The following is a 72,089-nucleotide window of genomic DNA, read 5'->3' as shown; positions in this document are numbered from 1 at the left end:
AGAAAGACTAACGTACACCGAATTTTTACGTCGTCGAATCGTAAAATAAACCGCTTTAAAAATCACGAAAAGTAATTCCCCGAATTAAATTAAATTAAAATATTACTTGCCGTGCGTCAAAAATATCGGCGTTTATTCCATTCGGTATTATTCGCGGAAAAATCGGAAATAAATCCGGGTGACGAAGGTAACCGAGTCTACCGGTGGCCGGATGGCCGAGCGGTAAAGATGGCAACCCACCGCTCTGGGGGACCCGGGATCGAATCCGGACGGGTCGAAAAATCCCCAGGAATTTCTCGGGGGGGTGGTCCGCTCGGATATGTCGGGCCCCGCCCCTCACCACCCGGCAGCCCCATTGTGGGCCTGGCCGAACCCATAATGGGCTTGCAAAAAGAGGCCCTCTTAGTGCCCACAGGGCGGAAAGAGTTAAAAAAAAACAAAAACCGGTGGCCGGGCGGACCGACCGCCCAACGTCGGTAGTCGGTGGCGGATTGGCGCCCGGCCGGCCCGAGTTTCTCGGGTTTTCTCGGAGTTTGTAACTCCCGAAAGGGCAGCGATTTCCCGTAAAAAATTCGTTCCTGAGACATTTCCTTCGGCCGATCGCCCGCCTGTCGTTTTGCCTTATCGGATAAATCGAATGGAAGAAAAACCAGAGTTGGTTTAGTCTGCATCGGGGCTCTCCGACTCAGACGCGGCCAAAGGCCAGTCTGATAGTTGCGTAACGCGGGGCGTATTCAATATTATTCGGTAAACTAAAATATACTGTAGTTATAAAAAAGCTATAACAAAGCCCCTTTTGCTGTCGGGCCTTTGCGCCTTACATCAACGGTTAAACGTTTGAATTTTTTTTGTTTTAATCTCCGCTACGTGTTAAAAATACTGATTTTAAGAAAATAAATCGTCGAGGCCGCGGGCCGGATACCAGTCGTATCTGGCCGGCAGGCCACCAATTTGCCACCCCTGGCCTACATCGTACCGAATCGTAGATTTTGACCAGGGCTGTGGAGTCGGAGTCAGAGTCGGAGTCGGCGGATTTTTTCACGACTCCGACTATTTTTTACTTATCAACTTGTTACGTATATAAAACGGAAAAGTATTAGAACCGTGTCAAATTTGACACGATTCTAATACTTTTCCGAATATAACCAAGTTTGGATAAAAATTGCAGGAGTTATAAGGAATTCCCATTCAAACCACGGCTCTTATATTAGTAATTACTTACAATTAAACTATTTAAGTGTAAAAAGTGTTTTGTCTTCTTAATTTTTCATTAACATCTACAGTTCCATTATTAACTAGACTACGTCAAAATGAAATAATTATTCAAGTTTTTTAAAAAATTATCGAACGATTTACATTTTGGATTTTCGTTGCATTTTTTAAAAATATATTTTTCTGAGTTTTACAAATTTGATCTTACAACTTTTGCCTCTTGTACACTTTAACTACGCTACCAGAACTGCAGTTGCTCACATGTTGCTTTACTTTACATAAAATTTTAATATTAATTGTGTCTATTTTACAGTAATGTTCTTCGATGCGCGTAAACCGTGGAAAAACATTTTTATCGGTACCGGGGGCTCCCGTACGTTGGAGCACGCGCTTTCCCTCTTCGAGTTGCTCTTTTCTTAATCCCCAAGGGAGTTCTAAGGTTTAGTTTTATTTTTAAGCGTTAGTTACTCGTCTTTATCACAAAAAACTTTNATTTTTTCTGTTTTAATCTCCGCTACGTGTTAAAAATACTGATTTTAAGAAAAGAAATCGTCGAGGCCGCGGGCCGGATACCAGTCGTATCTGGCCGGCAGGCCGCCAATTTGCCACCCCTGGCCTAGATCGTACCGATGCGTAGATTTTAACCAGGGCTGTGGAGTCGGAGTCGGAGTCGTGAAGTTTCGGTGTTTTAGCCGGAGTCGGAGTCGGCGGATTTTTTCACGACTCCGACTATATTTTACTTATCAACTTGTTACGTATATAAAACGGAAAAGTATTAGAACCGTGTCAAATTTGACACGATTCTAATAATTTTCCGAATATAACCAAGTTTGGATAAAAATTGCAGGAGTTATAAGGAATTCCCACTCAAACCACGGCTCTTATATTAGTAATTACTTACAATTAAACTATTTAAGTGTGAAAAGTGTTTTGTCTTCTTAATTTTTCATTAACATCTACAGTTCCATTATTAACTAGACTACGTCAAAATGAAATAATTATTCAAGTTTTTTAAAAAATTATCGAACGATTTACATTTTGGATTTTCGTTGCATTTTTAAAAATATATTTTTCTGAGTTTTACAAATTTGATCTTACAACTTTTGCCTCTTGTACACTTTAACTACGCTACCAGAACTGCAGTTGCTCACATGTTGCTTTACTTTACATAAAATTTTAATATTAATTGTGTCTATTTTACAGTAATGTTCTTCGATGCGCGTAAACCGTGGAAAAACATTTTTATCGGTACCGGGGGCTCCCGTACGTTGGAGCACGCGCTTTCCCTCTTCGAGTTGCTCTTTTCTTAATCCCCAAGGGAGTTTTAAGGTTTAGTTTTATTTTTAAGCCTTGGTTGCTCGTCTTTATCACAAAAAAAAACTTTTTTATCAATGACAAAATTAAAATTAAAATATTTGTTCTTAACCGAAAATTTGTTCTATAAAGTTGTGATTGTTCGATCGACTACCGAAGTTCCACTAGATTAGCGCGATGTTGACATATGCGGCAGCGTGGAGGAATTAATGAAATTCGTTTTTATTTTCTCTCCCCCTATGGGCGGCTTTTTTCTTAGGGGGTTCCATTATGGGGTCGGTCAGACCCATAATGGGACCGCCGGGTGAGTAGATATAAGACCTCGACGTATTTGGACAAACTACCACTTGAAAAATTCCTGGGGCTTTCTACGTATGTCTGTGTTTCGATCCCGGGTCCCACACGACAGTAAGTTGCCACCTCGACTGCTCGGTTATCCACTCGTTTAATTAACTGCGTTAATCAAGGGATACGCATATATTTTAAGGATGCACCGATTAATCGGTAAGTAATCGGTAATCGGCCATATCGGCCATTTTCCCGATTAATCGGTATCGGCCTTTCCCCGATTAATCGGTTTTAACAATCGGCCAATTTTGCATTTTAATATTTTTGTTAGAATGTTACGTATAAGGCTAGTAATAAAAAATAATACATTTCTGTTATGTATTTATTATTTATTACACGACAAACTGAATATTTAAAAAAATTTACAATTCAAATTATTCCTTTTATCGATACATATTATAAGATAGACTACAGTATAACCTATTCAAAACTATCTCTTTTATTTAAAGTTTAAACTTTAAACATATAAAACAAATAAAAATTTAATATTCAAACTGTAAAACTCTTAAATTCCAATGCAAAAACATGAGAATTTTATTATTTTCAGGGCATAACCTATTTCTTACTTCCAATGCTGAAAATTCTTTCACTTTCAATGGAAGATACTGGGGCAGTTAAATATTTCATAGCTAGTGCGCTCAAATTAGGAAAAATTTCTTTAAAACTTCTCCACCAAAAAATGGGTCACTGTCTTTCTTTAAGGGGTAAATGTAAATATGTTTCTAATTCTTGATCGAAACGTTTGTTCGTTTCTTTCGCTTTTTCTTTCTTCTTAAAAATATTCTCTTCTTCATTCTTTCGTTTACCAGAAGCTAATTCATCAAATAAATTAGAAAAACTTAAAGATTCTTTTCCCTCTTCATCATCTCCAGAAGTAGAAACTTCAAAATTTAATTTTTCTTCAGATTCTGAATTATCAATATCTTCAAAGCTATCAATTGCCAATTTTTTATTTCCTCTACCATATCCTCTTTTTGAAATTTCATTATGAATTTTGAATCTAATAAAAATGACAAGCATAAGGACTTGTTTTTTATATATGCTGAAAATCTTTTTTTTATTGAATTTTTAATTCCTCTATTGTGGTATTAATGCCACTAAAAGAACTATTGCGCTTTGCTTTTGATAAGAATAATTTCAGAGCCTCTATTGTGAGAATTATTGGAGATGAGGCGGTTTCTTGTTTGATGGCTTCCACGGTAATCTTCCAATTTGCTTACAGCTACAGCAGAATGGTTAAAATGCGTGACAATATTTCTATTAACTGTGATTATAGTTTTCACATCTTGTTGAGAAAATATGCATTCGTTTAGTGTCGGCTGCAGTGTATGAATAAAGCATGATAATGTCTCTAAGTTGTAATTCCCGATTCCAGCTACTACATTTGCTGCAGAATCTCTCAGTACTAAGAATATCGTATCACTTGTCAACTTATACTGTTCAAGAACAATGTTTATCTGTTCACTGATTCGTGTAGCTGTGTGCGAACCTTCAAAGGGAACAGTTCGCAAAACAGCTCTTTCTTGATGAAAATCATCCTTCAACCAGTGGGCTGTTACACTTAAGAAAAGGAGAATTGTTTGTAGTTGCTGTCCAAATATCAGCAGTAAAGAAATATATTTTGTTCTGTTAATTAAACACAGAAACACTTCAGCTTTGTAAACAATGTCGAAGTTTCCATGCGTCAACAATTAAGTGTTGAAATTTATTTTAGAAACTTTCTCAAACAAAGGAAGAGACTGTTTATTTTGCGACGATTTTCGATCATCTCTTGTTTACCTGACCCGAAAGAGATGGAAATACCGGACAGAGAAAAATGGGTTTTTTCCACGTTATAATTAACCGTACAATTAACTGCAAGATCTCACACTATTGACGAAATAAATTATTAACGCTAATCGGCCATTTTGCGTATCGGTGCATCCTTAATTTAATATATATATATATATTAAATATATATATCCCAAGCACACATATATATATATATATAAGTTGGATTAACGTTGGGATATATATATATATATTGCTCAGAAGATAGCACATGTACTAAGAATGCGCTATCTATATATATTATATATATATACAGTGAAAACTGCTTAGGCGACCACCTGCATTCGACGGGCACCTGTCAAAACGGGCAAAAATTTCTAGCACGGAATAGTTTACCCATAGAGTCTTCGTATAAGTTACCTGTATTAAACGACCACCTGTGTAACGCGACCGCGGGCATCAATTTTTGGTCCGAAACAACATATAACACCTGTAATAAGCGACCACTTTCGCGAATGTTTCTGGTCTAAACTATTGTAAGAACCCATCTTAATAACGTTTCCCCCTCCTAATATAATAAATTAGTCTAAACTCTTGTTCGAACCCATCCCGGGCACTTCTCCCACCCTTGAAATTAGGTGCAGGTGTTAATAAATTAGTCTAGCAACAAAGGAAATTCATTTCAGTTTGTTGGAAAATGTCCGAAAAACGAAAGAAATGAGCTGTCGTTAGAAGATCGTATTAAAGTTATCACAACAGCAATTAGCGGCGAAGTTTAACTGTGGGAAAACAAAATTTATTTTACCCTAGACCTACAGTATTTTCCTTGGGGGTGTAAAATATTGTACACGATACAATTAATCGGCTGATCTCATCGTTTGATAAAATCTATTTTTATTTATTTATTTTGAAGCTCATATACAGTACACGTGCGATAAATAGTTTCTGTATCAACCTACCTTATTTCCACGATATTTTTAGAAAAATAATATCCAAGTAATTTTCGCAGGCAAAATATTCAAAAAACAATAAACGCATTAATGCAAAAATCAGTTTTACTTCCTTTTTCGATTCCGCGATTGTAATGAAATCGTATAATGAGAAAAAATAATAAAATCGTTTTATTATTAATTAATAATTTTTCTTATTGTACTTAATTAATTAAGAAAATATTAAATATTAAAAAATACAGTATTTTTAAAGTTAAAATAAGATTAAACTAACGAAAACCAAAAGCAAAGTGATGGAGAGATAGGACGCGCTTGTATATTGATGACGTAATACACGTAACTGAGGAGAGAACGAAAAGAACCGAGTCGAATTAATTAAGTCGGAAAAAAGAAAGTGTGCATTATAATCGAGAAAATGCGAGTATTGTATTAATCTTTAAAATAAAATACAATACGAATATAGCCCTATCGTTGAAAAAATTTGCTTATTTTTGCTCACCTCCAGTTTTGCTTAGTAGAAATGGCTAAAAAGTACGCAAAATACGTAAGGAAATACGTTATTACAGGACCACCTGTATTGGACGACCACCTGTCTAAAAGACCACTTTTTGAAGGAACCGTGGGTGGTCGCCATAGACAGGTTTTACTGTATATATATCCCAACGTTGATCAAGCTTTTATATTATATAAGAGCAAAATTAGCTAGGTTAACTGACTTTTTGCTTTCCATTAGCTCTCATATTTAATTTTTCCTCATCTGTTCAGGTCGCTGATTTACTCTAGAAAGTCCTTCAACAAGATATCGGTTTATTATATCAGAAATCACAGTAACACCTGAAGAGGTTTGCTCCCTTGCCAAAAGCTGGACTCAGAAAATTACCAAAGAAACAGAAGGTTTGTGGATGTAGTAAACTATAATTTGCTGTAATACAACCTTACATAACAGTTGTAAAAATATTTAACTGATCTTCAGGGCCTTTGCTTTTTTTTCTTTAGGGATTGTTCAGATTTTCCACGGACAATCTGGTGAAGAGACAACTCGAAGAAAGAACTCAAGCTCGTGCTCAGAAGATAGCACATGTACAGTACTAAGAATGCGCTATCTAATGCGCAAGTGAAAACAAAGGAAAGGAACGGTCGACATTATTCTAGAATGAGAGTCAATTAATTAAAGAACCAATGAATGAAACAGATATCGCCTGTGAAGATGACTTCTCTTTCACTCTCATCGATGATGATGATGATGAGAATCGTGATGAAGATGCAGCAAGCCTCTCCGATAATGAATATAATGTGGATGGCTTTATTCTGACAAAGGTTTCGTTTCTAAAAACCTAAGAATAACACACCGCATTTTGTTGCAAAAATAGTAACTGCACATTTGGACGAGGATTTCATTGTCAAATGGTTGAACAGGAACAAACAAGTTTCAATTTTCAGATGAAAAAGATGCAATTGTAAAGAAGACTGACATTGTTTTAAAGCTGGCATGTCCACTTTACCAGGGTGAACGTGGTCATTTTGTTATAAGTTATTTACTTTTGATTTTTTTGGTATGGAGTAATGTAACATAGCATTCCATATATATCCAGTTAACCCCAAGTTGGGGGTTAACTGGGCCACTTGACAGGTTAACAATAATGTATTTTTTATACATATATATACAGATCAAACTGTTTTTTCTCTCGTTTACTATATGTAAGCCAGTAACATAGCATAAAGAAAATAAACGTTTTCACATCACAAAGTGTATTAAAAAACATTGAAAAAATTTGTACTATACTCAGTTAACTCCGCTCTTCCATTTAGACATTAAGAGTCTTAACAAATCTTTTTTATAATAATAAATAAAAACTATTAAATATGAATTATATAAAAAACTAAAATTATATATAAGGATCGCTATTATAATTAATAATATTTGTTTTCGATCAAGAAAATAAAGATTTCATACGACAAGAGATACTTTAGTCGTAAGAGAAGAGAGATACTTCAATGTCGTATCTCTCGTCAGACAAAACGTCGCATCGGACCTTTCAATTCTGTAAGGAAAGCAACATTTAAAAATGCCTTACCTTTAGAACTATTTCATTCCGATAAATTCGAATCATTACGGGAAGTACGGTTTTTCTGGACCGCTTTCGGCAACGTTTTTGTTTAAACCAATTTCACTGGACAACGCTGAAAGTTCTATAAAAACTTTTACAACAATAACTTTCACTGCCATTGATTTATCATTAGCAACCCCAAACCTGTTTTCAGCGCTTACGTGGGAGGTTGGATCTAATCCACTTTCCAGTGACCATTTCCCAATGTTTCAAAAATACCGAGGCAGAGAAAGCTGTGAAACAGCCCGTCCACCACGCTGGAAACTGGAAACGGCCGATTGGCCCGCATTCTCCTCTATGGCCAACATCTCTGAGGAAATGGTCAATCTGAGTATACGCGTTTCGTTTCCCTGCAGCGATTTATTAAGGACATTTAATTTTTCAAATATGTGGCAAAGATACGCCAGTTTTATTAAGAAGTCGGTATCTTTAAACTTTTCTGCGTCACGGTGCGATTCTATCACGTGTAAAACTCATTTTTTTAATTCGTATACACGTGAGAGTAAGTTACCTCTCGACAACCAACGAGAGTTACAGTAATAAAGATGTATGCTCGGCACCCAAATCTTCGCAAAGCTTTCGGAAAAATCTTGCCTTCGCGGGTCTTGTTTTTATAAAGTTTACCACTTTAATAATTATATCAATCGCAAGAACTAATTCGGGTGAAATATTTTTTGTAGCCAGGGCCTCCCTATGTATGACGCAATGTGTCCATTTTGCATTTGGTGCCTTGGTTTTAACGGGAGCTCGAAGTCCTCCATACTGGTTAATTTAAAGTTTATTCAGAACTATCACCTGTTACAAATCGCTGAGCAGCAGGAAACCTCTTACATTGTTTCTGAAGACGTATACATTAATTAAATAATTAATAAAAAGATAATAAAATTACGACACGGCCATAATACCCAAGAATATTTACATTAGTAAGATATATACAATTATATACAAGGTGGGTATTATGAAAAAAAAAGAATACAGAACAAGCGCTAATAAAAAAATAATAAAAAATTAAAAAGTTAAATAATATTTCTATACTGAGTATAGATTTTATGTGAGTTATAAATAAACTATTTACAGCATTAATATTTCGGCTTTTACATTTTACAAACACTTGTAATTACAGAAAATTCATGTAAAAACCGTACAATTACGAGATATTATAAAATAGAGTCGATACAAAGATTACATAATTACAGTATACAGAAATAATTTTATGAATATAACAGTTACAATAAAAATTCTTATTTTTACATACAAAGGAGTAGGTGATTACAATTACGGTCGAATCAGAAGTAGTTTTATTGCCACTGATCATTAAATACAGATTTATTATTAACGTTTCTCCATATAGGCTTAATATTTTCATGGCCAAAGTATAGCGCGTTGTGTTCCCTATCAGAAAAATTCTTATAGTCAGCTTTTAGTTTGAAGTTTGCCTCATTACGAATTTTATTTATTACAAAAGTTGCGTTTGATTTTTTATTTTCAAAAATAAGGGCGCATCTCGCTTTCCAGATGACCCTCTTGGTCAAAGCAGTAACCCAATTAATTAAGTAATTATTTTGGTTTTTAACAGGGAAATTAGAGTGGAACTTTACGTTTTGTCAGGAGATACATACAGTATATTAATAATTTTGTCTACCCAGTGCCAAGTTTCCTCGGCGATGTGGCACTCAAAAAATATGTGACAGATACTCTCATCGTGATCACACCGAGGACAACGAGCAGTACTTACACGCTGGTAGGCGTGAAGATACTCCCTAGTCATTACGATGCTGTACAAAATTCTCCACTCGAGTTCTCTCCACTCAGCAGGGAGCCTCCCAACATTTACCCGGGTCTCGTTCCAATTGATCGTAGTATCCATTAGATTTTTGTTGATACTTTGCTTACGAATATTCGTGTAGACGGTACTGGGCCTTAATTTATTACCGATTTGGTCATTATTAATTATGGTAGTAACAATTTCTCTCCACTTTTTGTATTTACTGGAGTTGTCCAGTAGGAAGGGGGAATTATCATCATTCTTAGTAATACGTTTAACAATAGGACCTAATATATAATGGGCGATTAGAGCAAGAGGATGGTTCTGATTTTAAAAAAATCAGAACCATCCTCTTGCTCTAATCGCCCATTATATATTAGCCCATTTACCATATACCCATTAACCATATTCCCATTTACCCATTAACCATATTAGCCAGTTGGAGGGAGTATTCCAGACTCTTAATGTCCCACACTCTCCATCCTCCCCGATTCAAATTATTTTTCATTATAATTCTTTTAAGAGGCTCAAAATCACTCTGCCAAATATATCTAAAAATGATTTTATCGAGATGTTTGATATCTTTTTTTCTTAGATCAGTGATATAAAGGTGAAACATTATTCTGGCAATTAAGATTTTATTCGCAATAGTGACACGGTCGGGTAGGCAAAACCACTTTCCCAGTTGGAAATTTTATGAGGCACGCTCTTAAGATTGTTTCGATTGTTATCTTTACCATACCATACACCCAAAATTTTGATACTATTGACAGTACTGATGTTCGTGATATCACACGTAATGTTGCCGTAAATATTAAACAATTTACTTTTATTTTCATTAATTCTCATACCAGATAAACTGCTGAACAATTTTATTTTTTCAATGGTTTTGTTGAGGGTCGTATTGTCGTTTATAGTAAAATTAATGTCATCGGCACGAGCCACGTATTTAATGTTATGTTTAAAACCGGGAATGTGAAGCGGAGCTATTAGATTGTCATTGTTAACCATTCTCAGAAGAGCTTCAATATAAATCGTAAAGATAATCGTAGAACAAGGGCATCCTTGTCTTACTCCTGCATTGCAGTTGATGTAATCGGAATCACTGTTATATATGTTGATTTTTGTTTTGGGTGCCCGGTAAAAAATTTTGAGTTTATTAATTTTAATTTCATTATTGTTTAAGCTTAAAATATCTAGAAGTTTCCAAAGAATTTTTCTATCGACCGTGTCAAAGGCTTTTTCGAGATCAATAGACAGGATGGAGAGTGGCGTTCTCTTTTTAACACAAATCTCATATATTACATTAACAAGCGTGATATTATTTTGAATAGTAGGGCCATTGATGCCAGCCAGCACTTTGAGTGTAACCTATATAATCATGAAAGATTATTTCATGATTATATAGGTTATTTTTTTAGCAATAATATTACTATATATCTTATAATCGAGAGGAAGCAAAGTTATAGGCCTATAGTCACCAATTTGTCCACCCTCATTCCCTTTTTAACTTATTAAAATCATTTTTCCCTCATTAAAGTTGGCAGAGAAGGCGTTATGATTGTAAAGTATATAAAAAATGTCAGTAAAATCCTCCCTGAAGTACCGGTAAAATTCAACAGGCAATCCGTCAGCGCCTGGAGCCTTCCTAATACGAAAATCATTAGTAGCGTCTTTAATTTCCTCTTTTCGTATGATTTTATTAATGAAATTATAATTTTTATCTTTGACAGGATTAACAAATTTTGTGACTTCATTTCAAAGATTCCATTCGGTTGGGGATTCTTTGTATAAATTGGTATAAAAATTCCAAAATTCTTTTAAAATTTTATTTTCGTCTTTGATTAATTTGTTTAAATTAATAGTTTCTTTATTTTTATTTATCCTTTTGAATATTACGTTTTCAGCCCGTTTATCGACGCCTAGTTTGTTCATTTTGTAACTTAAGTAATTATCTTTTACCTGTTTTCCAATTTCAGCAATACTTTTAATATCATCGTATTTATTTTCAATCATTTTTGTACTTAATTCCCTCTGAAATACTTTAATTTTATTCAAATTATTGTTTTTTAGTTTCTTCCAGGTAGATTTTATAACATTGTTTATTTCCTTTTTTCAGATTGCCACTGGTTCCGGTTGGTGTTTATTTCATTCCTGTCTAGGATTTTTTTTATATCTATTTGAAAGGATGGATCAGTGAGAATTTCGTTTATGACCTTTATTTTGTTTATTCTTTTTTTTTGCTTTATTTATATTGATATCGATGTCAAGTAATTTGTGGTCAGGAAGCTTTTTGCCTTCGTTTAATAGATAGTTAGCAGATATGTTACTAATTTTAGCACGTCGAAATAAATTCTGTCCAGGCGTTCGCCAACTCCCTTCCCCTCCCAAGTAAACCCACGAGAATCGGGATAGACAAGGCGATAGGCGTCGTTGAGATTATAGTCTTTTATAATACTGTTTAAGATTTTTCTCGACCCGTCGGAGAACATCGGACCGTTTTTATCCAAAGGATTTAGGATACGATTGAAATCACCCACAACGAACAAATCTCTCCTCCCCTTAAGATAGGTAAGTTGGTAAACAGTTCTTTCCTGGCAGATAATTGAGGAGGTGCGTATATAGTAACAATTGTTATAAGATTATTATTAATTTGGATGTCCACGGTTAAGATTCTCCCTTTAGAGTCCGTTTTGAAATCGTTTACTTTAATACTTTTATGGATCGTGGAGATAACACCACGACTCCTCCTCGGAGCAAAAAAGATAAATGTTATAAAAAGAAAAAAGTTTTCCAAGTTTTCTTAAATCATAAAAATCGTATATATACATACATAACGGATGTCTTGTATTAACGAGACATCCGTTTATTAGTAAGAAGCTTATTGAGCGAATAAATTTGTTTAACTTCTTTCCGGAAACCAGAAATATTGATAGACTTAAGATCGAACGCGAATTTTAATGATAATTGTGTTGAGCTACCACTCTTATTTTTCCTTACTTTTTTTTAAATAACTTTTTCCGTCTTTTCTATCGTTTCCTCCCCAGGTAAGGTGGCGTCTAGACTTATGGCCAAGCTCTTCTCTCCGACTTTAGCATCATTTTTTTCTTTTAAACTATTTTTATTTGTTTTTTTCATTAGTTTCTTCTATGTCATCGGATTCTATAATAATTTGATCTTTCCTCATTTCTCTCTCTTTTTCTAATTCTATTTTCTGTACTATCTCATTCTCCCCTATTTTTTGTTGCGATTCTTTCTGACTTTTTTTTTCATTGCTTTTATTTTTTTCTGGCGTTAATTTTCAATTTCTCCCGAATTAGCTTTATGTGCTTTTATCCTTTCCAAACTTTTTTCGCGTCTTATTTTTATTCCTCCCACCCCTTTTACAGATTTCGAGGAAGGTAGGTGCGGGACAATTTTTACGTTTGCCACGAAGTCGATTACGACTATAGCGAAGAGGGCAGTCCCTAATTAAATGTCGCGAACTCTTACGTCTATGGCATAATTTTACGTTACATTCTTTTATTTCACGTCGCGGGCTACCGCATCGCCGGCATCGTTTTTTTTTCTTCCACTATAGTACGGCTCAACTTTACTTCCCAATATCTCTGTAAAATTTGGGACTAGCTTTCTCGTTCTTACGACCGCGCGATAGGTACCCGTTTTAAACTTTCTCTCTTTATGAGTAACACCATGAGCTAGAACTTTCATAACTTTACCATAATGAGAAAAAATTTTCTTTAATTAAATCTTTATCCGCCTCATCGGAGACGTACCGAGCGGTAACCGTAACTAAGTCTTCCTCTAAACTTTCTAAAACATATTCGAAACGTCCTACCTCGATGGAGCGCCCTACGAGTTTTTCCTTCGCCACCACCGTTGACGGTCCAATCTCTACTATGTTCTGTGGCTCGAAACGTATTCGTACGACGCCGATAATGTCCTCGCCAGCGATATCCGGTATCGTTAGACGTTCTTTTGCAGTAAATCTAATTCATCGGATTGTTGTATATTTTCTAATCCTCTCGTCAGTCGTTTTAGATATTTCCGGTTCGCGTTCATTCCCTTCCGGACCGACGATAGTCGATCGCCTCATCGCGTAGCGCATTCGTCGTCCAGAGGTTGTACTTCGATAAAACAACCATCCGCGATGTCTGCATTTGGCATTTCTTGCGTCGCTCGAGCGTAGCCGGTCGATAGTTTGTAGTTTTGCCACGCTATATCGCGTTGAACAGATGAATCGCCAATGTCCCCGTAATAATACGTTGATGTCTCGGTGAGGAACGCACTGGGGTTTAAAAGCGTAGCCGTAGCTTCATTCGCAACTTTTCCAATAGCACGCGGGCTACGCGTTGCCCGTTGTATCTTCTCCATCTCCTAGCAACCGTTTCTATGATAACAATTCAACGCAGATGTCCTCGATTATCCCGCTAGCGAGAAAAGATGAAGTCCTCCATACTGCCCTGACATCGCGCGAGCTCCAACCGTACACACACCCACACAGTTCTCCCATTGAATGTTATTATCTTCCATGTATGAATCTATGATCGCAAACAAATCACGTGCCTTCCCGGTACCAGTCATTTCTTTGCAAAATACAAATCCTCACATGCATTTGCTTCTTCCACGTACCGCACGTAACATATTAATTGAGCGTCGTTATTAGTCTGTCGCTTCGTCCAGTCGAATGGCGAATAAAGCAGAAAGTTTTTCCACAACTTGCTCATTAATGTCTTCGGCTACGTGACGAATGCGACGACTTATCGTATTGTTAGAAAGAAGAATATATTTTATTTCTTTAGCCTCCGATTCTCCAATCATCACCGATATCATATCAATCGCTGCGGGTAAAATAAGATTTTCGGCAATCGCGTGTGGTTTCTTGCATTTGGCAATACGGTGAGCGACCTTATAAGAGGCGAGCGGTGCTTTGGAGGGGATAGATGCTCCGGAAAACAAGGATGTCGACTGACGTTTCGGTTCTCGCAATTTTCTTACAAAAAAAGCTCGCGGTTTTCCTTGTAAATTACTGCGAATTGTTTCTAAATGATATTTCAACTTATTAGGAAGCATACTTACAACAAACAACGCATTGGGGGTAGTTCCACGTTTTCTTTGCTAACGTAGGTAAATCCAAAATCTAAATATTGGTCATCATATTTTCTGTACTTTTTTCGTTTTTCTGCAGTTTCCATTGTACTCTTTTCCGAGTCTTCGACGCGTTTTCTATTTATTTGAATAAAGTTATCCGTTTTACAATGCGTAATTTAAATACAACACACTTGAAATCAAAACACAGATTCGTCGACGCTTGTAATCGACGAGAACAAAAGAATGAACGAAAGAGTGGAAAATTGGAGGAGCGAGGTGATGAGACGCGTGCGCCGCGTGCAGGCGACCTGTGGGTATCGTCTCGCGACGCACAGTTTGGGAAGCCGTGATATACGTTATATACTAGGCTATACGTTACACTATACTCTATATGCTATATACTATAGTATATAGTTATTTGTTTATATTTATATAAACGTATAAATAATAATAACTGATCGCTTGTCTCTACTTCTGCATTAAATTAGGAATTATAAAACTCTTTTCTCTCAAAATTTTCCTCAAACTTATCTAATTTGGACGATTCATTTACATTACTAAAACTTTCTGTTTCGGAATATCCAGGCCTAAATTGACTAAAGTTAAATAAATTATTTCCTGTTGCTTCTTGTATTTTTCGTTTTAATATTATAATTATAATAAATGCATTGGGATTGGATGCAACACAACACACATTCATTCATTCATTTTAATATTGTACTGTACATTAAAAGTACAGACCGGCCCCGCATAAGCATTACCGGTTATGGACTACATATTACAAAATAATAATAATAGGCTACACAAGATTTAGAAAATACACTGTTATAAATGATGAAAATATAGTTAAAGAAATAGTCAGTAAATACATTAAATAAAGTAAAATGGAATAAAATACAGTCGACCCCCTATAACACTGTTGATAATTCCGTTTTATATGAATTCCATGTTGTACGAGTCACTTAGATTTTACAAATACGTGAGCCGTTCACAGCCCGGCACACGTATTTGTAAAATCTAAGTGACTCGTACAACACGGAATTCATATAAAACGGAATTATCAACAGTGTTATAGGGTGGTCGACTGTATAACAAGTAATAAATTATATACAAATCTATATACATAAGGTTAGCGAAATGCTAAACAGGAAGTGCACAACACGCAAGATAACATGTGTAACTCTTATAAGTGTAACACACATTATAGTGTGTGTTACACTTATGTGAATAAACAAAATTTTATGTATATATGCTTAGGACCTATATAAATATTGAAAGAGTTCGCAGGTAAAAGAATCAGTAGATACATTAAATAAGATAAAGAATATTACACATAATAACATTTACACTTACAATAAATACATCAAGTAAAATTAAGATGGGATAAATAATATAACGAGTATCATAATTATATACAAATCTATATACATAAGATTGGCAGGATGCAAAACATTAAGTGCACCACTCTCTAGATAAAATGTGCTACACATATCACAAAATAAGTACTGTACATGTAAGAGTCAATATATACCATTAAGTGACATCTGATAAAAAACATATAAAATAGCAAAAAAAATAACAGTGTATGAGTTCATATTCACAGAAACTGTAAGACTCCTAAACACAAAATAGGTATATGTTCATCCAGAATAATGAATGCACGTGACAATGTAGCATCTGCCAATTGGAGACTGGCGTGCAGAATAGTTGAAAACTTCATTGCCAACCAGGAAAAGTCCAGTTGATTTAAAAAGTTCTAGGTAGTTCATAGTAAATTAGCTAAAGGTATACAAAATAATTAATGTGTATATTCAGTTCTAGAAATATAGTTAGTCGTTTCTCTAATATATATTGGACACCTTTTATCCATTGAGTTGTGATTATGATGCGCTGGTTTCTCTGTTAAACAGTTGACGCATTTAGGTTGTTCGTGTCTATTGGTACAATTTTTGTAAAGGTGATTCTCGCTGCAATGACTGCATCTGGTTTCAGTAAAAGCACAATTTTTTGCTAAATGGCCAAAAGATAGGCATCGGTAGCATTGTATTATAGGAATATAATCATATACTGGGCAATTTAACCATTGTATGTAAATTTTTCCCTCCTTTATAAGTATATCTCTGATTTCGGGATCCACCTCGATAATCCTTGTAAGGTAATTGTCGTTCTTTTGTTTTAAAGGGAATCGGAGATTAATTTTTTCTACAGATTTGTTTATAATTTTAGTTGTTTATCGTTAATATTTTTCACTATTCCATACTTCTGTTCAACTCTTGCTTTGTTTAAAATGCTGCAATTTTGTAATTTATGCAAATATCTTTACAAGGTTCGGTGTGTAAATACTCTAATACAGGGGTCGCCAAACTTTTTTGATCGTCGACACCCTACAACTTTTCGAAACGTCATATCGACCCCCGTCAAAAAGTTTGTGTTACAAGCAAAAAAGCTCTTACTATTTTAGTATATATCTTTTTAATTTTAAATTTTTTTACATTTATTGTACATACCAATATTCGGTTCAAAATTTGTAAGTTTTCGATGACAGACGAGATCAGAAATAGAAACGTTAGGGGCACGAGACCCCGATTAACTGTATACGAACTTCCGTTGTAAACCGGAAATCATGTTATTTCAATTCAAAAATTTGCCACGAAAGGTATTAGACCAGTGGTCGGCAACCTTTTGAGTCGGAAGAGCCAAAATTACAATTTACAAAATTTCAAAGTTTTTAAAGAGCCACAAAATTTTTTCTTGCCAACAATAAATAGTACTCGCATAAATAAAGTTTTTTGAAAAAAAAAACTAATCTATTTATTCATAAGAAAAAATATCTATTTATTCATATATAAGTAGTGTTTTTCACAACAAATTAGATAATAGAAACATCCGACGACGGCGTCATTCGAGAGCTTCCGACGGACTGACGACAGTGACGACGCGTGTCACGGGGGAGGGGTGCGGTGAAAAGCGAGTACAAGTGGCTGAGAGATAGAATCAGTGCCTAATCCTCGTTAATCGATTCAGAACGATTTTTAATTTTTTTTTTTTTTTGATAAAATAAATAATATTTGCGTATGGAACTAAAGAGCCGCAGCTTCACATCCAAAGAGGCTCGCGAGCCGCAGGTTGCCGACCCCTGTGTTAGATAGATGACCGGCACGACTCTATCGTTAAAGGAAAAGTATGATGTACGGGGGCAAGCCACTACTAATTACAGGTGAAGATATTTTAAGTTAAATAAATTAAAAATATGACTAAAAATTGCAGCCCGGCATGGTGAGGATGCCACAATAAATAATTCTCTTTTTCATTTTTTTAAAATAATCGCGTTAAATTAATTTGAAAGCGAATAAGAAAAAGTAACGTAGGTACCGAAAAGTACGACGGGCAAGTGCAAATTCGTGTAAATGAAAAACGTAGCTATTGGCGCGTGTATATTATTAATACGCTGCGTGTCGTAATACTAAAGTTTTAATGTTTATTTCATTTAATGGTTTAATTTATTTCGCTGCCAGTTGCTTAATTGTTCCACTCTTTTTCTTCTTTAAGAAGCGATACGTAATCAAAAGAAAGAGACGGATCAGTTGGCGCTACAGTACGCAGTCTACGAGGACCAAGTATTTTTTAGAATCGAAAAACAATGGCACGGTTCCGGTTTGCCCGAACACCTTCAAAGGTGTGCTCGGTATTTCGAAATTTATAATTAACGGCATTTTCAAACGTTTCCGGGAAACAGTGCAGCTTTGCGAGGAAAATAGGTGGTGACAGTTTCCGTTAAAAATGTGGCAAAGAAAGAAAATACTATGCGTTTTATAAATACAATAGAGCATCGATTATCCGACTCAGTTGGGGACTCGGGTTGGTCGGATAACTGAAAAAATCAGATAACCGAAAAAAATAAAAAAATGCATCATTAGTATAGTATATTAGTATATCCCATGTAATTAGTATATTAGTATATCGCTATTAACCAACTTCGCGTTGAATTTTCATCGATGTTAAGCCTAACAATTATTTTTTTTAATAATAATCGTTGCTATTGTATCGTTAAAAATTATTTTTTAATTATTTTATTGCTCACGAAACAAACAACCATTCATAATTAGAAAATTAAGTCACGTTCAAATACTGGCCTCCCTTCAATGGTCGAGCCGAAGATGCCAGCTAAAACACGCAAAAATTTAACAAAAATAATATTAAAGTAGCCAAGACATAGCCAAATATTGTAGCGCCACATCACTAGCGGACATTTTAAATTTGCCGACTAGAACGGTCGGTTAACCGATGTGACGGTTAATCGGGGATCGGATAGTCGATGCTATACTGTAGTTTTAAATATTTAGAACCTCGCTATTGTGCCAAACACCAGGTAGGAAGTATCTTCCTGCAGAATTAAGTGTAAAGAAAATGTGGAAAATTTACAATACAATCGCAGACGGTACTAGTAATTTAAAAGTTTCGCAATGGTACTTTAGATGTATTTTTAACAAAATGTATAATCGAGGCTTTGGTTCCCCGGGAGTCGACGTTTGTTCTACTCGTCTTCCACTAGACGAAAAAATAAAACACGTGGGCTCGGAACAAGAAAAGCAAAAGCGTACGACAGAAAAACGTATTCGTAATTTGCGAGGCTTTTTATACGGCACTACAGAGTACTGACCCTAAAATTCTGACTTTAACTTATGACTGTCAACATAATTTGCCATCGCCGAAACTGCCCGACCGAGCCACCTACTATAGCAGACAAATTTATCTAAACAATTTCACTGTGGTAATGGAAAATTCAAAAAGTAAATTGACCCCTGATAATGCGAAAGCTTACATTTTTACTGAAAATGAGTTTTCCGAAGGCCGAAACGAGATTGCTTCAGCGTTTTCAACGCATTAATGACATCAACAATAAAAGAGCCCCTGGAGACAGTTCGCTTAGTACGTGATGGATATGGTAGCCAGAAGTAAAATCCAATTGTTCTGTCCATGGCTTGTTTCTGGCTATAAAAACGTGCACTTAGAAACATAAAAAAACATGAAGGTTTTCCCCTCTTTTTTTCTTTCAACTGTATCATAGATTCTAGGGAAATGCAGTGCTACGACCAATTGCCATCTTTTGCCGATTGGTTCGTGTTGGCGAATAATTGTATTATATACAAATAAATGAAATGCCGCGATAATTTGAATCGGAGTAAATTTTGAGCTTTCTTTAGACTTCGAGCAACCGCGTTATATCGAATCGGCGTTAAACGAAGCCTTTTTGTACGATTGAAAATTGTAGCCTGGCATAATGAGAATGTCACAATAAATAATTGCTCGTTGAAATTAATAATTATACAGATATGTGTTATTGTCCTTATTTTCCATTTATGTGTTTCGAACAGCTTATTAACACTAGGATTTATGGGCTTAGTGAAAAGGAAACTGACATTTGTGCAGCAGGAAAAAACCTTACAACGATGCCTGGTATGTATTAGGTATATAACGAATGATATACAAATTGTTCCTTTTTATTATTAAATTTACTAATATGCACAATAATCTTTCTATTACATTTTCGTTTTTTCTAATGTGACATCACGCTATAATTCTTGATTATTTTACAAAAGTCTGTTTACTTCTTAATCTTTTTTTTTAAAAAAAACTAAAAATACCAAATTTAATGATGAAAGAATAATAGCAAATTTTAATTATCATTATTCTTTTGTATCAGTATTCTTTTATTTTAATTTTTTTCCATAAATTCTCCGAGTACTTTCTGATGTCGTTAACTTGTTNAGCGCCACAGCACTGGCGAAAATTTAAATTTGCCGACTGGAATTCTTTCGGATGATTGATGTTTCGGATGATTGACTTTCGGATAATCGACGCTCTACTGTATTTAGTATAAATTTAATGATTCGATTATTGATAGACGGGCAGAGTTCGTACGTAATTGTGTTACATAATATTAAATATGATTGTCTCGGAACAATTCTTACTCCTCCTGCAAGGTGTTTATTTTGCCGAATTGGCATCTACGCGGGTTTTCGCTTACTCTTGCCAGAACGCGAGCCACGTCATTTTGTTAACTGTCGGTCGACCTATTCGTCGGCTCTACGGTTCCGCAGCTTCCACGCACGTACCGGGTCGGTATTTCGTGAAAAGCTGGCGCAAAATCGATCTTCCGTCAGAGTAGTCTCGTCCAGGCTCTAAAGAACCGGGTTCTTCGTAGTGACCGAAAAAGTTTAGAAAGTAGACTCGTTCAAACAAAATATCCGAGCGATCCGTCCTCTCGCTGTTCCATTTTCTCGTTTCGGAAGGATCTCGTAGCGATTTTGCAGTCCTAGTCTCTATCTTTCTACTTTTCGGGTTTCGTAAGATCCCTTCGTTTTTATATTGCCGACTTAACAACACTCGAAGCAGCAAAATTCTTTGATGTCCGGCCGAGCGACGTCTGGCCGAGGCTCGGTGCTCCTAAATTTATTGTATTTGATTTTTGGATTACTTTTTGACACATAAGTATAAATAAAATAAGTTTTTTTTAATAAAATTATTGTCTTAGAAATGTTTAAAAAAACGAACTTTTGTAAATTCCAATATAGGTATTAATAAAGAAGAAATAAAAGAGGAGTCTGATATTAAACACGATATAAAACAATGTAAAGTTGTTTTGGAAAGATTGTATTTTAAATTCGATTGTGAACATTGTAAAGAAATTGTTCGTCCCAAAGAGCGCCTTACTTCGAAGGGTGGTTTAGAGCGGCACGGGAGAACGCGCAAATCTCATCGATGTAACATATGTAACAAAGAATTTAAACAGAANGTCCCGTTTTATCAGAGTTTTTGGTTACCCGAGGTAGCATCGGTCCACGTTAACCTCGGATAATAGGAATTCTACTGTATTTAAATTTCTCTTGGTAAGTCTGACTCAAACACAGTTTATACAGACAATTGTTAATTATGTATAATGCGTACGAATAAGAATACAATATACACGAATATCGATTACTATTATTACTAGTAATACTCCAGTAGATTAGTATTTGTTACGATCTGACTTTTCTTTAGATGATAAACTGGCTCTGAAAAGACCTTTTTGGTTGCTAATTTGTAAAAAATTAGCAAATATTTATAGCAGAATAAGAATTTCTAGCAAAAATTTCGTTTGGGCCGATCTTTCTTCTTCTTTCCTGTCTTGATTTTTTCTTAATGTTTTACACACAGCGACAAGAGCGTTTTTTCCAAATATTTCTACTCTTTAATCTACGTCGATTTTTCTTTTTCGAATCTTCACATTTCACTACAACACAAACTTTTGCTTCCTTAATTAATAATAAACGACGCTTTTAGCCCACGACTTTAATTTAGATAGAGTCGGATCGCCTAATAATAGGATTTTAACAATTTGGAGAGCTTATCGCCCCGAGGCCGACTGAAAAATACACCAGATCTTTTACAAAAAATTAGTCTTTAATAATCACTTTCAAATTTATTCAAGGATGCATTTCGGGTACAAGAACTTCTCTTCAGCTTATAAACAGATAGCATACATATAATTATAACGTTAACCGATACAAAAGAATTTTTGATATATACAGTGCACCGTATTTACAATAATTAATGCAACCCGTACTAAAGAACTAAAAACTATCGAGCATACAAATGTTTTTATATATATTAATGCGATATATCACATTAGTAATAGGCTATATATAAAATATATATCATGCTCATAGGTTACATGTATAGAAATTTGTAATAAAATTCATAATGCGGTTATAATAAAATATTAATTTTAAGTAATTCAAAGTACGTAAAAATATGAAAATAATCGCGCAATATGTATTTATATTTTAGAAAATACATGAGAAGAGGCTTTTCGCAGCTTCCGAGGATTACGCGTCACTGCGTTTAGACTCGCCGACAGTTCCTACAAAAATGAATGGCGTGGCCCCCACACGGTAGTGACTGACTGGACCCCGGTAGGGGGCTCGGTACATAGATGGCCAGCGTGTATTTTTTGCTTTGCTTGGATTTCCTTGTGGAATATTGTTTTTGTTTTTGTTTTTAATGTCGTTCGTCATTGTAAAATTTGTCGGTGTAATTCCTCTATTACTGTAAATCTAATCTGTTTTTGTAAATACGTGCTTAATTTGTGAAAATATTTTTTTATGTTACGCGTGTTTTCGCTCGTAGCCTGGAAGATTTCTAGTTATTTTCGAGATGCGTTGTAGTATTTCTTTTCCGTCTAGTATTTTCAATTTATCTACCTCGGCCGCTGTAATAGCAGCATCCAGCTTACGGGCCGACAATTGGGCAGTTCGTTCAGCGTTAATAATCCGGTTTACGAAGAAAAACTTCATACTGGCAGACTTCGTAATCGTTCGTATCCTCGCCCAATTTGCGCAACATGGCATAACGCATTTATCGAAGATACCGGGCACGGTTAAAAATTAAGACGGCGTAAGCGCAATTCTTCCAGATATTACAGGTTTCGGCAAGTAAAGAATTTTCGGAGTCCGGCCACAAATAGGCTACGTATCGATTATTAACAATCTGTGACGTAGCAAAAATTTAAAAACTAATAACCGGGCTTAAAATTAATAAATGCAAATATGTGCTGACAGTTTATGGGCTAATTATACCTTCTATTTGCGAAATTTCCTCAACTTTAANCGCCCCCAAACACCCGAAGTAATTCCGATTATCTCGTTGGAAAGAATATTGTTTTCTCGGGTAGGGTGCAAAATTTCAACATTTTCTCGGCAATAGAGAAGTGCAAAAATCACCAAAAAGCTGTATTTTCTTATATTTCTTCATAGGGCGTTGCAAACGCCGGTAGAGAAAAAACTGCCGGGTCTAGAAAGCTCGGATTTTAAACTTAAGTCTTTCTGATTATCGGTGAGGTGCCGGCCAAACTTCCGAGTCGTTAGGTCAAAGTTCACGGGGGTTTCTCGTAGAGCTAATTTGGTTTTACGGCTTAATATTTAATTTAATAATCTATTGTTGGTCATTTAATGAAGTTTTTACTTTCCAGCCGAAAGACTGTTACTTCCGCGGTATCGCGAAAAAGGATAAGAAAAGACTCTAAAAATTAATTTTTGTAGCCTTAAACTTCAAACGAAGAGGATCCTGGGTTGCGTCGTCATTACGCAAATAATGTATGGTTCCGTGCAAATTTTTATCTTCTTTACTTTGGAGAACCTTCCTTCGGCAGTGGTAACCGTTACCGGTAAAGTCAAATATATTCTCAAAGCAACAGCAATATTAGGGAAACATCCACCAGATAATTATTATAGATAAGATTTAAAATATTCTGGACGGTCGTCTTTTTATCTAAAAGGCATTTTAAAGATTTTATTTCTTGGATTCACCGTCTACATCGCCGCTCTTATTCCAACGATCTGCTGATTTTAATTCTAAATTCTTACAGTATGATAAAATTTCACTTTCGTCCCAATCTGATAAGGTGTTTAACTCTAAAATCGAGTCGAATGAGTTTAAATTTCTTTTAAACTTTCGAGAGCTTCGCTCGGGTTACAATCCGGACTTTGTAACGTCTCGCTAATGACATTAACTTTATTCGAAATAGTGCGCCACGCAATTCGAAATGACTTTCTCGTCTCGTATTAGACGATGATTTTAATGTTAGTCTTTTTACATATTTAAGTAAAATATCCATGGTTTGTGAATGCAGAAAAGAAATAATAAAATTCCTGAATTATACTGAAGAAAATAAGCTGACGACAGCGTCATTTACAACTAAATTGAAACTATGTGCCGAACGAGGAATATTCAAAGCTCTAGGATTATTCTCTGGTATCTTTCCTTTCAAAACATTCATTTTTATTCTATATTTCTGTATTTTTTTACTTTACTTTGACAGTAAATAGATGTTTTTATTGCTTCCCCATTCAAATGCAGCAGCTGAACGTATTTTTTTGCAATTAAATTTTATGAAAACTAAACTATCAATACAAAATCGAGTTCTTACAGCGATAAATGTAAAACTTTGAAACCATCATCTGCTTCGACCATACAAAAACATTCTAGTGAAAAAGATTCTGATGATGACGATCTTACCATTAATTTTTCAACGTGATAATTTTAAATTTTAGTACTTCATGTTCATTACTTTTGTTTCAACATTTTGTTCATTTGATCAGTGGCGGAGCAAGACCTAAATTTGATGTTGGCAAGGTACATTTCGCGAGGCCCTCTGGTGGCGCAAGAAGACAGATTTCATAAAATTAAAAGCAGTTGAAACTGTCAAATTTTTATTCATAAAAATGCAAACTATATTCTTTGACTAACATTAATTAAAGAAAAATAAAAAAAAATTAAAGAAACAGAAATTTCCTGCTTTTAGCCTTACTGAACTCCTTAATAATTGTATCGTAATTCAGCTTATATACTATATATGCTTCAATAGATAAAACTGCCAATGCTGAAAGTCTTTCCAGGCCCATTGTATTTCTTAAATAATTCCTTATTAGTTTTAATTTTGAAAAGCTCCTTTCAGCGTAGGCGTACTAACCGGTATTGTTAACAAACTTCGAATGACAATGGAAATATTTGGGTAAATTTCTTTCAAGTTATTTTCTGTTATGTATTGGAGCAGCTGTTTCACATCTTTAATGAAGTTGGGTGAATTCGGGATCATTGTTTGTAATTCTTCATATAATTCGTAAGGTTGGAAGTCACTGCTCTCACCCACTCGCAGGACTGAGTGTAAATCTTGACAGTTTTTTAATATTTGCTCTTTTGGAATATTTTTTAACTCGCTTAGAGCGTAGAGAAAACCAAAATTTTCAAAATGTTGATTTAAAGACAAAAATCTCGAATCCATATTGCTTATTAAAGAATCAATCGTGGTGTTAAAAAAATCTGTTTCATACCGGCTTTTGGGAGACTGTATAGGTTGATCGCTGCCTTCGTAATCGAACACACTTTTCCTTTTGGCTACCCTTTCATATTTAAAGTCTTTTGGCAGTTCGTAACTGAAATTCTCAATAAATTGACGAGCGTCAAACAAGCATTTTTCGAGTCCAGTTTGTCGATATTATTTGATCCAGTCACAAAATGTACGCAAATGTTCAAGAGCAATACTTAAATGGACTTGTACAGATTGTCATAATTTGCTAATGATATTAACATGCCATAATATCTCATACCACACACGTAATGATATGATAAATTCTAAACTGAGCATTTCATTTAAAACCGAATCACAATCACTGAGTGTGTCTGATTGTTCCGTTTGATTTTTTAAGCTTTCGATGCATTCAACAACATTATCAAATTGCAATAATACGGCCTTCACTGTTTCGATTTTGCTTTCTCACCTTGTGTCAGGCTTTATAGTAAGCTTTAATTTGCCTTTGATTAATTCCCAGCGTTTGCTGGAACTTGAAAATAGCAAATAAATTTTCTGAATAAAACCAAAACCTGNAAAAGGAGGATAAAATGTCTGTAAATCATAATTATTTATTCATATATAATTATAAATTAGCATGGATATACTTAATTTAGCTTCTGGAACCGTTGTAAACGTAATACAGTAGAACCCCTCTAGTCCGCCCTCGGCTAGTCCGTTGTTCCGGTTAATCCGACCGTGGTCGGAGTCGAGAAACTTGTCCTGACTCGTCGGTGACTCACCGCCCGTCGCGTTCTTCTGTGTTCGTTACAGTATATGTTTTACATTGTGTGTACGTGTACAGTTTTGTGTATGTTTTCAACATGTCAGAAGTGAAATGCAAACACGTTACTCTTTCATTAAATAAAAAATTAGCAGTGCTACAAAGACTAGACAAAGGGGAAGGTTGTTGATTTTACTTTTTCCTGATAATCCGACCTTTTTTTGGTTCCGACCATACCCCCAGTCCCAAAGGTGACGGATTAGAGGGGTTCTACTGTATATCAAAAATATTTGGTTAAATATTAGTCCCTGCTAGTTGTAAATTAGTTCGATGTGTCTGTTAGCCGGTTTCATGTTTTAATTTTTATTAAATTCGTTGCGGAAAAACTATTTACATACGTAAGTTGTAGAAATTAACGTTTGAATTTTTGCCGCTTACTTCCTTAAGTTGGGAAATTGATACAGTATATTTATTCATATTTTATGCGAGGCTGGCCGCAAAAAAATATTACCGCGGGCAGAGAACTGCGGGTTGCCCATCCCTGTTGTACATCGTAACAAAATTATTATAGTTATAAAAATGTGCAACTTTCCGTTTGTCTGTTTAAAATGTAGTTTCTGTAATATTACGACTATTACGTAAGGTAAAAAAACAATGCTGTCTTTTATCCGTAAAGGTTAATAGTTTACACATTGTTAAATTATTTTAAAAAATAAATTAATGAAGCTTATTGATACATACGCGGTTCCTACACAAATATTTATTTTGAATTCCGTGATTTCCCTGACCAACTTTGTCCAAATTCTCTGACCTCACATTTCTTACAGTATGGAATATCGACATAATAAGAGAGCATTTTACTTACTGTGAATATTGATCGCATCTATCCGGGGCATAATTTGGCACAAGGCGGACAAAGTACTTTACCGGGGCCTGTAATAGGTTCTAGACGTGCCATTGTTTTAATAGTATCGCGAATTACTATATTATTAACGCCATATTCAAGGGATAATACAGTAATACCTCGACTTACGCGAACCCGAAGTTACGCGATTTTCAAATCTCGTCGATTCGTCTTTTGCTTGAGCGCCAAGTAACTCTCGACTACTCACTCCCCCCACACTATTGTTCAGCTTACATGTTAGGTCGTGTCGCGCGGAATCGACACATAGCTACAGTTTATTTTGTGTTATTTATTTCTGGTTTGTTATATCTACGGAGCCTCGAGAGACTCTATGTGGTGATTTCTTGTAACCGTGAACGAATCAAAAGACGAGATAAGATTAACGAGAACTTTTATTAGCTTACATACATCCGACTTGGATTTTACACAAATTGAGAAATTATACCCCGAGTTACGCAAATTCGACTTAAGCGGTTATCGCTCGGTCCCACCTATCGCGTAAGTTCGGGGTATTACTATAATTACCTAATACTCCGACATCTAATAACATCACTGAGAATTAGTATATGCGCATTAGATCTGTTCGGTGAAATTCACAATAAAGCAGTTTGTTAAGAAAAATATATTTATTGCTGCATAATTTTATTGTAGCCCCAAAAGAACAATGCAAGATATTCAAATGTAAAAATAAAAATACTTTAATTTTAAATAATACAGTTTTATTTATATTTGTAGTAANCTTCAGAATGAAGCAGTTTGTTGAGAAAAATATGTTTATTGCCGCATAATTTTATTGTAGCCCCAAAAATACAATGCAAGATATTCAAATGTAAAAATAAAAATACTTTAATTTTAAATAATACAGTTTTATTTATATTTGTAGTAATACAAAATTTGTAAAGGGACCCGTAAATATTATTTTGCCTAGGGCCCGCCAAGGACTAAATTAGGCCCTGCGTCTATCTTTTTGCACAGTTGATACGTTCCAAAGACTGTTACATAGAAATGTACGGTACAGTACATACATCCAATGGTGATATTCAGCAAATTCGCACAAGTTCGGCCGAACCAGTTGTTAAACACACGTAACATTTAACATTTCTTAGTGGTTTTGTTTCTTTTAAAAAATATATTAAAATATACGTATTATATTTTGTAACACTACTAATGCCTTATGCCTCGTTGGCCATGGTGCAACCTCCATCGACCCTTTCTATCTCGACCGACTGAAGAGAGTTCTCGTAACTAGGTCCAGTCATACGAGAAATCCCACAATCCCACGCACGCGAGAAAATACAAGATGGCTGCGGAACACGTGTGGGGCTATCGACAGCGAAATAAAAAAGATATTGTATTTCGAAAAACGATGACATCTGTCTATTATTATAATAATACCTAATGATAAAATAAATGATTTAGAAAAGATTTTTCTTGAGAAAAAGTCATAGGGAAAGCAGTTAAACNTTAATTTGTTTTTTAAAAAAAGCGCTTGACAAACTTGCCCCGCATGTCGAAGTTGCCCCGGTCTCCCCTAATATTCGAGTTTTAACTCCACTATTTACGCCTACCATATTTACATCATTGTCGTATCCTTGGCCACGACAGTTTTGAATATTTAAGCCGTTATTTTCTAGCTCTCTCAGTATTGCATTAGTTAAATATTCTCCAGTCGTCTCAGTGATAGCAAGAAATCCGATAAAGTTTTTTTTTCTATTGTGACGGTTAATGTATTACAAAATCTTAAGATAACATTTGTTCAACTCTACTGCAGTCGAGCAAAAAAGAATAATATTTTGCCTCTTACCCTACGAATCACTTCATGGTAACTGATTTTGACATCAATGTGATCAATTCATTTCGAATATCGTGGCTTAGATAATGGTGTGCAAGTTCTTTGTCACTAATGCATTTCATGTGTTCCCATAACGTAGGATCAAATTTGGATATCAATTTAAATAAGTCTAAATTACTAGAATTCCTAGTGCCGTCGTCTGTCTTGAGAGATTCTCTGTGACCTCTTAATGCCAGACTATGAGAGGATAAGAAATTAATGATATGAATTAATCTCTCAAACAAATTGTGCTGTTTTTGAGATTCACGAATTAGCCTTTCGTTTTCTTGGTCTTTACGTCAATATATTTATCGTTTTATGACGAGTAAAAATTTTCCGTTGAGTTCACAGCATTTTTAAGTAATGCATAAACCTTCGAGGCGCGAGGCCCCTCGCATCGCGAGGCCGTAGGCGGTGGCCCACGTCGCCCACGCCTTACGCCGCCTCTGCATTTGATTCTTATTGAGGAATAATAGCATTCTTGTAATATATGAATTTTGTATGTTACATGTAACACTATATAAGACATTTACAAGAAGCTGACATTGGCAAACAGTTGCAATTAGCGTAACGTTATTTGTTACTAATTTTATCAAAAACAATTAAAATTTANAACGACGTTCCAACTCGAGTACGAAGTGCTTAGTTCCCATAATTCCATTCTCAGCAAGATGGATTCCATTCAAATGTCTTACCAACTACCCACAATTCATTGGAATGTAGCAGTCAACATATCTGTTGAGTGCTGTGTGTGTTGAGTCAGCGCTGACAACAGCGCTACCTCAACGTTGAAAAAAGGAACGAATTTTAACGAATGTTGAGATCAGCGCTGAGTCAGCGTTGAAAATTGAAATGTCCCGTATGACTTTTTCTGATTAAAAAAAAGCCAATTTTTGTTTATAAAATATTTTGAATGAACAATATTAAAATATGTACAAAATAAACCATTTTGAACACTTTTTTTTATTATTTATCAAAGAAATATAGTTCTGGCATAAAGAATGTTAAATTCTAACTGACTTAATTTTGCGAACGCATCTTTTTATCTTAAGGTCAGTTTTTGCGGTAATGTTACATTTACGAAAAAAAAAATTCTTAAGGAGTTAAGGAAATTTCGGGTTTGAGCGAAAAAAATTGTTAATAAAACATTTTCTGTTAGCGAATTTTTCGTTAAATATTTCGAATATCACCACTGCATACATCCCATAGAAAAATGTTTAATAAGATCCAAAACTTCAATGTAATGAAAAAATAAGCAATTTACAAACGAAACGGAAGCTTTTTTACTTTATCGTCATTTGTCATTATTATTTATATGAAGATCTAGTAGCATACAATGAAGAGACAGTATTCTCTGACATACAACTACCCTGTTTCCCCGAAAATAAGACAGACTCTTATATTAATTTTTGCTCTCAATGATTCGCTAGGTCTTATTTTTTCACGAAGAAGAATTCACATTTATTGTTGAACAAAAAATTCCCAACTCGAACTTAGACGAAAGTGACGTATATACTGTCGTGTCGAAGTGAACTTAAAAAGTTCCCGTGCTGGAGTAGACTTTCTTGCTTCAACTTAACCTTTTCATAACCTCGACATCGGGCTCGATGACCAATTAGTGCATACTGAACCGTTGAACCGATTTCTTTTCTAACATAAAATAAAACAAAAAGCGCGCTGAAAAATCGAATCGCCCGCAATTTAATATTTATATCAAATTTTATCGTTTCGTTTTCGAGGTTCTTTACAAATGCCGATGGTACAATAATATTCTTTACGTTAAAATTTTACTCGTCTCCTGTTTAAAAATTTGAAAAACCAGTGTAAAAGTATTTACTCCCTCACTTTTCGTCCATACTCGTGTTCGGTGAATAATTTTAATAACTTGGTTCTATAAAATAATTTTTTTTATTTTACATTTAATTATAATACTAGAAAAAAAATAAATTTTATACGTATACATGAATTGTAGCGCTGTCTGCAGAAATTTTTCAGATTGTAAGCGCGAAATTCAAAACTTCATTTTTACTTACAGAAATATACATAGATGTCTCTCGGATAATGATTGTTTACCACGTAACGCGTGATTTATACCTACGGATTTTCACGTGTGTTTGCGATGTGTCACTTTTAACCCGCGGCTTTACTCTTTTAGCGCTATAAAGCTAACAACAACAATCGGTTTACTCGTCTTTCTTCCTTACTCGCTCTAAATTTCCAGAGAACCTTCCTGTCGATATTTATTGATTCCGATTAACGTCGATTCGTTCTAGTACAAGAGGTAAGTAGGCCTGATTTAATTTATACGAACGGTATTCGTTCATTTATGTAAATGTAAACTTGAATTCGACGGTGTTAAAATCTTGCTTTGGTCGAAGACAGATCGTCGACGTACGAGAATATTGTAAATTGAAAAAATGAAGATAAAAGAAGAACCTTCGGATTTTACGTTCGAACCAAAGTGTGAAGTTCCTTTAAACAATTGCAAGAAANCTTAAATACTTACAGTATTATTGATTGTTTAATAATTTATACAAGAATTCTATACTTTTGATTTGAAAAATGGTCATACAAGTTTGATTAAACATATTTACAGATGGAACTGGATATATGAAATTTCTGTAAATTTGAAAAGTATTGTTTCTTAACAGATTTTGAAACTGACATTCGAAAGAACAAAATGTCTATTGACAGAAGAAACTGTCAATTCTAACTAAAGCATTAAAAAATGTTCTGATAACAGTAATCTATGAGGAATATTCTTTATTAAAAATTGTTCAATAACTTTTACATTTAAACTTTATAATCTGTTAAGCAAGATTTGTGAAAATTTCTCTTTCAGAGGTATACAAAACTTAGTTAATTTTATTGTTTCATCTAACTATATTAAATGCATACGACAAATTCAAAAAATATTCTGACTTGTCTTAATTATAAATTTCATCCTTTCTTGACCTTTTTATGAATAATATCTGTAACAAAGTATAAATTTTCTGTTATTTATTATCTGTGCACGTAAATTTAAAACACTAATCACACTATTAAAATGATCTATTGTGTATGATTTGGTTCAGAAGTGCATAAAAATCAAGTATGAAGATAAAATGTTCAAAAAAATAAATAATCTTAAGTAATTTATTAAGTAAAAGTAAACCATTTTAAAATAATTTATATAAATTTATGAAAACATGCAAGCTAAACTTTATACAGTACTGTATTTTCACTTTATACTCGCTCCATATTACGACAACTAAAAAAAAAATAATCTATTTCGTCACGACCACAAAATATAATCTATACTTCGGTAGGTTGACGTCATTCAGCTGACCAATCAGCGCGTTGTGCCATCTAGATATTTAGTCGCACGTCCGAGAATACTTTGTCCATTTTCCCATTTTAATACCAATAATAAATAAATTATAAAACTTATATAAATTATACTACGTGTAAAAAAAAACGAGTAGACAGCGCAACAATTATTACCGTTCTGTGCGCAAAACAAAGGATGAAATAATTTGTGTAACCAGCCCAAAAAGTAGCCAGTGCGCCAAATATTTTTTTTAACGCCAAACTGAAAAATAAGTAGCCCAATTTGGCGCAAAGCAGCCAAATCTGGCAACGCTGTCAGTCACCACTACCGCTGTATTGCCGGTTACAATTTCCAAACGCGCCCATAGTCTTATGCAAATTATGCCTCGTGGCGTGATTGTCTGCTGGCCAATCAGCGGCTGTACTTTCAAAAAAGCCGACGGCCACTTTCAACCGTCTGCCGGTGACGGTGTTAAAATCTTGCTTTGGTCGAAGACAGATCGTCGACGTACGAGAATATTGTAAATTGAAAAAATGAAGATAAAAGAAGAACCTTCGGATTTTACGTTCGAACCAAAGTGTGAAGTTCCTTTAAACAATTGCAAGAAACAGTTTAACACGGAAGACGAGAAGTTTTGTAAAACAATTAAATCGGAACCTTTAGAATATGGAGACTATAAGGATGTAAAGGTGAGTAAAAAGTATTATACGTGATTCCATTCTCGATCCATTCTCACGAGAAATAAAACTAAAATTCTGAAATATCAAATAGTAAATAGAAAAACAAACAGAATATAGAATATTCTGAACAGTAGAATATATTTTAATACGGCTGTCCCTTAATAGACCGACGTTTTGTAATCCGCCATGCTCAGTAGTCCGACGCACTTCCCGTCGAGGTACCCGTCCCCGTTACGTGTCTGCTTGCGCAGAAGCGTGTCGCGACGTGAATCTCCCTACCCAATTCTTAAGCCGGATGCACACGCGGCGCGGCAAGGAAAAGCGGTGTCGCAAACGCATCTTCGCCGCGCGGCAGCGCATCCGCGCAAGCGACAATCCGCATTCATTTCGGCGCGTGCGTTCAGTATTCAAGATGGCGAACGATACCGATATTGTCGCTATCCACGTGTTTACAAATTTTGTTTTGTACGGCTTGCTTTATTTAGTTAGAAGATATTTTCTTGGATCGATAAAGAACTGGTGCACAAAATACGCTTATTCCTCGATAAACAATACTATTTCGAGTAAGATTCGGTTGTTTTGTTCTTTGAATTAAATTATATATGATTATTTGTGTAGAATTTGTGTTAAATTTACTATCTTTCCTCTTTATTCTGATGTTAGTTATCTCGGTTAACCGTGTCGAACTTTCCGCCATTAAAACACCACGCAATTGTATTTTCTCACGTGATTACCGGACGAATTGTTATTGGCTGATAGAAACGCGACTTGGCGGCGGTTACCACAAAAGATAAAATTCGACCAACTTTTGCGGCACGAGAAAAGTGGCACAAAATCGACTTTTGCGGCGAGAAAAAGTGACGTCATCCTGCAGGTTTTCTTTGCCGCGCCGCATGTGTGCATCCCGCTTTACACGATGACACATTTCGTGCGTTTTCCGTGAGCGGTTCTGTTCGAACAGTTGTAGTAGGGAATACTGTAGACTACTGCTAGCAAAATAATGCCAAATATGTAATCACTTTCGGTAATCCGGACACTTTTGGTAATCCGACACCCCTTTGGTCCCATACCTGTCGGAATATCAAAGGATAGCTGTAATTACTAGCTACCTCGGCTTTAAACCGAACTACATTTTCGGGATAAGAAAAACCGTTTCGGCAGTTTTCTATTAAATTTGGCATATTTAGCCACGGTGTTCGTTTTCCAGAGGTTAAGGGTCGAGTTATAAACTCCGTGACGTAACCGTATTCTGTAAGAAGGATTTGCGTCCATCATACTTTTAGGAGAATTGACGAACAGTCAGTGGCTACACAATCGGAAGTTGTGCCGGAAGCGACCGACGAAACTTTAACAAAGAGACAACGGGGATGCCGAAGTGGCTATAAAATAGTGTCGAAATCCAGCTTATTTTCTGTCCCTTTATTGCGGGTTGACGCGAGAGGCGCCGCTGTCAATCGTTGCGCTACACTGGCTGTATCGTCCTACGTTTATATTGGTTTATAGTGGGATTTTTAAGCGTAGTAAATGTGCCGTGGCAAAGTAAAAGATTTTAGATCGATAATAAATCGTATCGCAAGCAATCGATTATTATATAGGATTATTTTATTAACATTTATACACGAAGGAATTCGGTTTTATTAATGCTAATTAAGATTTTTTTAAAGTCAAATAGCCTACACTGTATAGTCTATTTTTACATTTCGACTGTTGAGTACTGTACAAACAAGTTTTATTTAGAGTACAAGAGTGATCTACTCTTGCCATTACCAACAAGGTTTATTCATATTTACTAAAAAATACAGAACTTATCATATTTTTAATAATAAAATGTAACTTTTATATGGCTTTGCCAACCTCTTCCATTGTGAGGGCTTAAAATAGAACTTATTAAGCAAANGCCGGTGACGGTGTTAAAATCTTGCTTTGGTCGAAGACAGATCGTCGACGTACGAGAATATTGTAAATTGAAAAAATGAAGATAAAAGAAGAACCTTCGGATTTTACGTTCGAACCAAAGTGTGAAGTTCCTTTAAACAATTGCAAGAAAGAGTTTAACACGGAAGACGAGAAGTTTTGTAAAACAATTAAATCGGAACCTTTAGAATATGGAGGCGACGAGGATGTAAAGGTGAGTAAAAAGTATTATACGTGATTCCATTCTCGATCCATTCTCACGAGAAATAAAACTAAAATTCTGAAATATCAAATAGTAAATAGAAAAACACATTTCCGAAACAGTAGAATATATTTTAATACGGCTGTCCCTTGATAGTCCGACGTTTCGTAATCCGCCATTCTCAGTAGTCCGACGCACTTCCCGTCGAGGTACCCGTCCCCGTTACGTGTCTGCTTGCGCATAAGCGTGTCGCGACGTAAATCTCCCTACCCAATTCTTAAGCCAGATGCACACACGCGGCGCGGCAAGGAAAAGCGGTGTCGCAAACGCATCTTCGCTGCGCGGCAGCGCAGCCACGCAAGCGACAATCCGCTTTCATTTCGGCGCGTGCGTTCAGTAGTCAAGATGGCGAACGATACCGATATTGTCGCTATCCACGTGTTTACAAATTTGTTTTGTTCGGCTCGCTTTATTTAGTTAGAAGATTCGAACGGAGATTTTGGATTAGAGATATTTTGTTGGATCGATAAAGAACTGGTGTACAAAATACGCTTATTCCTCGATAAACAATACTATTTCGAGTAAGATTCGGTTGTTTTGTTCTTTGAATTAAATTATAAATGATTATTTGTGTAGAATTTGTGTTAAATTTATTATCTTTCCTCCTTATTCTGATGTTAGTTATCTCGGTTAACCGCGTGGAACTTTCCGCCATTAAAACACCACGCGATTGTATTTTCTCACGTGATTACCGGACGAATTGTTATTAGCTGATAGAAACGCGTCTTGGCGGCGGTTATCACAAAAGATAAAATTCGACCAACTTTTGCGGCACGAGAAACGCGGCACAAAATCGACTTCTGCGGCGAGAAAAAGTGACGTCATCCTGCCGGTTTTCCTTGCCGCGCCGCATGTGTGCATTCCGCTTTACACGATGACACATTTCTTGTGTTTTCCGTGAGCGGTTCCGTTCGAACAGTTGTAGTAGGGAATATTGTAGACTACTGCTAGAAAAATAATGCCAAATATGTAATCATTTTCGGTAATCCGACACCCCTTTGGTCCCATGCCTGTCGGAATATCGAGGGACAGCTGTAATTACTACCTACCTCAGCTTTAAACCGAACTACATTTTCGGGATAAGAAAAACCGTTTCGGCAGTTTTCTATTAAATTTGGCATATTTAGCCACGGTGTTCGTTTTCCAGAGGTTAAGGGTCGAGTTATAAACTCCGTGACGTAACCGTATTCTGTAAGAAGAGTTTGTGTCCGTCAAACTTTTAGGAGAATTGAAGAGTCAGTGGCTGTACAATCGGAAGTTGTGCCGGAAGCGACCGACGAACCTTTAACAAAGAGAGAACGGGGATTCCAAAGTGGCTAGAAAATAGTGTCGAAATCCAGCTTATTTTCTGTCCTTTTTTTGCGGGTTGACGCGAGAGGCGCCGCTGTCAATCGTTGCGCTACACTGGCTGTATCGTCCTACGTTTATATCGGTTTAAAGTGGGAATTTTAAGGGTAGTAAATATGCCGTGGCAAAGTAAAAGATTTTAGATCGATAATAAATCGTATCGCGAACAATCGATTATTATATAGTATTATTTTATAAACATTTATACACGAAGGAATTCGATATTATTAATGCTAATTAAGATTATTTTTAAATCAAATAGCCTACACTGTATAGTCAATTTTTACATTACAATTGTTGAGTACTGTAAAAACAAGTTTTATTTAGAGTACAAGAGTAATGTACTCTTGTCATTACCAACAAGGTTTATTCATATTTACTAAAAATTATAGAATTTATCATATTTTTAATAATAAAATGTAACTTTTATATGGCTTTGCCAACCTCTTCCATTGTGAGGGCTTAAAATAGAACTTATTAAGCAAATGCTGTCGGTTACTTAATACGGTATACTGTTCGTAGGGTATTAAGTGACATAGTATAAAGCGATATTAAAATTACAATTAAATTCTACACGGTATATAAAATATAAAAGTGGAATGTTACTTTATTGTCCCGATATAAAATTACAAAATTAAGTATGTAACAAATAAACGATTATTAGCCTGCCGCCGAGTACCCACGCCTATAAACTAAACTTTTTAATGTGCGGCTGTTTCTCGAAGACGGCACAAAATTTGTGCTACTACTCTTACGCTGTATATTTGGAAAATCTCTCTTAAAAAATCAATATATTCGTGTAGATTTCTTACCCTTTTCAAGAAAAAAAAAAATAATTAAAAATTATGGTGGAGTAATATCTACAGGGTTTATCGGAATGACATTTTAAAAATTTGGGGGATTGTAGAGAATGAAATTTTGAACATTTTGATATAAGGAACTCATAGCCGGAAATGTGATGTAAAGTTTTCTACCGCCCTTCGCTTTGGTAGCTAGCCTTCCGTCCATTGATGTCGTGTTATTGTTCTTGACTTCTTCCTCTGGGGTTATGTAAAGTCTTTTGTGTATGCAACACCTGTAGGAATAGTTCGTGAGGTTACAGAGTGCATCTTTACAGCATTTAATACTATCGGAGGGGAGCGTTGCATCTTATAGAGAGTCGAACGAAACATGGTCCGTCGTTGCACATTATGTAACGAAGTTGACTAGATTACATTTCCCTTTATGGGGAAATGTAATCTAGTCAGTAAGTAGAATTTTACAATATATTTAGTGACAATTTTTCTATGTTCACTGCAGCCAACTAGATTGATACGTTTCATTGAAATTAAATCATTTAAAATATCTTGTACAAAATTCTTGTGCAGTTCTCTTATACTAAGTGAAAAAGTATAGTTATCTTCTAATTTCATCATTAAGACCTGCAGTTCTTTGGTAGAATATGATAGACCACTTTTATCAAATTTCCTTGTAAATTCTGTTAGTGTATTTTCAGAGTTAGGAACATCAGACTCGAGCAATATGTTAAAACAATTTTCACAACTGGAACAAACCGTTGAAATACTAAATTCCGCTAATTCTGTAGCTGGTCTGTTATTTCTAATGTCCTCTTGATGTTCGAAGATGCGGAACCGTATCAACTGGTGGTAGCTCCAATTTATATTCAGGAAGCATGGTTTTATGTTACCTATAACCCCTCAACCATCACTACAAAGAACATTGCACAACGATAGAGACCCTCTCACGTTGAATGAAAAATCGGGGGTTTATGAAATTTCATTAAAACATACAATATCAGGGGAGAAAATTATCTATATTGCGATTTAGAATGTCGTTGCAATATCGAAAATTTATTTTTAAAAAGTTTTGGCTCGAAATTATATAATTAAAAAGAAAACATTATTAAAAGAGAAAGGCCAATGCCTAAGTTAAATATAAACGCTTCGATAAAAAAAATTTGTTCGACATTTTTACGATAAAATGGCTCCGTAACTGCATAAAAATGCAAAAATTGTTTTGTTGGCTCGCCTACTATTTTCGAATGAAATTAGTGCGTGGAATAAGAATGGCTTTGACGATTTAGCTGGCAAAAGACTCGAAAAATCGTNAAAATGTAACTTTTATATGGCTTTGCCAACCTCTTTCACTGTGAGGGCTTAAAATAGAACTTATTAAGCAAATGCCGTCGGTTACGTAATACTGTATACTGTATACTGTTCGTACGGTATTAAGTGACATAGTATGAAGCGATATTAAAATTACAATTAAATTCTACACAGTATATAAAATATAAAGGCGGAATGTTACTTTATTGTCCCGATATACAATTACAAAATTAAGTATGTAACAAATAAACGATTATTAGCCTACCGCCGAGTACCCACGCGTATAAACTAAACTTTTTAATGTGCGGCTGTTTCTCGAAAACGGCACAAAAATCGTGCTACTACTCGTACGCTGTATATTTGAAAAATCTCTTAAAAAATTACAGATTAATATGCGTGTAGATTTCTCATTCTTTTCAAGAAAGATAAAAGAATTAAAATGTACAGTGGAGTAATATCTATAAATTAAAAATACACAAGTCAGTAAAATTAAAATTAGGTCAGAAACTTTGATGAAATCATTTATTGTTAGCTATGGTACTGCAACTGCAGAATTAGGCTATGTGATTCGCCTCCGCTTTAGGTAGAGTTTTTGTTTTCTAGTGTATTCTTTAGATTTATTCGGACCCTTTGAGGAAATGTGATCTAGTCTGTAAGTAAAATTTTACAATATATTTAGTGACAATTTTTCTATGTTCACTGCAGCCAACTAGATTTATACGTTTCATTGAAATTACATTTGAAATATCTTGTACAAAATTCTTGTGAGGTTCTCTTACACTAAATGAAAAAGTATAGGCCTAGTTATCTTCTAATTTCGTCATTAAGACCCGCAGTTCTTTGGTGGGATATGATAGACCACCTTTATCAAATTACGTAATGCACGTGGTTGGAATATAGAACAACTTAATGAAAAATGAATAAATAAATATTTTTAAAAAAAGCATGCTGTAATAACTTGAACTCTCCAAAACATATAAATATTGAGTAATAGTGCCGTGCATGGTAATGGAATAAAATCAGTTCACAAAATTATAACTTGGATTGTTTAAATAAAGTTATCCATAGCTGTGGTATTTCCGATGTCGGCGCATCACATGGCAAAGCAGCAGATATGTAAAGGTTTTTTCATATGAATATTTGCCTACGATCATTGCAATGCTTAAGTAATTTAATGTGGTTCCAAAGTGGAAGATAATCTTGGTCTAGAGCCTTTTTCGCTAATTCTGTAGCTGGTTTGTTATTTCTAATGTCCTCTTGATGTTCGAAGATGCGGAACCGTATCATTCTGATGGTAGCTCCAATTTATATTCGGGAAGCATGGTTTTATATTATCTATAACCCCTCAACCATCACTACGAAGAACATTGCGCAACGATAGAGACACGCTCACGTTGAATGAAAAATCGGGGGTTTATAAAATCTCATTAAAACATACAATATCAGGGGAGGAAATTATCTATATTGCGATTTAGAATGTCGTTGCAATATTGAAAATTTATTTTTAAAAAGTTTTGGCTCGAGATCATATAATGAAAAAGAAAACATTATTAAAAGAGAAAGGCCAATGCCTAAGTTAAATATAAACGCTTTGATAAAAAAATTTGTTAGACATTTTTTCGATAAAATGGCTCCGTAACTGCATAAAAATGCAAAAATTGTTTCGTTGGCTCGCCTACTATTTTCGAATGAAATTAGTGCGTGGAATAAGAATGGCTTTGACGATTTAGCTGGCAAAAGACTCGAAAAATCGTCGATTCTTTTGTATTTGAAGGAATTTGGAAATCGAAGCGGAATAGAATTTAACGTTAGTAAATAATATAAAATAAATATTGAAAATTATAAGCAGATAGTTACGGCTATATTTAGATATATTATATCTAGTAAATAAATAGATGTTATGTTTTTATCGAAGCGAGAATTGTCATTTAGAGGGCGTATGGAATATATTGGATCTAATAACGGAGGTAATTATATCGAATTGTTTATTAAGTATGTCGGATAAATAATCTATTAAAAATACATTTAAAGAAAGAATTAACTGATTGCCTCTGGAAGTCGGCTTTGTATAGAAACACAGCTTTCCTATCATCAAATGTCACCGCACGACATTGCTATCGATGCTAGAACGACGAGGTTTCTTTTGTTACACACGGAACACACTACAGCTTCGTAACCAGTATGTTAAACGATACAATAAATTAATTTCTTTTTAAAGAAATTAATTTATTTTTCTTTCGGTCGTCTTTTTATCTAAAAGGCATTTTAAAGATTTTATTGGAAAAGTCGGACTTTTGTCTTTTAAAAAACTTTTTCTCGTCAATTATAAAAAGAAATACGATAATTGGAGAGACAGAAATGTTTCTAGATAAAGTAAAAACCAACGTATATGTATCACGAAATTTAAAAAAAAGGCAATTTTAAATTTTATAAANAATAATTTAATAGAATTCGGTTTTGGTTAATAAATAGCAAAATGTCTATTAGTATTCGTTTTATTCTTTCTTTTTTGTTAAATTTCTACGATTTACTGAAAAGAATGGTTTTTTTTCCTGCGAGTGCCGACTCGTCTTCTTACTTCTCTCGGACCCTACTTTTGGTAAAATAGTAATTTTCTGTTTTAATTTTTTGTTAGGGTCTAAGCGATCAAAAAACATAACTATTTGAAATCAAAACGAAATACTGAATCGCTAATTCGTCGACATTTCTTTCTGGTGTGGAATTTACGCCTTTATCGGAAAATTCCGACAAATTCCTTCTTTATTTCGGAAAGTCTTTCTTTTATTAAAAAAGAAACAACAAATATGTTTCACGAAGTCAATTTGTGATTTGTTTTTTGTCCTTCTATTACAATGCGTAATATAAATCTAAAAAGTGATTGCTTAAGAATTAACGTTACGTAATAGGAAAAGTGTAAACCGAATGATAATTACTTATACAAGAAATACAATAATGATATTCTCGAATTTGGGTGAAATTTCCAATTATTTCAATTTCTTATTAAATTTTTGTCTACTACATATAAAGAATTCTGTTAATTAGTTTTTTTTACCGTAAATGAATTGTAATTTCTTTCTGATATTAATATTTATTAAGATGGATTAACTAAAAACGAAGTACAGTAGAGCGTCGATTATCCGAATCAATTGCGGACTGGGGTTGTTCGGAAGATCGATGTTTCGGATAACAGATTATGTACGAAAAATATATTAACCTATCCCATCTTGACATTTTTCTCTGTTGCGTGTCGCTTCGCGTTGAATTTTCGTCGATGTTAAGCCTAACGAAGACTATTGTATCGTTAAAAATTATTTTTTTATTTTGTACAAACAAAATAAATATATTGAAAAATATANTATGCACGAATGGAGACTGGGGTACCACCACATACAAACAGCATTCACGTGTGATGTGTAGTTTTGGCGAAAAAGTGAGATATAGGGACACACACGTCCATTTATATATATATAATATAGATATAGATACAGATATAGATGTAGATAAAGAAAAAAATATAATTAAATAAGTAAAAGCGAGAAGTCGAATGATTGTTCCGTCAGTTTTATACCACAAAAATGGGGAAGGAAAAATATTCTAAAAAGAATTTAATAAAATCGGCTTTTACGATCTTATTCGAAACACTGGAAATTCAGTAGGGAGGGAATAGGGTTTAAACGGAAGAGCAATACAGTATTACAACTGGAATATAAGCCCGGCAAAGTTTAACTGCAACAAACCACTTTTTCCTAATTCAAATACAGTAATATGAGGAGATTTATACTAATAATTATGTCAATGAATTTCTATAATTTGACAACGGTCTTAATGAAGCTAACGCGTTAATAAGCACGTATCTCGAAGAAATTTATTGAATAAATGGAATTTTATGTTTCGGTTGAAATATATATTTTTTCACATTTTTGTATAAATATCGACTGCTGTGAAAATATAACAATTATTGTATTTTTATCATTTCAGNAAAAGCGAGAAGTCGAATGATTGTTCCGTCAGTTTTATACCACAAAAATGGGGAAGGAAAAATATACTAAAAAGAATTTAATAAAATCGGCTTTTACGATCTTATTCGAAACAGTGGAAATTCAGTAGGGAGGGAATAGGGTTTAAACGGAAGAGCAATTCGTTATTACAATTGGAATATAAGCCCGGCAAAGTTTAATCGCAACAAACCACTTTTTCCTAATTCAAATACAGTAATATGAGGAGATTTATACTAATAATTATGTCAATGAATTTCTATAATTTGACAAGGGTCTTGATGAAGCTAACGCATTAGTAAGCACGTATCTCGAAGAAATTTATTGAATAAATGGAATTTTATGTTTCGGTTGAAATATATATTTTTTCACATTTTTGTATAAAGATCGACTGCTGTGAAAATATAACAATTATTGTATTTTTATCATTTCAGATAAATATCGACGAGAAGTCCATTTTGGCAAATAACCGAAATCTTTGTGATATTTGGAATATGACCGGTTACGATAAAATAAGTAAGAGGATCGATACTTTTAATACTATTTACATGTGTTCTTAATGATATTTAGAATAGTTAAAACGTAAATACACCGCGTATAGATAAATTTATATAATATATATGATTCGATATTATCTATAAAACTCCGAGTAGTAAATACAGTTGTCGATTCAATTTATGGGGATCCTAAACAGTCGGAATTTACGTCTTAGACAATAAAATAATTTAATATAATTCAGTTTAGGTTAATAAATAGCAAAATGTCTATTAGTATTTGTTGCATTCTTTCTTTTTTGTTAAATTTCTAAGATTTATTGAAAAAAATGGTTTTTTTTCTGCCAGTGCCGACTCGTCTTCTTACTTCTCTCGGACCCTACTTTTAGTAAAACAGTAATTTTTTAAGTTTTAATTTTCTGTTAGGGTCCAAGCGATCAAAAAAAGATAACTAATCGAAATCGGAACGAAATAATGGAATCGCTAATTCGTCGACATTTCTTTCTGGTGTGGAATTTACGTCTTTATCGGAAAATTCCGACAAATTCCTTCTTTATTTAGGAAAGTCTTTCTTTTATGAAAAACAAACAACAAATATGTTTCACCAAGTTAATTTCTGATTTGTCCTTCTATTACAATGCGTAATATAAATCTAAAAACTAATTGCTTAAGAATTAACGTTACGTAATAGGAAAAGTGTAAACCGAATGATAATTACTTATACAAGAAGTACAATAATGATATTCTCGAATTGGGGTAAAATTTCCAATTATTTCAATTTCTTCTTAAACTTTTGTCTACGACATATAAAGAATTCTGTTAATTACTTCTTTTACCGTAAATGAATTGTAATTTCTTTCTGATGTTAATATTTATTAAGACGGATTAACTAAAAACTAACTATTTAGTATAAATTTAACGATTCGATTATTGAAGACGGGCAGCGTTCGTACGTAATCGTGCCACGTAATATCAAATATGATTGTCTCGGAATAATTCTTACTCCTCCTGCAAGGTGCAACCTGCCTCTTTTGCCGAATTGGCATCTACGCGAATTTTCGCTTACTCTTGCCAGAACGCCAGCCACGTCATTTTGTTAACTGTCGGTCAATTTTCGGGTCGACCTATTCGTCGGCTCTACGGTTCCGCGGCTTCCACGCACGTACCGGATCGGTATTTCGTTAGAAGCTGGCGCAGAATCGATCTTCCGTCAGAGTAGTCCGACCGTCCTCCATCCGGGCTCTATAGAACCGGATTCTTGGTAATGACCGAAAAAGTTTAGAAAGTAGACTCGTTCAAACAAAATATCCGAGCGATCCGTCCTCTCGCTGTTCCATTTTCTCGTTTCGGAAGGATCTCGTAGCGATTTTGCAGTCCTAGTCTCTATCTTTCTACTTTTTTGTCCAGCCGAGGCTCGGTGTTCCTAAATTTATCGTATTTGATTTTTGGATTAGTTTAGACACATAAGTGTAAATAAAATAAGTTTTTTAAATAAAATTACCGTCTTAGAAATGTTTAAAGTAACGAATTTTGTAAATTCCAATATAGGTACTAAGAAAGAAGAAATAAAAGAGGAGTCTGATATTAAACCTGATATAAAATTACAATGTGAAGTTGCTTTGGAAAGATTGAANGTTATTACAACCGGAATATAAGCCCGGCAAAGTTTAATCGCAACAAACCACTTTCTCCTAATTCAAATACGGTAATATGAGGAGATTTATACTAATAATTATGTCAATGAATTTCTATAATTCGACAACGGTCTTAACAAAGCTAACGCATTAGTAAGCACGTATCTCGAAGAAATTTATTGAATAAATGGAATTTTATGTTTCGGTTGAAATATATATTTTTTCACATTTTTGTATAAATATCGACTGCTGTGAAAATATAACAATTATTGTATTTTTATCATTTCAGATAAAAATCGACGAGAAGCCCGTTTTGGCAAATAACCGAAATCTTTGTGATATTTGGAGTATGACCGGTTACGATAAAATAAGTAAGAGGATCGATACTTTTAATACTATTGACCTATCTTCTTAATGATATTTACAATAGTTAAAACGTAAATACAGTGTGTATAGATAAATTTATATAATAGATATGATTGAATATTATCGATAAAACTCCAAGTAGTAAATACAGTTGTCGATTCAATTTACCGGGATCCTAAACAGTCGGAATTTACGTCTTAGACAATAAAATAATTTAATAGAATTCGGTTTTGGTTAATAAATAGCAAAATGTCTATTAGTATTCGTTTTATTCTTTCTTTTTTGTTAAATTTCTACGATTTATTGAAAAGAATGGTTTTTTTCTGCCAGTGCCGACTCGTCTTCTTACTTCTCTCGGACCCTACTTTTGGTAAAATAGTAATTTTCTACGTTTTAATTTTTTGTTAGGGTCTAAGCGATCAAAAAACATAACTAATTGAAATAAGAAGGAAATAACGAATCGCTAATTCGTCGACATTTCTTTCTGGTGTGGAATTTACGCCTTTATCGGGAAATTCTGACAAATTCCTTCTTTATTTCGTAAAGTCTTTCTTTTATGAAAAACAAACAACAAATATGTTTCACCAAGTTAATTTCTGATTTGTCCTTCTATTACAATGCGTAATATAAATCTAAAAACTTTTTGCTTAAGAACGTTACGTAATAGGAAAAGTGTAAACCGAATGATAATTACTTATATAAGAAATACAATAATGATATTCTCGAATTGGGATGAAATTTCCAATTATTTCAATTTATATATTTTTTTAAATTTTTGTCTACGACATATAAAGAATTCTGTTAATTAGTTTTTTTTACCGTAAATGAATTGTAATTTCTTTCTGAAATTAATATTTATTAAGATGGATTAACTAAAAACCAACTATTTAGTATAAATTTAACGATTCGATTATTGATAGACGGGCAGCTTTCGTACGTAATTGTGCCACGTAATATCAAATATGATTGTCTCAGAATAATTCTTACTCCTTCTGCAAACTGCTTTTTTTTATTCATTTTGTTAACTGTTGGTCAATTTTTGGGTCGACCTATTCGTCGGCTTTACGGTTCTGCAGCTTTCACGCACGTACCGGGTCGGTATTTCGTGAAAAGCTGGCGCAAAATCGATCTTCCGTCAGAGTAGTCTGACCGTTCTCCATCCAAGCTCTATAGAACCGGATTCTTCGTAGTGACCGAAAAAGTTTAGAAAGTAGACTCGTTCAAACAAAATATCCGAGCGATCCGTCCTCTCGCTGTTCCATTTTCTCGTTTCGGAAGGATCTCGTAGCGATTTTGCAGTCCTAGTCTCTATCTTTCTATTTTTCGGGTTTCGTAAGATCCCTTCGTTTTTATATTGCCGACTTAACAATACTCGAAGCAGCGAAATTCTTTGATGTCTGGCCGAGGCTCTGTGCTCCTAAATTTATCGCATTTGATTTTTGGGTTGGTTTTCGAAAAAACCAATCCAAAAATCAAGTGTAAATAAAATAAGTTTTTTAAATAAAATCACCGCCTTAGAAATGTTTAAAGAAACGAATTTTTGTAAATTCCAATATAGGTATTAAGAAAGAAGAAATAAAAGAGGAGTCTGATATTAAACACGATATAAAACAATGTAAAGTTGTTTTGGAAAGATTGAATTTTAAATTCGAAAGTGCACATTGTAAAGAAATTGTTCGTCCCAAAGAGCGCCTTACTTCGAAGGGTGGTTTAGAGCGGCACGGGAGAACGCGCAAATCTCATCGATGTAACATATGTAACAAAGAATTTAAACAGAAATATGGATTGACATCTCACGAAGTAACTCATAGTGACCATCGACCTTTCCAATGCGATATTTGTAATAAGAGGTTTAAAAGGAAAGGCGAGTTAAAAATACATTACGAAATTCACGGTAATCGACGTAAGTATTCTTGTCAGACATGTAATAAACGTTTTAAAACAAAAAACTGTTTATACGGTCATAAACTCGTACATAGCAGTGAATACAAGCATTCTTGTGATATTTGTAACAAATGTTTTAAAAGAAAACCTGATTTGAAACAGCATAAAATCGTACACAGCGATACAAGCAAGTATTTTTGTAATGAATGTAAAACTCGTTTCAAATATAGAAAAACTTTTGTTAAACATTGCTTTGTTCAACACGAGAATACGTTTGTGTGCGGAAGTTGAAATAAGTAGTTTAAAACTGAAAGTGTGACGAAAGCTCATTCCAATACTCACATTCCACAGTGTGATACCTGTAGAAAGAGATTTTCGTGTAAAGTTTCTTTAATTCATTATCAGATAATTTATTCTGGCAAAAACTACCTTCCGCGGTCGTTTTAAAGCTAAATCGGAGTTAAAACGTCGCCAAAGTATCGGCAATAAGGAGAATTGTCTGTGTTTGTGAGATAACTAAGAAAGGATTTTTAGTTATTGGCTTGTTCGTGTGTAAAAATCGTAACCTCGCATTAACTAAATGCAATTTCGGTTTATTTTCAAGTTTTTCTTATCTGTATCCTCGATTTCGGCATTAAAATATCTGATTCGTGTAATTGTATTATAAAAATTTCTTCGTATCGTTTCATATTTTATATTATATAATACTAGCTGTTACCCGCGACTTCGTCAGCGGAGGTTTTGCAAGCAANTGAAACGATGCGAAGAAATATTTAATTTAACATTTGGTTTATAATACAATTACAGAAGTTTTGTTATTGTATGTAGAAGAGTTTGAAAGATACAACTTGTTATCGGTACTGTACGTAATCTTGTTCTATTTGCGTTGTTTTTGAAGTTTAAAGCGTGTATAAAAATGGAAATAAAACAAGTTTTTTTAACAATAAATTTTGCAAATTTTTAATTAAATTAAATCAAATAAGTCTCATTTAAATGTTCTATCGTTTTTATAATAATTTTTTATTTTTCTTTACGCTTATTACAAAGTGATTGGACGATAAATAATTACGTAGCGAAGGAATATTTTATTTGTTATAATTAACCCTGGCAGTACCTACTTTTTATCGTCACGCGGAATACCACGGGGCTAAGGTCGACCCCGATACTTTCCAAGAATGTATTTAAGTGATTTTTTGATTTTAGGGTTTAATTTCGATGTCCACCGAAAGTACGAAATATTACGATACGTATTTATTAGGAGTCACGCAGGGACTCCCGCCAAGTAAAGAAGTTGTCGATTTCTCCGCCCCCAAACACCCGAAGTAATTCCGATTATCTCGTTGGAAAGAAAATTGTTTTCTCGGGTGCAAAATTTCAACATTTTCTCGGCAATAGAGAAGTGCAAAAATGGCCAAAAAGCTGTATTTTCTTACGTTTCTTCATCCGGCGTTGCAAACGCCGGTAGAGAAAAAACTGCCGGGTCTAGAAAGCTCGGATTTTAAACTTAAGCCTTTCTGGTTATCGGTGAGGTGTCGGCCATACTTCCGAGTCGTTAGGTCAAAGTTCACGGGGGTTTCCCGTAGAGCTAATTTGGTTTTACGGCTTAATATTTAATTTAAGAATCTATTATTGGTCATTTAATGAAGTTTTTACTTTCCAGCCGAAAGACTGTTACTTCTGTGGTATCGCGAAAAAGAATTAGAAAAGACTCTAAAAATTAATTTTTGTAGCCTTAAACTTCAAATGAAGAGGATCCTGGGTTACGTCGTCATTACGCAAATAATGTATGGTTCCGTGCAAATTTTTATCTTCTTTACTTTGGAGAACCTTCCTTCGGCAGTGGTAACCGTTACCGGTAAAGTTAAATATATTCTGAAAGCAATAGCAATATTAGGAAAACTTCCACCAAATAATTATTATAGATAAGATTTAAAATATTCTCGACGGTCGTCTTTTTATCTAAAAGGCATTTTAAAGATTTTATTGGAATAGGCATGCACCGTCTACATCGCCGCTTTTATTCCAACGATCTGCTAATTTTAATTCAAATTCTTACAGTATGATAAAATTTCACTTTCGTCCCAATCTGATAACGTATTTAACTCTAAAAAGCAGTCGAATGAGTTTAAATTTCTTTTAAGTTTTCGAGAACTTCGCTCGGGTTACAATCTGCACTTTGTAACGTCTCGCTAATGACATTAACTTTACACGAAATCGCGCGCCACGCAATCGGTGAACAAATACATTTAAATGACTTTCATTTTGATAACGATGCGTTTGCCCGAAATCTTGTCCGTGTCTTTTGTAGAATCATTTTTTATTCCTTGTGAAGCGAAATATATTTCTTTGGCTTGCAGTTTTAATGGTAGGATGGCTTCGAAATGACTTTCTCGTCTCGTATTACACGATGATTTTAACATTAGGCTTTTTACATATTTAAGTAAAATAGTCCATCGTTTGTGAATGCAGAAAAGAGATCGTAAAATTCCTGAATTATACTGAAGAAAATAAGCTGACGACAGCGTCATTTACAACTAAATTGAAAGTATGTGCCGAACGAGGAATATTCAAAGCTCTAGGATTATTCTCCGGTATCTTTTGCTGTAGTCCATTGTCGCATCACCTCATCTCAGGACTCATTTCAAATTTGTAGTGTTTTTCCCCTGTAAATCATACTTTTTTCATAACAACAGAGTCGTGCCGATTATCTATGTAACTCCCTTCGGGGGAAAATTTTTGAATTGGAATTAACGTGATTTAAGTTGCTTTACAGTTAATCGGGGCCTCTTGCCCTAAAATTTACATATTTTGTCTTGACTTTCATCTATCTAACATCAGGATTAAGGAGAGACAGACACATAGGACGACGGTGAGAATTAATAGGTCTACAATTTTTTTTTTCAAATTGCAGCGGGATAACCAAATTTTCGAGTTTGCTATTCTATTTCACAGTTGTTTCTTTTTTCCTGCATGTACTATACAGAACGTATACAATACTTTTGAAGATAAGTAAAGCGAGTTGGATTTAATGAGTAGTGTATAAAAGGACATTCTACGCCACAAATTTAAGGCTTGTGAAATTTAGTAAATTTAATTAAAATCAATAGTAAAATTCACTGAATTTAAAAAAAGTTAACACCGTTGAAAACTCGTTGATTTATTATAAAAAGTAAATATAAAAAATCCAACAAACTCAATACAGTAATATGAGCTTTATAGTTATTCCCACAATCTCTCATACCCTTGTATACAAATTTAAAATTTTTCATTCCTTAATTTTTTGTTAAGTCGATCAGGAAGAAAAACTTGAAATTTGTTCAATTCTTCATCCCTAACAACTACTAATTTTTTATCACCAATGAAAACTCGTTGATTTATTATAAAAAGTAAATATAAAAAATCCAACAAACTCAATACAGTAATATGAGCTTTATAGTTATTCCCACAATCTCTCATACCCTTGTATACAAATTTAAAATTTTTCATTCCTTAATTTTTTGTTAAGTCGATCAGGAAGAAAAACTTGAAATTTGTTCAATTCTTCATCCCTAACAACTACTAATTTTTTATCACCAAAACGAGTGAATACTGTTTTAATATATTTAATAGGATATTCGTAGTCAACTTCCAACTCGTATAATATCTTTGTTGGAGTATTTTGAACTTTTCCAATATTGTTTAGTTTCTTCTTTGTTTCCATTTATATAGGAAAAAATTTATTTATTTCCCAATAAGACGGATAATTCTTGATCTCTGATTGGTATATCTTTTTCATCCAAAAATTCATTATAATTTATAAATATTGAAATACTGAACCTAATTGAATGATTAATGTCATAATCCTTGAGATTCTCTTCATTGTCTATAGTTTTAACTGTAATTATATCTTCTACATTGAATGGGATAGCTTCATTTATAACTTTGTGGGTTTCTCCTATCTTTAATTTTAAAGAGAATACTAATTTATTATTGATAAATATACCTGTAGATATATCTAATGATTGGTTATCGCTTGCTAAACAAATCTTACTAATGAATCCATCAGATTCTGACATGAATTTTTTTATTATCTTTAAGAAAATCATCTGGGGAAAAATAAAAATCAGACCATGTATCTTTACCATAATCTATAAAGCCCCTTAAAATGAATGAATGGTTACTTGAAGCAAATAATCCATTTTCTGTTTTTTTAATTATATTGTTCGGATTTTCATCAATTTTGAAATAATTTTCGAGATACGATTTTGAAACTGCATCCGTGTCATCAAGTGGATTTTTTAAATTAGTTATTATTTTATTTTTTGCATCAAACACATCTTCATCATTTACGGTTAAAGCATTATTCTCAAAATATCTTGTATTTACAACATTTTTACCTCCTTCTGGATCACCTACGTTTCCTATTTTTTTACCATGTGCATTATACGCACCGTTTGATAATAAAAGTGCTTTATCTTCCAAGGTCTGAAGTTTTTTACTCGTTTCTGTTATGAAATTATTAACGTTTAAATTTAATTCATCAATATTTTTTTCTGAATTAGTTTTATTTGTTATGTGATCTTCTTCAAATATTTTTAATTTATTAGCATTTTCTTTAGCAAAAGCTTGAAAATCATTATTTAATTCTTTGATTATTTTTAATTTATTATCAATATATTCCTTGGTAGCAGCATCGTTTTTATCTATTGGATGTCCACAATATTTTAAGATCTTATATTGCATATCATAATTTCCATCATCCGTTAATTTAAAACCATTACCCGGAGGACCAGGAAGACCTTCTTTTAATTCTTCATAATAATAACCAAAAGGAAACCAAGCCATTAATTTAATTAACCCCTTAACGTCCAGTCCCAGTTCCCTAATTAAAGGGAAAATTCACTTCAAAGTTTTAATGGTTTCAAAAGTCTTGTTGTATATACAGTAGAGCGTCGTTTATCCGAAGGTCGGTTATCCGAAACGTCGGTTATCCGAAGGAATTCCAGTCGACAAATTTAAATTTTCGCCAGTGCTGTGGCGCTGTAATCTTTGGCTATGTCTTCGGCTACTCAAATATTTTACGTTTTTGATACTAAATTAACTTCTGAAGTATAATTTTTTATTGTTTTTATATTTTTCAATATATTTATTTTGTTTGTACAAAATAAAAAAATAATTTTTAACGATACAATAGTCTTTGTTAGGCTTAACATCGTCGAAAATTCAACGCGAAGCGACACGCGACGGAGAAAAATTTCAACACGTGATAAATTAATATATTTTTTCGTACATAATCGGTTATCCGAACAACCCCAGTCCCCAATTGATTCGGATAAACCGACGCTCTACTGTATTCATAAATACTTTTCTTTTTTCGACTAAAACGAAATAAATTCTATACGGTTTAGGAGGTGTTTCTCTCAATTGGCAAAAGAATTCAATTTTCAAATTATCAACATTATTATAAGAGGGATGATTAGAAACATCGAATTGAATTATTGGATACAGTCTACCATAGTTTGTATAACTTACTAAACAACCAGACTCTGTGCTATTGGTATTTAATCCCGCCGCTAAGAAATCAGAATAATATCTCGAATAATCTAATTCTCCAGGTTTAAAGCTAACATTATAATCTTCTGTTGGATATTTATCATTATTAATTCTTAACCAACATCTCATCATCTCTAAGTTATCGAATATCATATTATTTTGATTCTGATCGTTTTCCTTTTCTTGATATTGTGGGATTACAAAAATATTTCTGATTTTATCTGTGGTTGTATTTACAATTATTGTTTTGCTAGAACCATTTTGAACGTTACTTTTAATTAATCTAACAGAACACCAATTAATTTCTATATCTGATGAGGGATTTAGAGATACACTATTAACATTAACTTGACGTTCTGGATATAGCTTAATATGTGGTAACCAAACTAAAATATCAGATATTATTACTTTATAATTCGGATTGTTAACATCGGTATAGATCATATCATTATTTTAATTTCTCCAGAACACAAATCCATCCATCAATGTTTGATATTATTTTCCTAAAGTCGTTGAAAAATCCAAACATCTGTTTAATTGGTATCCACAGTTTGATCTTGTTACTGTTTTTTTGTTAATATCCATCTTTCTGTAAATCCTTCGTTATAATTTGCATTTTTCTTTAATCCTTCTAGAAAGGTATCCATTTTTTCTTTAGTTCCGAGAGATTGATCATCAGGTCCATCAAATATCAAAACTTGCTTATCTGGTGATTCTGAGCTGTCAATGAAAAACAGCATATTGGTTGCTTCGGAAGTAGAATAATCTTTTGTAAAGTTTATAAGACCTTTAATGTGATGAACTAAAGAGGGTAATTCAATTTCTTCAATTAGTGTCTTGCCAATGTGTAATTCAGATCTCGAGAATAGATTTCTAGTATTTACCAGGGTTACGTTATCACTTCCAATTGAAGAACCATCCTGTTTCATATTTTTTAGTTCTGGACAGATATAACCACTAGAATATAAAATCATATCATTTACATCTTTAATATTAAATTCATATTTCGCTGATTCCTTTTCATCGACAGTAACTTTATCTTCTCTACACTGTTTGTACTCAAAACTTTCGATTTCGTTGTTGAAATAATTAGGAAGAGTTAAATCCCAAATCTTTTCCATTTATTAGTATAAAAATTTCTTGAATCCTGTTCCATATAAACTTTGCTTACTTATAATATTCCTTACTTTGTTTTCCACAGTCGGAGATTCCACAGTCGGATTTTCTCTCCTTTTCTCAAATTTGGGTCTATAATCCTTTGAGTTCCAACTCCAGCATTATTTAGTATTCTTTCCAGCATTGCAAGGTTTGGCTACTTTGCGACAAATTTGGCTACCCTTTTTTTAGTTTGGCGTAAAAATTATCATTTTGCGCATTGGGAACTTTCTGGGCTACATATTATTTATAAATGTATTAGTCGAATAAAAATGCACTTTAAAATGGTTTTTCGTCGTTTTTTATTAATTAGAGACCAATTATTTGTGTTTTTCAAGTCAATTTTTGTCTGTCTCCTTTATAATAGATGAATTTATTTATTTCTAAGTAAAAATTGAAAGTGTCTGTAGAAGTAATTTTTTAAAATATCCTTTTTCGTGATAAAGTTTTAATACTTATTACTATAATCTAGACATGCCAATCCTTAAATTTACAAGTATATTTAAGGATTGGGTCATATTATATATAAATATATTATATATACTTGTGGCCCAAAACTCCGTGACTTCTTCCAATGTGGCCCAGAGGAACGAAAAGGTTGGACACCCCTGCTTTAGAACCTTATTTACATCATACATTAATTGTTTTTCGCAATTTTTAATAAATTCTATTTTAATTTTCAGTTTAAAATTACACTAAAAACATTTCACAACAAAAACTTCGTTCTTATCTAGCTTTTATTCTTCTCAGATGTAGAAAATGAAGTAACGGTAGCCAACTACAGCTTTCCGCACTCAATATTGGCCCAACGATTCATCATACAAACACATGACAATACGTGACGTCACCATTTGAAAATATCAAAAATTAGGCACCTTCCCCCTCTTACTACCTTACCCCGAATCACTCTATATGTTGCAGTCAAAACCAGTTTCAAGTTAGGATGCGTTTTAACTAGTTAAAACTAGTTTATACTGGATGTCTTTGATAAAATTCGTTTCGTCTAGTTAAAACTAGAATTCACTGCTAGTCAAAAATGAATTAGAGTTTTAATTCATTTTCAAACGGGTTTTAATTAACAAAGACATCCAGTATAAACTAGTTTCAACTTGTTAAAACGCGTTCTAACTAAAAACGGGTTTTGACTGCAACATATATACTTTTTAAATTGTAAATTATAGGTAACTATTTATGTAAACAGAAAATAATAATAAAACTTAAACACTTATTTACGATTTATATTAATATAAAATTACAACAGCACATATCTACAGTAAAGAAACTAAAATCTATTTTTTACATTTAACTTTTTTGTACAGGAAACGGAAATATTACCTTAAAGTTTAGAAATATCTTAGCGACTTACGTTGCCTCAATACAATAAATACGTTAACCCTTTGTGACTAATCGAACAGTAAATAAGTGTAGAATGACTCAACATAAAAAAAAAACAATCTTCAATTATAATGATTCGGGTAAATTGTTTAAATTTTTAAAGAATTAGAGTTTTATTTATATTAACGAGACTTTTTATAGGACACGTCGAAACTTCTTAAATTTAATTATTAATTTCCGTTCGTATTACATAAAAGATCCAAATCGGTACATTAATAATAATACAAAATATATTTCTTACAGAAAACAAATTGTTGCGCAGAATTTAATGTTTCGAAATACATTTTCTTGCAGTATCGTGTCGTGGAAGCGCCGTTTCCCTTGTATTTTCTAAAATATAAATACACATTGCTCGATTATTTTCATATTTTAACGTACTTTGAAGTAATTAAAATTTATATTTCATTATAATCGCATTATGTATTTTATTGCAAATTTCTATGCGTGTCAAAAACAACGTTAAGATTGCTATTATATATTCNGCAATTTTTAATAAATTCCATTTTAACTTTTAGTTTAAAATTATTCTAGAAACATTTCACAACAAAAACTTCGTTCTTATCTAGCTTTTATTCTTCTCAGATGTAGAAAATGAAGTAACGGTAGCCAACTACAGCTTTCCGCACTCAATATTGGCCCAACGATTCATCATACAAACACATGACAATACGTGACGTCACCATTTGAAAATATCAAAAATTAGGCACCTTCCCCCTCTTACTACCTTACCCCGAATCACTCTATATGTTGCAGTCAAAACCAGTTTCAAGTTAGGATGCGTTTTAACTAGTTAAAACTAGTTTATACTGGATGTCTTTGATAAAATTCGTTTCGTCTAGTTAAAACTAGAATTCACTGCTAGTCAAAAATGAATTAGAGTTTTAATTCATTTTCAAACGGGTTTTAATTAACAAAGACATCCAGTATAAACTAGTTTCAACTTGTTAAAACGCGTTCTAACTAAAAACGGGTTTTGACTGCAACATATATACTTTTTAAATTGTAAATTATAGGTAACTATTTATGTAAACAGAAAATAATAATAAAACTTAAACACTTATTTACGATTTATATTAATATAAAATTACAACAGCACATATCTACAGTAAAGAAACTAAAATCTATTTTTTACATTTAACTTTTTTGTACAGGAAACAGTAATATTACCTTAAAGTTTAGAAATATCTTAGCGACTTACGTTGCCTCAATACAATAAATACGTTAACCCTTTGTGACTAATCGAACAGTAAATAAGTGTAGAATGACTCAACATAAAAAAAACAATCTTCAATTATAATGATTCGGGTAAATTGTTTAAATTTTTAAAGAATTAGAGTTTTATTTATATTAACGAGACTTTTTATAGGACACGTCGAAACTTCTTAAATTTAATTATTAATTTCCGTTCGTATTACATAAAAGATCCAAATCGGTACATTAATAATAATACAAAATATATTTCTTACAGAAAACAAATTGTTGCGCAGAATTTAATGTTTCGAAATACATTTTCTTGCAGTATCGTGTCGTGGAAGCGCCGTTTCCCTTGTATTTTCTAAAATATAAATACACATTGCTCGATTATTTTCATATTTTAACGTACTTTGAAGTAATTGAAATTAATATTTTATTATAACCGCATTATTTATTTTATTATATTTTTATATACGTGTAAAAAAAACAACGATAACATTGAAACCGACTTGCAGGGACAATCAGTTAATTGCGCGTCAGTCTGATGCGCAATTAACTGATTACCCCTTTGATTGAATTTTTTATTGCTACAGTTGCAATAATTTCTAAGTAGTGTGCTGTGCGACTTTCTGCCCTGTATCAACCGAGTCAATCAAATAAACTGTTCCATAAGATCAGTCACACACACACACAAATCAGCGGTTCATAATTGATATTATTCTACCCATCAATAGCCATACAGACTGTAATACCCTTTAACTTATCAGCTGATTCATTCTCAATGGAATTGTATACAGTGTCCAGAGACGATCCCCCAATTTTCTTTTTGTGTGCAGGGTCATATCCAGGTCACAACATCTGTCAAAATTTTATAAATTCGGAGTGTTCTACATAGTTAAAGTCTGAATTGGTGGCGTATATAAATTTTGCTCCTTAAACTTCGAATTGCGTTTTTTGATTAATTGACATTTTTATAATAAACGAATCAATGCGTTGGACTTTCACTTTGCTTTGTGATGCAGTGCCTTTACCACTAGTGGAGCCAGAACTGGTGGAGAAGTGCTTTTCACTGATCTCAGACTCAGGCTTGACTCGCTGACTCTTGCCAATCTAAATACAAGTAATAAATATAGAAACAATAAATTAATTACTCATTAGGTGTAAATTTTTATAATTACTGCTATATGCAGATGTGTGAAAATTATTAGACTCGAGTATATTTTTATTCGTGTCTCTAAATTTTTTTGATCGTTGTTTTGGCCTGTCTGGTTTAAAATAGGATCCAACCTACAAAATTCATAACGCAATGCAGGGTCATATTAACCGAAACCATTTTGGTTAATATGATTTTTCGTTGTGTTGTGAATTTTGTACACGAGAGACAGGCTTTTGGCTCACCCCTATCTGCAATGAAATTTCACGTTGATCGTTCTCAGTTTCCTCCAAAAATACTTCAATCCTTGCTATTTTTCGAAATTTCGAAGGTAAAAAGTTTTCCCATATTATCCGGACTGTTTTAATTGACAAAAATAATAATAAAACACAATTTTTACCAATATTTTTAGCTTTATCATGGATTTGATCGAACACGTGACACGAACTGGAGATAACAATGATTTGCAGAAATTAAAAAATATATATTATCTAATTTAAATAAACCTGTAATTTACTGCAAGGACCAGTGCAATATAAAATTATACACTTTAGGATAAGAACAAAAAGTAATACACTTAATGCTTGATACACACTTCTGTATGATCACAGTTCACAATGATTATAATATAGCCTATCTGTTTTAATTTTTAGTTTCGTGTTGTCACTTTTTAATTATTTAGTTCATTCTATGTTATTTTCAACACCGGAATGCTCTGACACTTTAATTCAGACGATGCATTCATAGAATAATTTCGTTGTAGATATCAAATACTGTAATCGAAATATGCATTCTCAGGTATATTGTGACGAAATAACAGGTTTTAACACACTCAATTTAGTGCATCGCGTAGATAAACAGACGTTCTGTCGATGACTGTACACTGAGAGTTTATTTAAGAGATTTTCGTACAATGTATAATTTTGAAGATTGAGTAAAAGCAACGTAAGTAAACTTTTTTTGTATTATTATATGTAAAAGTAAAATCCAGTCGACAAATCTTCTTAGTATTTTTTCTGTAATTTTAATAATTAGAATGTACTTCAAAAATGTTAATACTAATAACGAAGTAACTTCTTATGGTAGATTTTTATTGGAATGTTGTACTCTGCGCAGTTTTGCATCAGTGCAGAGTCTACAAGTGGGCAAAACCAGCGATCACTAGTTGTTAAGTTGGTTGCGGGTTAATGCCTCTCCAACTGTTTTCGGGATTTTTCTTTCTCTAACATCTAAACAGGGCCAGTTTCCTCATAGAAAATCCTTTTGAGAGGCACCATTCAGAAGGACTATCGATGCGATCTGCTAAGAGGGCAGATTGTCCAAGTGTTGCGTTTCCTTATTTCATCAATTGTGGAATTCTCTGAATTTACCACCCTACTACCCCTATAGCTTGCCCACCGCCATGTAAGATAAAGAACTCTTCTGAAGCTCCCTGTACATGACCTATATAATTTTAATGCATCAAATTTTATTAATTATAATAAACGAATAAAATAAAATACTGTACATTATATTTATTTTTAACTTTTTTCTAACTAAATGTTTCTTTAGAATTACTTATTTTTATATTCATCTATAAATTGTTGTTTATTTCAAATTTTTAACTCAGAAAATTTAAATGCCACAAAGTATATGAAGAGGAACTATTGTGATGAAGGTATGCACATAAATTAATTTATGGAAATCAATTGTGATTGGAGATAATTCTATTTTGGTGTGTTTCTAATATACAGTAGAGTCTCAATTACTCAAAATGATGTGAATGGAGGGGCACTTTATATAATCAAAATTGGAATATTTGGTATCTAATGATCATAAGTACAATAATGTTATAAAAGGAATGTTTCGTGGTAATTTCAAAAAATGTTCTTTAATCCTTTTCAAAATTTGCATTGTTATGAGATGTTACCGAAGTAAATTTTTTTAAAACATCAAATTTAAAGCCCTTTTTGAGTATCGCGCATTTCCTGACTAAGGCTCGTGAACCGGACATCGTTCTTATGTTGTTCTACACATTTTACTAAGTTCTGTATTCCTTCCGCTGCCTTACGTTTTCTGCTAAATTCCGTACACCTTGTATTGTTCTGCATATCGGTGGCCGAGTAGATAAAACAATTGAGCGCTTGTGGCTGGTATCGGGTTCGATCCTCTTCCGAGTTGGCCGAGAGTTACGGGTTTTCTTCGAGTGTTTAAATTTAGTTAATCGAGAAGCTAGTTTAATTTGTTTGTTTTATGATTTCTTGTTTTTCAACGCAGAAAAAATACGAAGAATCAAACAGTAAATAATATTAAAATATATAATAAATATATTAAAATATTTTACTTATTTCATTACTTTTATTAAATTGTTAGAACTTTATAATTAGTACTAAATAGAAAATATCATATGAGAATACAAAATCATGTTCTTCGATATATGTTTATTAATGCTTACTTTGTACGATTAAATGGAAAGATGCTTCATATTATTTAATTATTATTATTAAAATATATATCCTCCTGTGTTAAATTTTAATTTTTATTTATTTATTTCTTTTTTATTTCAGATATCAGAAATTGCATATCATTTTGAACATGTCATATTCTTTACGGAATGGTGACTTGATATGGATATCAGCATTATTTTTAGCTTTACTTGTTTTGTGTGTGTATTTAACGACTGGAGTAATAATAATGTCTACTGAAGAGAAAGCACGTTGTATCTTAATTCTATATGCTATAGATGTAGTTTTTATTTTATTGTGTTGTCTAATTGTAGTGACCTTATTTATGGTCTTCATAGAATGCATTCAACGATGTAAGAGCGTTTCCGATAGAAGAAATTCTCAAGGAACACTACAGAATTCAGGCTCATCGTCGGAGCTCGTTGCTCTTGAATGTAACTTGCCCGAAAATGAACCTCCTCCGTACGAAGACCCACCCTCTTACGCTACAGTAGCTTTCGATGAGTTAAAACACGGGCAAGATGAAAAATGTAACAGACAAAATGTCGCTGGTGACTGTAGTAACTACATTTGATGTATTGCATTTAAATGGAATGATAATTATTATTATATATTATCAAACCTTTTTCTCAATATGTATAAGTTAATTAAAATTGGTTCATATTCAAAAGATTTTCATGTAAACCAACTTCGAGCATCGACTTATGAAGAAGTATTGCGTTCTCCAGCGCAATAACACGTTTTATTTCTGGAAATGTCCTATTGATTTGTTTCGCATTATTCGGAAGTAATACGAATGTAATAAATAAAAAATATAAAAAGTAAATTGCAATAAATGATAAGTTGTTTATGGATATCAACTTTTAAAATGCATTTGTATCAAAATATCCTGTCGAAATCAAAAAGCTTTCTCTTCTGTTAAGAGTGTACTGAGAGTTTTTTAACATTGAAAGAGTTGAGTTAATTGATTTGAAAAGCGTGAAATTAGCTTTAGATTCTCATCATTGCCAATAAACAAATCGTAATCGGTACAGGAATGTTTTAAGGATAAAGTCGAAATCTTTATGTAATTTTTGTTGCAGTAATAATACAAGTACTTGCAGAAATCTAACTTCAAAATGAATATATTCAGCAGTACACATCTTCCAACGTCCTTCTACTTATTAAAACAGTCTTATAGCTCATTTTGCACTGTCCTGTCTCAGCAAACTTTTCACTTTTTCTGCTTATTAATTATTAAACTAATCGAGTTATTAATTATTAATTGTTCTTCTTATTTAAATCTGTGGCTCTTCGTTAGAGTACGAAAAGTGGCATAAGAATATTTTCAAATTGTTTATCATATCATTCCATTGCGACAAATCCAATTCTTACGAAATGAGTAGGCTAAAATACTAACAGTGTTGTTTAAGATATTTTTAAGATTATAAATTATACTTTAGAGAAAAGGTAAGAAAAATAAGTTTATACACGCAACATAACTGTCAAGTCTTAAACTGTTTTATTGAAATCATTTATAAACGTTTTACGGTGTTGTGTGCGGTACTTTTCCAGCCACATCAAATAAACACTCTTCGAAGGCAGAAAATCTACTTAATAATTCCTCCATAAATGAGAATAGAATGGAATTCGTACTCTTCAATAAACAGTAAGTCCACCCGAACACTCGCTATTGCAAATACTGTATTTCGAAACACACTGTTTTCTATATTAAATTTTGGATTAAATCTGAAAATAGTGAAATTTGTATGTAAATAAGTTTTTCGCTTGCAAAATTACAGGTCTTATTTTTTCAAAACAATTTAATTTACTGTTATATTGGAAGACAATGAAATATAAAAACTTTCATAAAATCCCCGATTACTTGTCAACTTTTCGATTCCTCGTAAGAATATTAGCGTATTAATTTTATGAATACTTGGAATATTACGTCTTGCCGACGTTTCATCGAAGATTTCGGTGTTGATGAATTGTAAAGTTTAAAAATAAACGCAATTTTGTGAACGTTTTTAACTCTTAATTAAACTGTGGAATAAAGTATTTGAACATTCGGAGGTAATTATGATTTTTAAAATTTTAATGCCATGAAATATGCACGAAATGTAAAGTCAAAAATGTGGTAAAAGTGATTTTCATTTTAAAAAAATTATAAATGTTAATTAATAACAGATGAAGTCCTCATTAAGTCCCACCCCACTGGAGATAGAACACATGGCCTCTGTATCTCCTCACTTCCTATATATTTATTTACCAAAATTTAATAGCCTCTAATATGAAAATCTTCTTACAAAATTTGAGAAATTTTCGACAAAAAGAAAGAGTACGCATTAAGCTTCAAAGTGAGCGAACAAAATCGTATCCCCACCCCACATTAACCTGCATTACATGGAAATCACAAATTTTTGCATTCCTCGACGTTTCCAGCTCTCCCCACTCCAAAAATGTACACGTATTGGGGAAGTTATTTTTTAATCAATAGCCATATTTTCCCTGAGTTATATATAACAACCAGGAAAAATAATTATTTAGTGAAAGTTCCAATTTTATTTACTATTGCATCTCTTCGGAATGTTATATCAGGATAATCGTTTTTTTTCCTCAGTCATGAGTAAGGAATGAGAAATGTAACTCAACTAATTCTAACGAGTGATTATTTATTGTCTATTTTCTAAAATAAAATATGTAATCAGAGTAATATGGAGTTAATTTTCTTTTATTTATAGAAAAATGAATGTATGAAATTATTCAGAATAAATTAAAATTGTGTGTGAGAGAATGTGTTTCCCAAATAATGACATTTTAAAGTCACATTAACATGGAGATTTTGTTAAATACTATTTATTAATAGTACCGTATATAAAATATTGCTTGATATAAAATTGTTGATGTTCATGTTACAATATGAATTTGAACATATATAGGCTTATATATGCTTATAAAAATTTTTATAGATAACTTTTTGAAATATAATATATATTGATGAGCTGCATTATAGTTTTATTAAATTTGTTTTCTTGTAGGNTCGACGAGATTTGAAAATCGCGTAACTCCGGGTTCGCGTAAGTCGGGGTAGCGTAAGTCGAGGTATTACTGTATAAGAGAACGTGTTTCGCAAATAATGACATTTTAAAGTCACATGAACATGGAGATTTTGTTAAATACTATTTAATAATAGTACCGTATATAAAATATTGTTTAATACAAAATTGTTGATGTTCATATAATAATATGAATTTGAACATATATATGCTTATAAAAATTTTTATAGATAACTTTTTGAAATATAATATATATTGATGAGCTGCATTATAGTTTTATTAAATTTGTTTTCTTGTAGGTATTATGCGCTCTTATATTTTTTGCTTCTGGTTTTTATCCGATGCCAGTAACTCGAGATAACACGCTAGAAATTAGCCAACTATCGGTAAGCCGTTGCATAACGACAGTAAGAGAGGCAATAATTGTGGTTCTTCTTCATCGCTGGATAAAATTTTCAAATAGTGAAACAGAGATGACATTACTAAAACAAAATTTATGAGTTTAGGTGGCTTTCCGGGAGTGATAGCTGCTATTGATGGAACTCGCATTACTATAATTGTACCATCACTTAATGATCCCGAGCGTAAAGAATTTACCTATGTAAATCGAAAAGAATATCGTTCCATAAATACACAAATAGTAAGTAACTTTTTGGATTAAATTTTAAATGATTTTAGTACATAAATTATCAAAGTTGTTATTAAATTATAAGTATCATTTCGTGACACAAAAATAATACAATGAATTATTATATTTTCATTATTTGTAAGGCGTGTGATCCCGACATGAAAATAAATAATATTAATCAAAATTTCCTGGATCATGAGCATTTCCATATACACATGATTCGTATATATGGAAAAGCTGTACTTAAGACGAGCTTTTACAGAGGGAAGAATCCAAACGAATAATAATGCTTGGTTAATAGATAAGTAAAGTTAAACCAAGAGATTTTTGATATTGAATATTACATATTTCTTAGATTTTTATAAATAATGCTTTATATATGTTTATCGAGTAATAGTTGATTTATTTTTAGTTATTTTATTTTACAAATTAAATGGTATTATTGTATTCATTTAGTTTATTAGAAACGACGGTACTGAAGTTGTATGTGAAGTGAATATATTGATATTTTCACTTGTACACACGAAACTTCATTGAAAGTTTAGAATGTTTGATTTATTATATGTAAATAGAACAGTAAAAATATTAAAAGTTTAATCAAAACAAGGTAGAGAAGACCGTGGTTACACAATATCTTCTGTATCATATGTCAATTGTCTTAGACAAAATATATTATAAAATAATCTTTATTAACATCTATGCTTTTCATTTTTCAATTTTTTGTTTTATCTAATTTATCTGGTAAATTAAATAAAACAATTATTTTATAATCTGTGAAACTGAGTTGCATTATCCTTAAAGCCAGTTTAATAAGTCCTGTTAATAAAAAATACGTACTAGTGGAAGAAATAAGATTATAATAAATTAAGGACATTAAGGCATATTAATTTTACCTCAGTATCACTTTCCAGGATTTTCACGAGTGATCGCACAGTAGTTTACGAGACGCCGAGCAAAAGGTATGAGAGAATACTGGAAATGGGCTGTTTGCAGGGGTCCTGTATAGGGCCACTATTGTGGAATGTTCTAGCAGACACAGCGCTGCAACTAGTCCTCACGGACGACGTCCAGCTGCAGGCTTATGCAGATGATCTGTTGCTAGTAGTTGCAGGCTAAAGTCGACCCGAAATGGAGATTCGCGCCAACGAAGTAATAGAACATCTCGTTCGCTGAGGAGAGCTGCGTAAGCTTTCTTTCAGCCCTGAAAAATCAGAGGCCCTGACGGTGGGTCGGTCTGGAGTGTTGGCACGCCGACCAATATACCGGATCCCGGGTAACCCCATCCGAAGAGTGAATGAGTTAACGTACCTCGGTGTTATCATCGACCAGACACTACGCTGGACGCTCCATCTGAGGAGTGTCCGAGAGAGTTGCTTCCGCTGCCTCTGGTAGTCAGCCAAGAGGCAGCCTTCTACAGAACAACAGTGGAAGGTCAGAGGCTATGCATTGTAATCAGATGTACCCAGCCAGACATAGACGTCGGACAGATGTACTAAAGGTCCATCTAGCCCATAAAATAGGACTTGACTGGGATGTTGGTGAACCAACAGAAAGAGGTGTTGAAATATACACCGATGGCTCTAAAGGCGGTAGCTTAGTAGGTGCATCGAACTGCGTCTTCTCTGACAAAGTGCAAATGTACTAGCAGTCACTCAGACTGAATGAGGAAGCGTCCGTGTACCAGTACGATTCGAAATTAGTTTATTGGAGCACAATATATCTACTATGGCTTTGCATAATAAATCAACGATACAAAACTATAACTTCTATGTGCAAATATTTGTGTTAAAGCACTTTATTGAGCTAAACGTGTTAAAGGAATAAATAAGATTTCCCCATTCTTGAAAGATACGTTAAATGTGTTTAAGAGTTGAAAGCGTTCCACGAAAATTCGTTAATGTAGCGTTAAACTGATCACTATTTTAAACGCGTGACTCGGAGCATTAACGTTTCTAGTGATTTGATAATATAAATAAAGATGAGTTACGTTTTGTATAATGCACAACTGCCAAACGTCGAGCAGATGAAGCATCTCCAGAAAACGGAAAACAGAGCACTAGCTCCATGTGGAATCTAGCAAAATCTTCTACAAAGCATGATTGTAAAAGTGACCGAGAAATACAAGCTTACACACTCGACCATGACTCCATTCTATAATCTACAGTTGACCCCCCTATGGCACTGTTGATTATTCCGTTTTATATGAATTCCATGCTGTACGAGTCACTTAGATTTTACAAATACGTGAGCCGTTAACAGCTCGGCACACATATTTGTAAAATTTAAGTGACACGTACAACATGGAATTCGTATCACACGGAATTATCAACAATGCTATAGGGGGTCAACTATATTTGTAGAAATCTCAAAAATTAAGTAATTAAAAAATTTATTGATTTAATTATTTGTCCCCACGCTTTGCCAAACTATCAATAGATAAATTTTAGTACAGTATATCGAAAATGTACAACTATAAAAAAGTATTTGTCGTTCTGACAACAATTATAAACTTTGGTTCGAAACTGCTTTGAAGTTTCTTAATAAGGCACGTCTTTGAATTAAAATGGAGTGTCCACGATACTTTTTGCGTTTAATTGTAATCGTCAGTTGGTACGTTTTTAGTTTTAAATTTCTGAATGAAATGAACAAAAACTCATTTTTCTAAATTTGTATAATTTCAACTTTTTATATATTGCAATTTTGAATTACAGTGCAAGTTACATCGCACGTATTCACGTGTGTGACGTGATGAAAGCATAAGAAAGTTTTTACGAGCCAATCACATCTTATACATCAGGTAATTGTGAGTTAAAAATGTGGCAGAAAAAGATGTTTCTATTAAAATTACCTCTTTTAACAAGTTACAGAAAGGTGTGTTGAGTACAGTTTTAACGAAAGTAGCTGAAATTAGCCATAAGATATACATTTGCAAATTCTTGCTGTTCCATTATAAAAACAGTAAGCGAAATGTTTAAATTTACTATTAATTAAGCGTACTTTTATTACTACAGTAAACATTTAGAATTACGAAAATTCGTAAATTACATACATTTTAACAATTAGATTTTGTTGTTGTAGTTTCTTAAAATACGAGTATTCCGCGCGTAATTTTCTACTTGAAATGTACGATATTAACGAATATAACTATTATATAACTACATACATAATAAGAGAAATGTAAGACAATTTACACTAGTCTTTAAGTTATTACTTACTGCATATCGCAATAATGTTTCTGTCATTCCGTAATCTATTTTCTAGTTACATATTATTGTTGATTATTCAGATAATGTTTGCAAAAATATATTTTCAACCTTATACTAACTTTAAAAATCTGTAAGATTGAAGTATTCATTTTAAATATTAAACGATAATTCGCAGGAAATAGTATATATATTTTCGCTTTTTACGAAGAAATATAAACTCTATAATATAGAATCTATATCAAAATACATTTTTTTTGGAATTTGAATTCCTCCAGTTTTATAACGTATACAAATTATATAACACTGACGAATTATTTCTATTTTAAAAGGTACAGTGTTCATCTATAAGCGTGATCAAAGTGATAGAATGTGTAGACGTGGCATATTTCGTGCTCCGTAAATATGAACACACTTCATGCAGATCGTATGTATGACCATAGTTCGTCGTATGTATGTGTTCGTCGTATTCGATGCAGTTGTTGGTAGACACCTACTCTCTCTGGAGAGATCTCTTAATTTCAGAAGAGTTGTAAAAACAGAATAAAGAGCATCCACCATCTGAAAGTTACAATAAATGTCAATAAATCAAGAATTAGTTAGACAAATAATAAAAATTTGTCTTCCGAATAACTAGAATTAGCTTACTTTAATAGGTAAACTTTTATTTAAGAAGAAGAAACCTCCCACCGAAATTCCAAGAGGCATTCCGCTAAATCTCTTCATAAAATTTAAAATCTAAACAGAAAAGGAATAAACTTTATGGGCAAATTTTGTCATAAACAATTTAAAAACACATTAATTTATACCTTTAATTTGTATGTCAAACTTAATTCCGATGATGAGATTTTCTGAATGCTGATAAAGTTGCTGTATATCTAAAAAATTAGTGAGATATAAAATTTATACCGAATATAAATTTATATATATTTATCAACACTGAAAGAGAATATAAAATTTATTTATGTTTATGGTAATTGTATCGAATATACCATGATGTTGCGTGGTTTGTCAAATCACAATTTTTTAAATTGTAGGCAAAAGATTTTGATGTATTCTCTGTAATCATATAAAATCAGGCAACTGTAATCACATAAAATTTGTAATCAAATAAAAAAACGAGTGATTTTGTAACACGCGGTGACATAAAAGTCAGTTAACCGTAAACATATTTTTTATTTATGTTATTATCTTATGAACGTATAAATGCGGTTTAGAATACTTACGTGTATTATCGGAAATTAATAGTTTTGTTGGGAGTGACTGATTCGTGAACAACACAGTCGTATGTTTACAGAATAAAAAACCACTATAGATCGGGTAACTTACTTTTGAGCCACTCTGTATTTTAGACTATCGTAGTTGATGTAAAAAGTTTTTAATGAAAAACTATAAACTTAGTGCATTGAATAGTACTCTGTATCTGTTTTCATATTGTAATTTTACTGACTAAAAATCTAGCATAATGTAGAAAGTTTTTGTTACAAACTAGGACCCGAAATCACGAAACTGTCGTTAATAACAACGCATTATTTCACTACGTTGGTAATTACGACAAATTTACGGCATATCGTATCTACAATTGACTATGCTCATCGTAATCGAATTTACTATTTACCACGAAACATCTATTTCGAAACTATACCGTTTCGTCCAATAAGAAATGCGTTAACTAACGACGACCGTTCGTCGTAAGTTGCAATACCACGCTTTCGTGAATCCGGGCCTAGAGTTTTTTTTATATGAGAAAAGAAATTATTTCTATTACATTAAATAAATACAATCGTTGTGCGTAACAAATGTTAATTTTCACTTACCGAAGAAGTGATTTTAGAAATTGCAAAAGAAGCAATCAGACAGACCGAAACTAATATAGCAGAATTTAAACCATATTGCAATTTTAAATGTAACGATTTATGCCCTTTTTCGTGGTTAAAAAAAAACATATAAAGTATTAGGCATGTTATGTGAATGAAAAGAAAGTACAGAACTGCCGTCAAATTGCTAAATTGTTGATTGAATTGCTGAAACACTTCCCAAAGTTCTGCGTGTCTCTCTATAACGTCATCCGTGTTTGTCTTTAAGCGACGAGTGTGTCTCTCGATCGAATTTAACTTGAGTTGTAAATTATTAAATTGATCCAACAAGAATAAGAATATAATGAAAAGTAAAGTTAATATAACATTAATTGCTCCATTAGAAATCAAATACCAATGAAAATGAAATATGCTACACCAGATTGAAACTACAGAAGAATTACTAGATTTTTGAATTTTTGGATAATATTTTAAACTTACACTAAGATTCATTATAATATTTAAAGACAGATATGAAAAAAGAGAATATATTGATATAAATAGAATCTTTGTTGGAAATTTTGCGTCATTCACACGCGATATTTTATTATGTTTCCACTTTAATTTGTTTCTTTTCTGTATACTAAACACAATAGCATACATCGATGATACCATTATTCGATATACTCTTTGAAAGTATTTGTTTGTATCATGATTTTTGAATAAAGTTCCACATAGAGCTTCGTCGTGAAAAAACAAGGCGCAAGTATGACCTACCATCATCCACAAAGCAACCTCTACAAAGTTTACGTAATAAGCAAAGCATTTTCTGTTCTTTTCGTCGCGGCACGAACACAACAACAACGGTTCCAATCCAAATACTTTAGCCACTGAAATTATGGGTCTGAGTTGGCAATGAATGTCGCCACAAATATTGCTGTTACGAGCGCAATCTACAATCTCTACAATTGTGTTTCTCTCGTTCATTTTACTAATCTAAATGATAAATTATGTATGGTCAGAACTGAAACTCAGTTTAAAATTTAGAAACTTGTATGCAGCAGAAACACTAACCATAACGCCGTAGTTTACAGCAGCAATTTTAGCTATGGAAACTTATTCTACATGCCCGTGATTATTATGTAACAGAGCAATTACGCAACGTATAGATGTGTAGCCTATATGATTAAGGAAAACATTCTTAGTTTAGCTAATAATGTATTTTATAAATTATTTTCGTAAATTTGTTTGCTGAACTAAGTACTTTGGAAATTTTATTCTCTTTCTCCCATAGATTATGATATTAATATTCAAATTTGCAATTTATGAAGACACGTTTGAAGTATTTATCGTTGTATTGGAAATCGCTTTATTAAGGACTGTATAATTATTTAAGTCACTTCTAATAGATTTAATGATTATCCGGATTTTATTGGTTAAATAAGAATATTTAATTAATTTATTCAGTGAATCTAGTATTAAGTTGATCTGAATATTTGTTATATCATATGATTTGCATAGTTAATTTTTCTGCAATTTTTGAATATTTTATCTCAATAAGTGCTTTAAATTAATACAAAATAGAAATTATATAAGTGAGATTAAATTTTATGCATTTTTTTATAACTACAAGAAATTTTCGTATAGGGTGCGGCAAAATAACGGAAACGAAAATTTGTCACTACTGTGGCTATTAATTACTACAATAAATTTGTAATAGTAAAATATGACAATACCATGTGTTTCGTCTTTGTTATTTTGCTTTACTCTGTATGATAATGATAATTTACTAAATTCTATTATATATTGATAATAAGAGGAAATCTTTTGATTGAATAAAAAATAACAATTTTAATTTTCTTGCAGAATGTTTGTTCGGTTAATAAAAAATTGCGCTGTTGTTCCCAATGATTTTTATCATGTTTTAATATTTATCGAATGCTGGAAGCTATCAAATTTTCGTGACATCGATAATGATATTCAAATGTATAAATTCACTGAATAAATTAATTAGAAATTCTTATTTAACCTATAAAAATAGAAGAATAATCTATTTTAATGGAATTAATTAAAATAATTATACTAGTCCTTCTCAAAATAATGATTAATAACACTATTTTCTTGTTCCATGACAATACTCAATACTTCAAACGTGTCTTCATAAATTTTGATATTAATATCGTAATCTATTGGTAAACAGTCTGAAATTACTAAAGTATTCTGATCAGCAAAAATATTTATAAAGGAATTTTTAAAATTCTTCATTAGCTATAATAAAAATTATTTCCTTAGTTATACACAATATATTACTTAATTGCATTGTTCGGTAATGATTCAATACGATCGTAAAGTAGGCCGGAAACGAAGGTAATGACAGGCAGAGAGCGAGTCGAAAGAGTTAAAGTAAGTTATGACGTCACCACGCTGCCAAGCATTGGCAATGTATTCTCGATCTTTTATTTTAGCGAACGACAGGAAGGTTGAAGAGATTGTAAATTGCACTCACGAGAACAATATTGGCATAAACATTCATTGCCAACTCAAACCCGTAAAGCAAAAATATTTTGTTTTTATCGTGACGTGGGAATTGCAAAAATTACACGCGCTTGTTTCGATGAAAATGACCAAAAATGTTTTGCTTGTTACTTATAGAAGCCATGTTGTGGTAGCTCATACTTGTATATTGTTTTTTCACGACGAGGTTTTTTGTGTCATTTGCCCATATACTTTAGTATATAATGGCATTTCTACGTGATTGGTTCCAAAATAAATGAACGCAAATTTTTGTTTACAAAATCGCACTACACTTAAGCAGACAAAATGGCGTGGCCAAGCGGTGCTAGGCAACAAAAAAGCTATACTTATCAGGAAAAATAACCAATTTGATAAAAACTTATTTGTTTAGAATAAACATATATACAATTAAATTTTTAATTAGTATTAAAACGGTTAAAGGTTTAAAATCCTGAAACTAACCAAACTTATTTTTAACTTGTGCCTACCAGTAGGCGAATGAATAAAAGCGCTGAACGCTAGTAGTTGATTGAGTGTTCTCACCTGTTTCATCGGCTGACTTACCGCGTGTAATACGAGGCGTGTCCGGAAAGTAAGTACCGTTTCGTTTTACCGCCACCGCAGCGGTAGTATCGCAGTTCAGCACCTGTGCACACGTGTCTCTGGTTGATTGTCGGTCCAGTAACGCCATTAGAGCCAGATTGTGATGTTTTTCCATGTGTTAATGAGCGTTCAAAATGTTTAAGACGATTGCCGATCCCGCCGACTGTGAAGTGCATTCTGTAATACGGTTTTCAAACGCAAAGAATGTTAAGACAGTTGAAATTTGTCGTCAACTCGTTGAGATTTATGGTGAAAATGTAATGAGTGATGGAATTGTGAGAAAGTGGGTTCGACAATTCAATGCTGGATGCACCAATGTTCATGACGAAGCACGGAGTGGCCGGCCTTCTGTCGTCAATGAAGATTTGGTTGCAAAAGTGAATGAGAAAATTCTTGAAAACAGACGGTTCACAATAAGATTGCTTTGTGATGAGTTTCCACAAATTTCAAAAACTGTTTTGCATGAGATTGTCACAAATCAATGTTCAGCAGTGGCTGTCTTCACTGGCGGCATCTTTCTTTGAAGAGGGTATAGACA

At 33.2% G+C, this 72,089-nt stretch overlaps 1 protein-coding gene and 1 long non-coding RNA gene across 3 annotated transcripts; one reads left to right on the top strand and one right to left on the bottom strand.

The window, feature by feature from the left end:
* Positions 1 to 34,806: 34,806 nt before the first annotated feature.
* LOC111622366 (gastrula zinc finger protein XlCGF7.1-like) lies at positions 34,807 to 60,502 on the top strand. 2 transcript variants are annotated; one of them, XM_023364723.1, is made up of 3 exons: positions 34,807 to 35,023; positions 42,953 to 43,034; positions 59,872 to 60,502. In XM_023364723.1, the coding sequence occupies exons 1-3, from the start codon at positions 34,868 to 34,870 to the stop codon at positions 59,895 to 59,897; spliced, it is 264 nt and encodes an 87-aa protein (XP_023220491.1). In that variant the 5' UTR covers positions 34,807 to 34,867; the 3' UTR covers positions 59,898 to 60,502. The 2 variants fall into 2 exon arrangements, with proteins under 2 accessions (XP_023220491.1, XP_023220489.1); XM_023364721.1 differs by lacking the exon at positions 59,872 to 60,502 and adding an exon at positions 46,571 to 47,547.
* LOC111622367 lies at positions 43,681 to 46,939 on the bottom strand. The gene is made up of 3 exons (XR_002756258.1): positions 46,892 to 46,939; positions 44,514 to 44,563; positions 43,681 to 44,435 (listed from the first exon to the last, which is right to left on the bottom strand). It is a non-coding gene; the product is annotated as an uncharacterized LOC111622367 (long non-coding RNA).
* Positions 60,503 to 72,089: the final 11,587 nt, after the last annotated feature.

Source organism: Centruroides sculpturatus, unplaced genomic scaffold, assembly GCF_000671375.1.
Source record: "Centruroides sculpturatus isolate CEXI.00-Female unplaced genomic scaffold, Cexi_2.0 scaffold7, whole genome shotgun sequence".
NCBI lineage: Eukaryota > Metazoa > Arthropoda > Arachnida > Scorpiones > Buthidae > Centruroides > Centruroides sculpturatus.
This window is presented reverse-complemented; position numbering and strand designations above follow the sequence as displayed.

Coding starts and splice junctions, on each gene's coding strand:
- LOC111622366 (XM_023364721.1), top strand. CDS start 34,868: ATGAAGATAAAAGAAGAACCTTCGGATTTTACGTTCGAACCAAAGTGT. Junction 35,024..42,952: donor GAGGCGACGAGGATGTAAAG/GTGAGTAAAAAG, acceptor TTATCATTTCAG/ATAAATATCGACGAGAAGTC. Junction 43,035..46,570: donor GACCGGTTACGATAAAATAA/GTAAGAGGATCG, acceptor ATTCCAATATAG/GTATTAAGAAAGAAGAAATA.